The 72,089-nt window shown below is 40.8% G+C and overlaps 1 protein-coding gene across 4 annotated transcripts; it reads right to left on the reverse strand.

Annotated features, from left to right (window-relative positions):
- Positions 1-1,706: 1,706 nt before the first annotated feature.
- SRD5A2 (steroid 5 alpha-reductase 2) lies at positions 1,707-50,109 on the reverse strand. Of its 4 annotated transcripts, none has more exons than XM_059891302.1 (6): positions 49,426-50,109; positions 19,505-19,668; positions 10,880-10,981; positions 9,338-9,376; positions 3,275-3,429; positions 1,707-2,487 (listed from the first exon to the last, which is right to left on the reverse strand). In XM_059891302.1, the coding sequence occupies exons 1-5, from the start codon at positions 49,704-49,706 to the stop codon at positions 3,293-3,295; spliced, it is 723 nt and encodes a 240-aa protein (XP_059747285.1). In that variant the 5' UTR covers positions 49,707-50,109; the 3' UTR covers positions 1,707-2,487; positions 3,275-3,292. The 4 variants fall into 4 exon arrangements, with proteins under 4 accessions (XP_059747285.1, XP_059747284.1, XP_024854555.1 ...); XM_059891301.1 differs by having other exon boundaries at positions 9,226-9,376; XM_024998787.2 differs by having other exon boundaries at positions 1,707-3,429.
- Between the last annotated feature and the right edge of the window lie 21,980 nt (positions 50,110-72,089).

Consider the following 72,089-nt stretch of genomic DNA (forward strand, 5'->3'; position numbering starts at 1 on the left):
TGGAACTAGCTGATGTCCTAAATGTGCTTTATCTCCTTAACTCAGAAAGCAAACAAAACATTACAACACCTCCTACAGGTCAGTAGGAAAACATTGCCTCCATGAACATTTCAGCAAGAGCAAGAGAGTAGCTGGTTAACTAAGCCAGTCATATTTTAGCCCTGATTTGAAAAGAAAAAACACTCCACCTAAAATAACCATATTTTTGTTGCACTTCAGTGTTAGAAGAAAAGGGAAATATGTTTAGGGATGAGCATACCTTCAGACTTTTATTGTATTCCTTCTGCATGCATATCCTAGACCTAAACAGAGAAACTGAGTTGAAAACAATAGCCCTAGAGCACTGAGAATACCTCGGTTATCAAGAGAATATTTAAAATTACATCAAGTTGGGACTTCCCTGGGGGTCCAGTGATTAAGACTTCACCTCCCAATGCGGGGGGTGCTAGTTCAAGTCCTGGTCAGGGAGCTAAGAGCCAACATGCCTTGCAGCCAAAAAATCAAAGCATGAGAAACTGTGACAACTGCAACAACAAAACCAAAGCATAAACTGCTGCTGCTGCTGCTAAGTTGCTTCAGTCGTGTCCGACTCTGTGCGACCCCAGAGACGGCAGCCCACCAAGGCTCCCCCGTCCCTGGGATTCTCCAGGCAAGAACACTGGAGTGGGTTGCCATTTCCTTCTCCAATGCATGAAAGTGAAAAGTGAAAGTGCAGTCGCTCAGTCGTGTCCGACTCTTAGTGACCCCATGGACTGCAGCCCACCAGGCTCCTCTGTCCATGGGACTCTCCAGGCAAGAGTACTGGAGTGGGGTGCCATTAATATTGTAATAAATTCAATAAAGACTTTAAAAATGGTCCACATCAAAAGAAAATCTAAAAACAAAATTATATGAAGTTTATTCTACCCTATATTTAAATTAAGAAATCATGATAAATTGTAATTATAAGAGTTCCTTAAATTTCAAACATGTGAGTTAGACCTAAGTATAATAAATCAGAGTTGTCCTAAATAAAATTCTAAAGAACACCCTCTAGTGGCAAGAACATGAAACTGCAGTTTTGTCCTGAGATTGCACACACTGAGCAAATAATAGTTATCATTTATTGAGCATTTATTACAAATCAAGGGCTGGTCTGGGTATTATATATAGTAATAAGATAAAGGATCTCATAAAGGCAGTTTTAAGTGTCACAGAGAGAACCGGAAGTCATTTCACAGAGGCCAACCTACACCTTAAGGTTGATTTCACCGAGTGTGGTTTCCCTACTCCTCTGTGTATTCCTGAACACTTGGAGGGGCATCCAGCCTTAGTACATTCTCCTGCACCTTTATTGCACCTGCTTGGAGTTCTAAGCTGTGGTTGACAAGCTCTATAAGTCATATTTCTCTTTTATTTTCAGCTCAGGACCCTGAATTTCAAATTGGCAAAATAGAGAAGGAAAAAAAGGAAGCAACACTCAGGGGGAAAAAAAACCCCACAGAATAAAAGGGAACAAACACAGCTCAACACTTAATGAAAATATTTATAAGTTTGGGGGTCTTTTAATTTTAAAAATTACTTATCCATAATTCAAGAGTCATTTAAACAGCAAAACATGTATATACATGATTATAACATGTATTTTTCAGTCATATACATCTTCAGATCTTTTGAGTGTATTTTGTCTAGTGAATTTCTGCACTTAACACTACATCTGATGAAACTGGTGCTGACTTCTCAAAGAGATTTGCTAAAGATTACCAATTCTGGACACAAACCTAGACCTACAGAGACAAATATCATCATGCATTCTGATTAGGAGGGTTCAGTCCCTTCCTTAGAGAGCCCAAAGTTTCAGCATCCACTTGAAGGTGACCCCTTCCACTGAGGTTGCAAATTCTTATGTCTACCAGCTGACCAGTCCCAGTCCTTGGCAGGCTCCATAGGCCCAGATTCTCCAATGTTCTAAAAGAAACTGGAAAATGAAGAAACCTCCTAATTTTTAAATTTTCAAGACTTTTAATGTAAAAAGAAAAAGAAAACCAAACTATGTGTAAAACACTGTTGGGGCCAAACAAAGCAGGTTGTCTGCCTAGAGGTGTCCCTCTGGTTGTGAATTCCAGCCTCGTCTCCCAGGACTTCTAAGGACTGAAGTTCAAGGCACCTCTTGGGGATTCCTTCTTGAATAGATCCTGGGGACTGTGGTGCAGAAACTCCAGAAGGGAAGAGATGCTGGGTGCTTCTGAGATGCTTCACCATCACTGTACACGTCTGGTCAGGGGAAACAGCGTGCACTCTAATTCGGTACTTTCCATTGTCTGACACTCATTATTTGGCTATTTCCACCAGTTTCCAGGGCTTCTCTGGTGGCTCAGATAAAGAATCTGCCTGCAATGCAGGAGACCTGGGTTCAGTTCCTGGGTTGAGAAGATCCTCTGGAGAAGGGTATGGCAACCCACTCCAGTATTCTTGCCTGAAGAATCTCCATGGACAGAGTCTGGAGGGCTGTAGTTCATGGGGTCACAAAGAGACACGACTGAGCAACTAAGCACATACACACACCAGTTTCCAAAAACATGAGAGCTTGCAGTCTATATGTAAAATACTTTCTCTCTCCCTCTGTGGTCAACCAGAGTCATCTCTTCTTCTTTGCGGTCATTAAAACCTGACCTTTGATAAAATCCACACCAGTTATCTGTTAGCCTATGTATGATATTTCTAATGGGAACTGTGAAATCTTCAGGAAGACAGAGGCACTAAGACAACACACAAATTTGAAATGGGGTCAATGTATTATTGCATTTTCAGCAGAATGAAGAGAGGGCTCCTCTGCTCAAAGTCTACTTAATCATTTCACATCTTTCATAGTTAACTAAGGAAATGGGAGAGGTGAGTAGGTTTTCATTTGGGAGGAGAATTGCTCTGGGTCTGTGCAGCTTCAGAATTTAAATTGCTGCTAACTTGTATAGGAGTCAAATGTGTACCTTTAATAAATTCTATAAGCAATGCCCTCAACTCTAAGCTTTCTCGACTGCAGAAAGTCTTAACACTGATATAGAGTAGGTATAAAGCCACATGTACTTGGGTCAGTCAAAGAAAAAAACACATAGGAAAGTTTGTACTTTCTAGGAGGAAGAGCTAAGAAGCAGATATCTCTGCATTGAAAGGTGGGGCCTTATTCTTCAACAGGAGAGCAGCACAGAGACCCCCAGGGGGTTGGGAGGAGACAGTAGGGGGCCCATGCAGACTCCTCAGGCCAGCTGCCAGGACACCATGCTACTATTACACATACACAGTAGGACTTTAAAAGTTACAGGTTCAGCAGCTTGATGATTTTCAACAGGATCGTGGGAGCTTTGTTCCCTTGTTCTTTGGTTTCTTTAAAAGATGAATGGAATGAGGGCTCTTCGAGACTTGGGGTAGTCATCAAACATCTTGAGGTAGAATCTAAAAGACAAGAGAGGAATGATTATAAATACAATCAAGCAGCGGTCACTGGTTGAGGTTTGATCTGTTTGAAGTCCCTGTTACAAATCAGCCTGCAATTATTCGGGGCCTGACTCTTCCAGGTGGCCATCTGTCTATTTTCTTCCTCCCTCCAGCATCCTATCTCTTGCAAATGTTGAAGCTTCTCATGTTGGGAAATAAAAAACAATAGCCAGAGACCAGCAGTAGTGGCTGTACCACATGATGAGCGTACCTGATGCCACTGAGTTATATATTTAATATGGTTAAAATGGGAAATTTTGTTATGTATATTTTACCCAGTAAAGAATATATAATAGCCAGAAAGAAGTACTCGATGGATTCAACTGAGGCATACAGGAACCAGAGGTCACAAAGAGCATGGTCAAGGTTAACTGTAGAGAACTGGTCAGGTTTCCAGGTAAAATATCCCTTCACAAGGCCTGGGGGAATGCCAAAAGAAAAAAGAAATGTTACTTTGTATTGTCTATTGAATTGTGTGTCCCCTAAAACATAGGCTGAAGTTCTAACTTCCAGTACCTGAGAAGGTGACCTTATTTTGAAAATAGGGTCATTGCAGATACAATTTGTTAAGATAAGGTCGTACTGGAGCAGGGTGGGCCCTTAATCCAATATGACTGGTGTTCTCACGAGAAGGGGAGAAGACACACAGAGACAGACACACGGTGTGGGGTGGGGGGAAGCCTTGTGAAGACAGAGGCAGGGATGATGGGGATGCAGCTACAAGCCACGAACACCAAGGAATGCCGGCCACTGCCAGAAGCTAGGAAGAGACAAGGAAGGATTCTTCCCTTGAGCCTTCAGAGAGAGTGTAGTCCTCCCACACCTTGATTTCCGACTTCTGCCTCCAGAACTGCGAGAGAATACATTCTGTTCTTTAAGCCACTCAGTTAGTTCCTCTTTGGGCAGTCAAGGGAGACTAATACATCTTGTAAAAACGGCTTTCTCTTTAAGTGACCAGGCTGCTCTCTTAACTAGTTGAAGCTGGTAGCTCTTAAGCTATAATTAAACTGATACACTCTGTTCAAGTATCATAGTTTGAAATGGCAGACAGTGTTGATATGTCACAGGAGGTGGCTGGTTTTCCATGCAGTGATGTGGGGTCTGCTGAGCTGCCTTTCACAAACCCCAATTAGCCTTATAAAAATGACGCCCTCCAGCCTTCCCTCTGAAGCAGTCAACACAGCAGGACAGGGCTTCAGTTTGGATTTTGTTGTTGTACTAGCTAGAACCCTCTGGCAGAACTGTGGCCTCCCCTGACCAGGCCCAGCACAGTCCATACTCATCAGTCTTCTACTGACTGCTGCCCTGTCCTTACAGGATGGGCAACAGACCTACCTGAATGGGGCAGAATTATTTCACTGACCCCCTTCCAGGCTGGGGACCCCACCGGTGCCCTTCTCTACCAAGCCCAGGAGGGGGTAGAAATAAGTCATGAGGAGAGTTGCTGTTTCATTCATTTCTAGACGGTCTCTGCATAAATCCCATTCCAAGGAAAAGAACCCATTCTTAGTTAAGCCTTCAAGACTATGAAATTGATCATTAGCTGGACTAAAATGCCTATACAGGAGCCTAAGTGTTTCCTTCAGGATCCTGATTCCAAGCCTGTTCTCCCTTTGGGCATCCTCCCCACTCCCCACCCCACTATGTGTCCAGGAACAACAGGCTTTCTCTTTCCTCTAGCCCCATTTCATAAAAGGGATCTGAAACTTGTCTTAAAGCCTGATAGCAATTTAGTGTGTATTCCTTTCACTTTCAGTGATACTTAACTTTTTTTCCCCACTCTATTGCAGGTGCATGGATTCGGAGGGAGGTGGAAGCTGGTAAAGCTTTAGGCTAGACCAGTAGGTGAATGCTAAGTCTCTTCAGTCATGTCCAATTCTTTGTGACCCTATGAACTATAGCCTGCCAGGCTCCTCTGTCCACTGTCTCCTGCAGTTCCCAGAATTCCCCAGCAGAGTGTAGTCCTCCAGCAGATGACACAGTCCTGAAAGTGTCCCACACAGGTATCACACTGAATGGATGACCCTATCTTCCCAGGAGAAAAAAACACAGAAAGAATGAAGAGACAGAGCTAAAGCAAAAACACCACCCAGTTGTGGATGTGACTGGTGATGGAAGTAAAGTCCGATGCTGTAAAGAACAACATTGCATAGGAACCTGGAATGTTAGGTCCATGAATCAAGGTAAATTGGAAGTGGTCAAACAGGAGATGGCAAGAGTGAACATTGACAGTTTAGGAATCAGTGAACTAAAATGGACTGGAATGGGTGAATTTAATTCAGATGACCATTATATCTACTACTGTGAGCAAGTATCCCTTAGAAGAAATGGAGTAGCCATCATAGACAACAAAAGAGCCCAAAATGCAGTTCTTGGGTACAGTCTCAAAAATGACAGAATGATCTCTGTTAATTTCCAAGGCAAACCATTCAATATCACAGTAATCCAAGTCTATGCTCCAACAAGCAATGCTGAAGAAGTTGAAGTTGAACGGTTCTATGAAGACCTAAAAGACCTTCTAGAACTAACACCCCCAAAAAGATGTCCTTTTCATTATAGGGGACTGGAATGCAAAAGTAGGAAGTCAAGAAATACCTGGAGTAATAGGCAAATTTGGCCTTGGATTACGGAATGAAGCAGGGCAAAGGCTAACAGAGTTTTGCAACTGAACGCACTGGTCATAGCAAACCCTCTGTTCCAACAGCACAAGAGAAAACTCTACATGTGACCATCACCAGATGGTCAACACCGAAATCAGATTGATTATATTCTTTTCAGCCAAAGATGGAGAAGCTCTATACAGTCAGCAAAAACAAGACCCGGAGCTCACTGTGGCTCAGATCATGAACTCCTTACTGAAAAATTCAGACTTAAATTGAAGAAAGTAGGGAAAACCACTAGACCATTCAGGAATGACCTCAGTCAAATTCCTTATGATTATACAGTAGACGTGACAAATAGATTCAAGGGATTAGATCTGATAGAGTGCCTGAAGAACTACGGGTGGAGGTTTGTGACATTGTACAAAAGGCAGGGATCAAGACCATCCCCAAGAAAAAGAAATGCAAAAAGGCAAAATGGTTGTCTGAGGAGGGCTTACAAATAGCTGAGAAAAGAAAAGAAACTAAAGGCAAAGGAGAAAAGGAAAGATATACCCATCTGAATGCAGAGTTCCAAAGAATAGCAAGGAGAGATTAAAAAAAGCCTTCCTCAGTGATCAGAGGAAAACAGGGGAATGACCAAAGATCTCTTCAAGAAAATTAGAGATACCAAGGGGACATTTCTTGCAAAGATGGGCACAATAAAGGACGGAAATTGTATGGACCTAACAGAAGCAGAAGATATTAAGAAGAGGTGGCAAGAATACACAGAAGAACTATACAAAAAAGATCTTCATGACCCAGATAACCATGATGGTGTGATCACTCACCTAGAGCCAGACATCCTGGAATGTGAAGTCAAGTGGGCCTTAGGAAGCATCACTACGAACAAAGCTAGTGGAGGTGATGGAATTCCAATTGAGCTCTTTCAAATCCTGAAAGATGATACTGTGAAAGTGTTGTACTCAACATGCCAGCAAATTTGGAAAACTCAGCAATGGCCACAGGACTGGAAAAGGTCAGTTTTCATTCCAATCCCAAAGAAAGGCAATGTCAAAGAATGCTCAAACTACCACACAATTGCACTCATGTCACACAATAGCAAAATAATGCCCCAAATTCTTCAAGATAGGCTTCAACAGTACATTAACTGTGAGCTTCCAGATGTTCAAGCTGGATTCCGAAATGGCAGAGGAACCAGAAATCAAATTGCCAACATCCGTTGGATCATCAAAAAAGCAAGAGAGTTCCAGAAAAACATCTACTTCTGCTTTATTGACTATGCCAAAGCCTTTGACTGTGTGGATCACAACAAACTGTGGAAAATTCTCCAAGAGATGGGAACACCAGACCACCTTACCTGCCTCCTGAGAAATCTGTATGCAGGTCAAGAGGCAACAGTTAGAACTGGACATGGAACAACAGACTGGTTCCAAATCAGGAAAGAAGTACATATATTGTCACCCTGCTTATTTAACTTATATGCAGACTACACCATGTGAAATGTCAGGCTGGACAAGGCACAAGCTGGAATCAAGATTGCCAGGAGAAATATCAATAACCTCAGGTACTCAGATGACACCACACTTAGATAGAAAGAGAACTAAAGAGGCTCTTGATGAAAGTGAAAGAGGAGAATTAAAAAGTTGGCTTAAAACTCAGCATTCAGAAAACTAAGATCATGGCTTATGGTCCCATCACTTCCTGGCAAATAGATGGGGAAACAATGGAAAACAGTGACAGACTTTATTTTTGGGGGCTCCAAAATCACTGCAGATGATGACTGTAGCCATAAAATTAAAAGACGCTTGCTCCTTGGAAGAAAAGGTATGACCAACCTAGACAGCATATTAAAAAACAGAGACATTATTTTGCCAACAAAGGTTCTTCTAGTCAAAGCTATGGTTTTTCCAGTAGTCATGTATGGATGTGAAAGTTGGACTATAAAGAAAACTGAGCACCAAAGAATTGATGGTTTTGAACTGTGGTGTTGGAGAAGACTCTTGAGAGTCCCTTGGACTACAAGGAGATCCAACCAGTCAATCCTAAAATTCTGAATATTCATTGGAAGGACTGATGCTGAAGATGAACTCCAATACTTTGGCCTGATAGGAAGAACTGACTCATTGGAAAAGACCTGATGCTGGGAAAGATTGAAGGCAGGAGGAGAAGGGGAGAACAGAGGATGAGATGGTTAGATGGCATCACTGACTCGATGGACGTGAGTTTGAGCAAGCTCCGGGAGCTGGTGATAGACAGGGAAGCTGGTGTGTGGCAGTTCATTGGGTCTCAGAGTGGGACACGACTGAGCAACTGAACTGAACTGAACTGATGATCTTCCCAGGAAGCCAGCAATGACCTGGGTTATGATCTATAGAAGGTGGGGGCACGGGAAGGAGGAATAAACCCTGGTATTATGTAGACTCCAAGAAAAGAATTCTGGAGTTTCCAGGGCTCTGTGATTACCTGAACTGTTAGCACCAAACCTAGAAAACTAATACAATTATGTAAAGTTTAAAAATAAAATAAAATTTAAAAAAATAAAATAAAATAAAAAGCGCCCAGCTGGAAAAAAAAAAAAAATAGCAGCCACACTAGGTTCAGAGCTAGTGCTTTTCCCCACTGACTCTCCATCCAAACTGTGCCTCAGAACTGCCTGGGAAGCTCTGGAAAGTGCGACCTGGGGTCCCAGCCATGGAACACACTTAGAGAGTGTGGCCGAGGTGAACTGAAGCACCCCTTGTACCTCCTGACTCTTACCTGTAGCCCACAGCCAAACAGCAGCCATTGCCAGATAAGCCTGATAGGCGGGCACAGGGCCCAGTCAACTACCTCACATGGAAACCAAGTGCTCCTCTCTGGAAAGCCTTCTTCAACAGGCACGTGGCTTCGCGAGTCCCCTCAGTGCCCCTGTCTATGTGGAATTGTGTTTGCTCCTAGGAAGGTAAAAAGTGTCGCTGATGCTGCCACCCAGCTAAATTCCAACTTCAGTGAAAATCTGAGACGTCAGAATTGGCCCATCTGGGTTACTGTGTCAACCTTACCTTGTTAAAAATAAATCTTTTAGGTTTCTAAATCTGAGTCCGTGTTTTAAGAAAAGCCTGTTTGGAGAAGAAAGCCATGTGGATGCTGCCACCTTAATTGAAAAGTTTACCTATGATGATGAAAAGCTCGCAGCCCAAGGAAACAAAGTGAGAAAAATGCAAATGCAAGTGCTGGGAGGGACCAAGAGGCCAGGGCATAGCCGATCCATTCAATGATCTCACCGAGGAAATTGGCTCCAGAAACATACGTGAACAAGCCACCTGCGTGCAGAAGAATCAACAAGTCAGTCCCCTGCGCTCCATTATTGCCATGTGAGAACCCCTCTGCTTTGTTCCAAAACACATAAGGGCACCTAGGTCAAATGCGGGGCTGGAGACCGCCTTCAGAGTCGGGGGAGTTTGGTGCAATCCTCTTGGGGAGCAGGGAAAACAGTGTCGGCCTCCTGTGGCCCTCAGAACATCCTGCTTATATGTCAACCTCACACCCTGGTTACTTGGGAATAGTTAGAACTTCAAATATTCTGCACCTTTATCTCTGAAAATGCACTTGTACTGGTAAGGCTTCCCATCCTAAGTTTTGATGAAGTAAATATGGTTCTCTACATCTTTAAGAACACACAAGTGGCAGGAAATAAACAAATGCTACCCCCTGACTACTCACTAGTTAAGTCTAGTGAGACTTCTTGAAGAGGACACATGTGTTGGTTATGCATGATATGGCTTTATTCGCTAACCTAGGAAGGATCAGCACTCTACATACAAATGATTGTTAATTTCTTGTGTGTCATCTTGACTGGGCCATGTGGTGCCCAGATTCTTGATTGATCATTATTTCCGGGTATGTCCGTGACAGTGTCTGGATCAAATAAACAGTTGAGTCAACAGACTGAGTAAAGCAGATTGTCTCCCCACCCCACGCCCAGCCCCCAGATTGAGAAGAGTCAATCCTCTGGAGGCTTGAACAAAACAAAAATTGGCCGAGGGAGAATTCGTTCTCTGGTTTTGAGTTGAACATTGGTTTCCTGCACTCAGACTGGAACTTACACAGAAGCTCTCCTAGTTCTCAGGCCTTGAGAACTAGAAATTACACCACCTATTCTCTGGGGACTCCACCTTGTAGATGGCAGATTCTGGGATTTCTTAACCTCCACAGTCCTGTGAGCCAATTCCTCATAATAAATCTCTTTATTGATCAGTTGTGTGTGTGTGTGTATTTTCAGTCGTGTCCGACTCTTTTGCAACCCCATGACTATAGCCCACCATGGTCCTCTGTCCGTGAGATTTTTCCAGGCAAGAATACTGGAGTAGGTTGCCATTGCCTCGTCAAGGAGGTTGCCATTTCCTCCTTCCAGGCCCAGGGATCAAACCCCTGTCCTCCTGTGTCTCCTGCACTGGCAGGTGGGTTCTTTATCAGTGAACCACCTGGGAAGCCTAATTCAATCGGTTCTGCTTCTCTGGAGAGCCTCATACAGCACATGATAAACTGCAACAAGTGACAGCCTACTTCCTCCTGACCCCAACCCCTCACTCCCCACACTGAGGGTGTCGCGATTGCGAACCTGCCTGGGGGCTCTTCTCTCGCTCTTTCAGGTTCAGACCAGGAACACAAATGTATCGTGGGGCAGGATGGGACATGGAGGAGAAGCCAGGGACCTGCTGGGATAGACTGCATCATCTGTGCCCTCTCTTTTGTTACTCATAGTGAAACTCCTGGGACAGGCTCTCAAGGCAGAGTGAGAATCTGGAGGGCAGGGGAGACGTTACCTTGTGGAATCCTATAGATGATTTCTCCAGGCTTCCTGAGCTGGCGCAATATATAGTCACTGTGAATGTTGATTCCCATTCCCAAAATGAATAAGAAGATACCTTGGCAAAGAAGAGAGGGAGAAGTTAACAATGTGTGCTGTTTTTGGTGTTTTCTCACAATCAAAGTGTTTTGTGGTTTGTTTTTTTGTTTGTTTGTTTAGTTTGGTTGTTTTCTAAAAAATGAAGGGAAGGGCATTTGACCTCAAATTCTAAGAATGCTACTAAAGCAAGAAAGGAGGGAGGGAGCAACGTACCCTGGTCCCAAATTTGAATGAAAGAGCTATGCTGTTTCACAGGCCAAAAGACTGAAAATGCACAGTGTCAGGTGATAGAGATGAGTGAGAGAGGAGAGGGAGCCCTCACCATCATCTGACATTTAAATAAATAAGTACATAAGCAAGTAAATGAATGAATAAATAGCAAGCCTTCAGCTCATTCAAAAACAATCAAACCATGGTCAGCAAACTTAACCACCAATTAAAATCCCTCCTCCTTGACCACCCCCACTCTAGAGGCTAGAAGGCTGAGAAGAGGTCTTGTGACCTAGTTCTGCTGAGACGGTGTAAAGGAAAGCTTTCTGGAGGTTTCCTTGGAACTCTTTTGGTTTTCTGATAAAGGGGGCAGGTGGGACCAGTGCCTCTAGTGCCTCCCTCTTCCTTCGTTGCAGGTGTGATGCCTGGAGCTACAGGAAATGTCTTGCAACCATGTGGTGACTGTCATGAGGACATAAGATAAATATGTTCAGAACAGTGGAGCAGAAAGTGCCTGAGATCTTAGTGACACCAGGAAGCAGCTGAAGGAATGCAGAAACCACCTACCTTTGGACAATCTTGTTATGTGAGAAATATAAATTCTTAATTATTTAAATTACTAAGAGTTGGTTTAAAGCTCAACATTCAGAAAACTAAGATCATGGCATCCGGTCCCATCATTTCATGGAAAATAGATGGGAAAACAGAGGAAACAGTGGCTGACTTTATTTTGGGGGGCTCCAAAATCACTGCAGATGGTGATTGCAGCCATGAAGTTAAAAGATGCTTAATCCTTGGAAGGAAAGTTATGGACAACCTAGACAGCATATTAAAAAGCAGAGACATTACTTTGCTGACAAAGGTCATCTAGTCAAGACTATGGTTTTTCCAGTAGTCATGTATGGATGTGAGAGTTAGACTATAAAGAAAGCTGAACACCAAAGAATTGATGCTTTTGAACTGTGGTGTTGGAGAAGACTCTTGAGAGTCCCTTGGACTGCATGGAGATCCAACCAGTCCATCCTAAAGGAGATCAGTCCTGGGTGTTCATTGGAAGGACTGATGTTGAAGCTGAAACTCCAATCCTTTGGCCACCTGATGTGAAGAACTGACTCATTTGAAAAGACCTTGATGCTGGGAAAGATTGAGGGCAGGAGGAGAAGAGGACGACAGAGGATGAGATGGTTGGATGGCATCACCGACTCAATGGACATGAGTCTGGGTAAACTCCAGGAGTTGGTGATGGACAGGGAAGCCTAGCATGCTGCAGTTCATGATGTAAGAAAGAGTCTGACATGACTGAGCGACTGAACTGAACTGAATTGAAAAGTTTTCTGTGACTTATTGCTCAGAGCAGGAATGACTGATATATCTACTCTTGTGGAAGTAGTTAGAGAGCTTGGCACCTAGCAAACCAATTTTCACACTGCACACTCCTCTTCCACATTCACAGGCACAGAAAAGTCTGAGATGAGGAGAGCCAGGACTCTGTATGCTAGGTCTTATGCCATAGATGCCCAAGCCCGGCTCTCAGCCAAGTGCATGTGTGCTGATCAAATTACAACAGGCAAAAAGCAAGAACAGTTGAATTAAAAGCAGTCACGTCTACTCTCACCTCATTTGCTATGATATGAAGCAATCATTTTTAATCTTGTCTAGTCAAAAGATTATTATCCTGGAGGGAAGGGACACCAGTGGAGGGAGCACCAGGGAATGGGAGAGGGGCGGAATAGCACACACAGCAATGAGAATGCAGGCACCTTCCATGTGATGTCTGTGTGTCCCTGGACAAGTCACTTAACTTCTCTGAGCCTCAGTTTTCTTATCTGTAAAACGTAGAATCTAACAGCACCTATCTTACAAGGATAATATGAGATTCATTCACGTGTTTACTCTTTCATTCATTTATTCAAATAACATTTGCTGAGGTCTTACTATGTACCAAGCACTGTCTTAAACACCAGGGACGTAGTAGTGAGAAAAGCAGTCAAGGTGTCTGTTCTCATAGAGATTACATTTCAGTGGAGAAACACAGAAATGAATTAAAATAATGAAAAAATTTAAATCACATATCACTACAAAGCAGAAAATCAAAGTAGGATGATGAAACAGAGAGTGAATTGGGGTGAAGAGGAGGTGTCTCTACTTTAGATGAGTTCAGTAGGGAAAGCTTTTCTGAAGATTTGGCATCTGCCCTATGATTTGAATAATGAGAATACAAAGATCGGTATTTGCGGGGAGAGCTTTCTGGTAGAGGAACTAACAGATGCAAAGGTCCTAAGGATAGTATAGGTTTAGTATGTCTAAGAAACAGAAGGAAGGTGCTGCAGTTAATGCTTTAAGATAGATGGCAGGAGGTGGGGGATAAGGAGATGAGAATAGGCTGATAATTTCAAAATTTCATTGGGCTCTATGGGCCATGGTGAGAAGTTCGGATTTTTAAGAGCAACAGGAAGCCACTGGCAGGTTTTAAGCAGGGGAGAATAGGATCTGATGTCAGTTTATTACAAAAGAAGTACATATGTCTGTGGAAGATGAAATGCTTATTAGCAAAAATAAGAAAAACAAGACACTTTGTTCCTACCGCCAATAAACACTCTTAGTGCATATCCTTGAGATCTTCATGTTATGTAATACCTCGGCATATTCAGTTTCCTCAATATTCCCAGAACTCTGCTTCTAGCTGGTTTGTGTAAACCAAAGTCCCAAACAGGCACACATCTAACATCTGGTCATTACATCCTTTAAGGACATTTATATCTAGCCCAGATTCCTACCTTTTATTTTTTTTTCAGGACACTGACTTCTTGAAAAGACTGAACAGTTCATATCATTTCAGTCACTTAGTCCTGCCGATTCTTTGCAACCCCATAGACTGCAGCACGCCAGGCTCGCCTGTCCATCACAAGGTCCCAGAGCTTGCCCAAACTCAGGTCCATTGAATCGGTGATGCCATCCAACCATCTCATCCTCTGTCATCCCCTTCTCCTCCTGCCTTCAATCTTTCCCAGCATCAGGGTATTCTCCAAGGAGTCAGCTCTTCGCATCAGGTGGCCAAAGTATTGGAGTTTCAGCTTCACCATCAGTCCTTCCAATGAATTTTCAGGACTGATTTCCTTTAGGAAGGACTGGTTGGATCTCCTTATAGTCCAAGGGACACTCAAGAGTCTTCTCCAACACCACAGTTCAAAACCATCAATTCTTTAGTGCTTAACTTTATAATCCAACTCTCACATCCATACATGACTACAGGAAAAACCCTAGATTTGACTAGATGAACATTTGTCAGCAAAGTAATGTCTCTGCTTTTTAATATGCTGTCTAGGTTGGTCATACCTTTTCTTCCAAGGAAAAAGCATCTTTTAATTTTATGGCTACAGTCACCATCTGCAGTGATTTTGGAGCCCAAGAAAGTAAAATCTCTCACTGTTTTCCATTGTTTCCCCATCTATATGCCATGAAGTGATGGGACCATATGCCATGATCTTAGTTTTCTGAATGCTGAGTTTTAAGCCAACTTTTTCACTCTCCTCTTTTACTTTCATCAAGAGGCTATTTAGTTCTTCTTCTCTTTCTGACATAAGGGTGGTGTCATCTATCTGAGGTTATTGATATTTCTCCTGGCAATCTTGATTCCAGCTTGTGCCTTGTCCAGCCTGACATTTCACATGATGTACTCTGCATAAGTTAAATAAGCAGGGTGACAATATACATACTTCTTTGCTGATTTGGAACCAGTCTGCTGTTCCATGTCCAGTTCTAACTGTTGCTTCTTGACCTGCATACAGATTTCTCAGGAGGCAGGTAAGGTGGTCTGGTGTTCCCATCTTTTGAAGAATTTTCCACAGTTTGTTGTAATCCACACAGTCAAAGGCTTTGGCATAATCAATAAAGCAGATGTTCTTCTGGAACTCTCTTGCTTTTTCAATGATCCAACGGATGTTGGCAATTTGATCTCTGGTTCCTCTGCCATTTCTAAATCCAGCTTGAACACCTGGAAGTTCACGGTTCACCTACTGTTGAAGCCTGGCTTGGAGAATTTTGAACATTACTTTGCTAGCGTGTGACATGAGTGCAATTGTGTGGTAGTTTGAACACTCTTTGGCATTGCCTTTCTTTGGGATTGGAATGAAAACTGACCTTTTCCAGTCCTGTGGCCACTGCTGAGTTTTCCAAATTTGCTGACATATTCAGTGAAGCACTTTCACAGCATCATCTTTTAGGATTTAAAATAGCTCAACTGGAATTCCATCACCTCCACTAGCTTTGTTCATAGTGATGCTTCCTAAGGCCCACTTGACTTCGCATTCCAGAATATCTGGCTCTAGGTGAGTGATCCCACCATCGTGGTTATCTGGGTCATGAAGATCTTTTTTGTATAGTTCTTCTGTGTATTCTTGCCACCTCTTCTTAATATCTTCTGCTTCTGTTAGGTCCATACCATTTCTGTCCTTTATTGTGCCCATCTTTTCATGAAATATCCCCTTAGTATATTTAATTTTCTTGAACAGATCTCTGGTCTTTCCCATTCTATTGTTTTCCTCTATTTCTTTGCAGTGATCACTGAGGAAGGCTTTCTTATCTCTCCTTGCTATTCTTTGGAATTCTACATTCAGATGGGTATATCTTTCCTTTTCTCCTTTGCCTTTAGCTTCTTTTCTTTTCTCAGCTATTTGTAAGGCCTCCTCAGACAACCATTTTGCCTTCTTGCATTTCTTTTTCTTGGGAATGGTCTTGATCCCTGCCTCTTGTACAATGTCACAAACCTCCATCCATAGTTCTTCAGGCAGTCTATCAGACCTAATCCCTTGAATCTATCTGTCACATCCACTGTATAATAAGGTTATGCCTGAATGATCTAGTGGTTTTCCCTACTTTCTTCAATTTAAGTCTGAATTTTTCAGTAAGGAGTTCATGATCTGAGCCACAGTCAGCTCCAGGTCTTGTTTTGCTGACTGTATAGAGCTTCTCCATCTTTGGCTGCAAAGAATATAATCAATCTGATGTTGGCATTGACCATCTGGTGATGTTCACATGTAGAGTTTGCTCTTATGCTGTTGGAAGAGGATGTTTGCTATGACCAGTGCGTTCAGTTGCAAAACTCTGTTAGCCTTTGCCCTGCTTCATTTTGTAGTCCAAGGCCAAATTTGCCTATTACTCCAGGTATTTTTTGACTTCCTACTTTTGCATTCCAGTCCCCTATGATGAAAAGGATACTTTTTGGGTGTTAGTTCTAGAAGATCTTGTAGGTCTTCATAGAACCATTCAACTTCAACTTCTTCAGCATTGCTTGTTGGGGCATAGACTTGGATTACTGTGATATTGAATGGTTTGCCTTGGAAACAGAGACATTCTGTTATTTTGAGATTGTATCCAAGAACTGCATTTTGGGCTCTTTTGTCGACTATGATGGCTAGTCCATTTCTTCTAAGGGATTCTTCACAATAGTAGATATAATGGTCAACTGAGTTAAATTCACCCATTCCAGTCCATTTTAGTTCACTGATTCCTAAAATGTCGACGTTCACTCTTGCCATCTCCTGTTTAACCACTTCCAATATACCTTGATTCATAGACGTAACATTCCAGGTTCCTATGCAATATTGTTCTTTACAGCATCGGACTTTATTTCCCAACACCAGTCACATCCATAACTGGGCTTTTTTTTTTTTTTTTCACTTTGGCTCCATCTCTTCATTCTTTCTGAAGTTATTTCTCCACTCTTCTCCAGTAGCATATTGGGCACCTACCAACTTCGGGAGTTCATCTTTCAGTGTCCTATCTTTTTACCTTTTTCATACTGTTCATGGAGTTCTCAAGGCAAGAATACTGAAGTGGTTTCACATTCCCTTCTCCAGTGGGCCACATTTTGTCAGAACTCTCCACCATGACCCATCCATCTTGGGTGACCTTGTAGGGCATGGCTCATAGTTTCATTGAGTTAGACAGGGCTGTTGTCCATCTGATCAGTTTGACTAGTTTTCTGTGATATTGGTCTTCATTCTGACTGCCCTCTAATCGATAAGGATAAGAGACTTATGGAAGCTTCCTGATGGGAGAGACTGACTGTGGGGGAAACTGGGTCTCATTCTGATGGGCAGGGCCATGCTCAGTAAATGTTTAATCCAATTTTCCGTTGATGGGTGGGACTCTGTTCCCTACCTGTTGTTTGACCTGAGACCAAACCATGGTGGAGGTAATGGAGATAATGGTGATCTCCTTCAAAAGGTCCCATGCAAGCACTGCCACACTCAGTGCCCCTGATGCTGCAGCAGGCCACCGCTGACCCACATCTCTGCTGGAGATTCCTGGACACTCATGGGCAAGTCTGGGTCAGTCTCTTGTGGGGTCACTGCTCCTTTCTCCTGGGTCCTGGTGCACACAACGTTTTGTTTGTGCCCTACAAGAGTCTGTTTCCCCAGTCCTGTGGAAGTTCTGGAGGCTCTATGGTGGGGTTAATGGCGACCTCCTCCAAGAGGGCTTATGCCACACCCAAGTCTGCTGGCACCCAGAGCACCTGCCCCTGCAGCAGGCCACTGCTGACCCATACCTGCCTTTCAAAACCCTGAAAGGCAAGTCTGGCTCGGTCTCTGTGTGGTGTCCTGGTGCACACAAGGTTTTGTTTGAGCCCTCCAAGCATCTCTGGTGGCATGGGGTTTGATTCTAAACGTGATTTCACCCCTCCTACCATCTTACTGGGGCTTCTCCTTTGCCCTTGGACGTGGGGTATCTTTTTTTGGTGGGATCCGACATTCTCCTGTCCATGGTTGTTCAGCCACGAGTTTTAATTTTAGAGTTCTCATAGGAGAAGATGAGTGCATGTCCTTCTACTCTGCCATCTTGAATAAACTCCTCAAAGACTGGACAGTGGTCCCTCAAATGTCCCCCTTTCTAGATAAGACTAGCTTATTTCCTCATGGTGGCATTTAACTTATTTCTTTATTCTCTATATTTCCTATAAATTGGCATAAATCTTTTTCCTGTGTGGTTATGGTACCAGTTTAATATACAGTTAGGTACATTTATTTATTTGTTCTCAATGTTGAGGAACTTTATGTGGATTTTTAATTAAGTTATGAAGTTTCATGATTTAAAGGACAAAGCTATCTTAAAAGAAGATTTCTGCCCACCATCCCATTTTCTTTACTCTAAACCCTAGAGATACTCTTTTTAAAAAATAGTTTCTTTTTTTTTTTATCAATCCAATATTTCCTCTTCCACTTTTAAATACGCACAGTGTCCTATTTCTACACAAAAAGCAGCATGGTGTATACACTATGCACACTTTATTTTTACTTAACCATGTGTTCTAGAGATGTCTTCACATGAAAAAGAGACATTCTTTGCTTTTGTTTTGCTTTGGTTGTTTTTATGAGGCTTCAGAATATTCCACTGTGTGTATGTACCAGTATTCATGCAACTAATACTCTGGCTATTTGAGTGTTCAAATGTTCGTCCTGACTGCTGTGTGAAGAAGGGGCTACTGAAGGCCAGGACTTGAAGTAGGAAGGTTAACTTAAAGGTCACTGTGGCAGTCCAGGCAAGAGGTCATCCTGGTTCAGACCAGAATGAAGTTAGTGTGGTTATGGAGAACTGAGCTCAGTTGGCACATGTTTTAGAACTAGAGGGAGCTATTCTAAGCTGATGGAGAGAAGATGTGTAATGTAAAGAGAGGGACTAAGGATAATCTCTGCCTTTTTTCCTTTGAGCAAGAATAATGCACAGTTGAACCTTTACTTTATTTAAAAAAAAATTTAATTCCTTTTGCAGATAATGAAAAATATTCAAAGATCATTGTTTTCTACTATTTTAGATAGGTGGTCAAGAAGTCTCAATGAGGAGATGTGAACTGACAGAGACCTAAATAAAAGGAAAGACCAGCTCCCCGAGTATATAGGGGTTGAGCATTCCAGACAGAGGGTGTAGTCTATACAGCAGCGCTGAGACAGGACAAACCTGACCATTTCAGGTCCAGCAGGAAGGCCACTGAGGCTGCAGGACAGTAAACAAGACGGATGGAGACAGGAAGCGAAGTCAGGACAGGACCAAGAACATTTGGGTTTCGCAGGCAGTGGTAAGGAATTTGTATTTTATCTTGAGAGTAACAGAAATGCGTTGGAGGATTTTGAGATGGGGCATACCATAGTGTTTTTAAAAGATCTCTCTGGCTGCTATACAGAGAAAAGACCAGTGTGGAGATGGTCATGGTAGGGGAATGGGAATGGAATCCTTGAGTTTTTATTATAATAGGGTGGGGAGAGGTGATGGCGATATAGCCTGTAGAAAGAGGCGTTAACTAGGGTGTGGGTTAGAAGCAGTCAGGTTTACTTACCCAGGCTAAACCGTATGTCTGTGTACCACTCAGCAGGGTATTCAGCACAGTAAACCAGATAGTAGCCTTGGAGGAGTCCATTTCCCATGCAGAAGACAAAGCCTCTGAAAAGGAATACAACTGGAAACGGCCTCCCTCTAGTGAGCAGTGAATAAACAAATGTCCTGGGGTATATGGGGGAGAAAGGTCAGGATCCATTGTTAAAAAAATATCAAGTAATGAGATGAAACAACAGGCAATCGCATTAAACCCATTTTTAAAAGCCATTTCCCTTAAATGTATGCAATGAGAGACATTATTATTAATATCTAGTTCTGTGTGTGTTAGTAGCTCAGACGTGTCCAACTTTTTGTGATCGCATAGACTGTAGCTCACGAGGCTCCTCAGTCCATGGATTTCTCCAGGCAAGAATACTGGACTGGTTGCCATTCTCTTTTCCAAGGGATCTTCCCAACTAGGGATGGAACCCAGGTCTTGCACACTGCAGGCAGATTCTTTACCATGTAAGCCACCAGGACTTGTAATAGCTGGTTCTAGAGCAATCATCTATGCTATGATTTGTCTTGTTTCATTAAAATTCATAGTAGCCATCATTACAACAGCTTTGAAAGGCAAATTTCATCCTTATAAATTAATAAATTCAATCCTGTAAACCCAGGACTGGAAATCATCTTTGTATAGATCTGGAAGTGAAATCCAGATTGTATTGGAGGAGGATAGAGCCAGGCTTATCCCATGCAGCAGTGCAATGGAATTTTTATAGCAGCCATACAATCATATGTCTTTCCATATGTCTTTCTAGTATGATTTAACTCCTGGTATTATAGCATTCCCCAGAAAGTGATTATATTCTTTGCAGCCAAAGATGGAGAAGCTCTATACAGTCAACAAAAACAAGACCAGGAGCTGACTGTGGCTCAGATCATGAACTCCTTATTACCAAATTCAGACTTAAATTGAAGTACGGAAAACCACTAGACCATTCAGGTATGACCTAAATCAAATCCCTTATGATTATACAGTGGATGTGAGAAATAGATTTAAAGGCCTAGATCTGATAGATAGAGTGCCTGATGAACTACGGAATGAGGTTCATGACATTGTACAGGAGACAGGGATCAAGACCATCCCCATGGAAAAGAAATGCGAAAAAAGCAAAACGGCTGTCTGGAGAGGCCTTACAAATAGCTGTGAAAAGAAGAGAAGCGAAAAGCAAAGGAGAAAAGGAAAGATATAAGCATCTGAATGCAGAGTTCCAAAGAATAGCAAGAAGAGACAAGAAAGCCTTCCTCAGTGATCAATGCAAAGAAATAGAGGAAAACAACAGAATGGGAAAGACTAGAGATCTCTTCAAGAAAATTAGAGATACCAAGGGGACATTTCTTGCAAAGATGAGCTCGATAAAGGACAGAAATGGTATGGACCTAACAGAGCAGAAGATATTAAGAAGAGGTGGCAAGAATACACAGAAGAACTGTACAAAAAAGATCTTCATGACCCAGATAATCACGATGGTGTGATCACTCACCTAGAGCCAGACATCCTGGAATGTGAAGTCAAGTGGGCCTTAGAAAGCATCACTACAAACAAAGCTAGTGGAGGTGATGGAATTCCAGTGGAGCTATTTCAACTCCTGAAAGATGATGCTGTGAAAGTGGTTCACTCAATATGCCAGCAAATTTGGAAAACTCAGCAGTGGCCACAGGACTGGAAAAGGTCAGTTTTCATTCCAATCCCAAAGAAAGGCAATGCCAAAGAATGCTCAAACTACCACACAATTGCACTCATCTCAAGTGCTAGTAAAGTAATGCTCAAAATTCTCCAAGCCAGGCTTCAGCAATACGTGAACTGTGAACTTCCTGATGTTCAAGCTGGTTTTAGAAAAGGCAGAGGAACCAGAGATCAAATTGCCAACATCCGCTGGATCATGGAAAAAGCAAGAGAGTTCCAGAAAAACACCTATTTCTGCTTTATTGACTATGCCAAAGCCTTTGACTGTGTGGATCACAATAAACTGTGGAAAATTCTCAAAGAGATGGGAATACCAGATCACCTGACCTGCCTCTTGAGAAATTTGTATGCAGGTCAAGAAGCAAAAGTTAGAACTGGACATGGAACAACAGACTGGTTCCAAATAGGAAAAGGAGTACGTCAAGGCTGTATATTGTCACCCTGCTTATTTAACTTATATGCAGAGTACATCATGAGAAACGCTGGACTGGAAGAAACACAAGCTGGAATCAAGATTGCCGGGAGAAATATCAATAACCTCAGATATGCAGATGACACCACCCTTATGGCAGAAAGTGAAGAGGAACTCAAAAGCCTCTTGATGAAAGTGAAAGAGGAGAGTGAAAAAGTTGGCTTAAAGCTCAACATTCAGAAAACAAAGATCATGGCATCTGGTCCCATCACTTCATGGGAAATAGATGGGGAAACAGTAGAAACAATGTCAGACTTTATTTTTGGGAGTTCCAAAATCACTGCAGATGGTGATTGCAGCCATGAAATGAAAAGATGCTTACTCCTTGGAAGAAAAGTTATGACCAACCTAGATAGCATATTACACAGCAGAGACATTACTTTGCCAACAAAGGTGCGTCTAGTCAAGGCTATGGTTTTTCCGGTAGTCATGTATGGATGTGAGAGTTGGACTGTGAAGAAGGCTGAGAGCCGAAGAATTGATGCTTTTGAACTGTGGTGTTGGAGAAGACTCTTGAGAGTCCCTTGGACTGCAAGGAGATCCAACCAGTCCATTCTGAAGCAGATCAGCCCTGGGATTTCTTTAGAGGGAATGATGCTGAAGCTGAAACTCCAGAACTTTGGCCACCTCATGCGAAGAGTTGATTCATTGGAAAAGACTCTGATGCTGGGAGGGATTGAGGGCAGGAGGAGAAGGGGACAACAGAGGATGAGATGGCTGGATGGTATCACTGACTCGATGGACGTGAGTCTGAGTGAACTCTGGGAGTTGGTGATGGACAGGGAGGCCTGGAGTGCTACGATTCATGGGGTCGTGAAGAGTCGGACACGACTGAGCATCTGACCTGAACTGAACTGAACTGAGTATGATTTAACTCCTGGTATTATAGCATTCCCCAGAAAGTGGGCTGCAGATCCCCTTGAAAAAAATAAATAAGAGTTCCTCTAAATGCTAGGAACTGTGAATATAAGGGAATCCAGGAGGACATTAAAAAATAAAAATAACTTCAAAATAAGAATTTGCCCAAGATATAATGCTAAATGGCAAACATCAAACTACATCATGCTTTTTATTTTTCTCCCTTGATGGTGCAATATAACCATCATACAAGAAAGTCTGTAAACCTATATTAATAGATCAATGAATTACTATCAAATATATACCCATAAAGTCATTAACCAAGACTTGACTTAACCAAGTCAAGAAATGGAACATGGCCATCCCCCAGAAGCCTCCTATAGGTCCTTCCTGTTAGCAGTACCACCATCACACAAGAGGTAACCACCACCCTGATTCCTGTAATAATCATGTCCTTTTGCTTCTTTACAATTTTGCCTCATTTGCATGCACCCCTAAAAATATAGTTTGCTCACATTTAATTCCATATGAAAGGAAACATATCATTACATTTCTAAGACTCAAGCATGTCATTATGTGTAGCTATAGTTCATTAATTTTCATTGTTGTATATTATTGTCACATGTGAATATATCACATGTGCTTATCTATTTTACTTTGATGCATATGTGGGTTGCTTGCATAGTGTTTTATGTATTCAAAGATTATTTTCCCATTATTTTAATGATTTTTCATTTTATGTTTAAACCTTTGGAATTTATTTTGTTGCAAGAAGTTAAATAAGAATCAAATGTAATTCTTTTCCTCTAATGCTAGTGAATATACTAAATATCTCTTTCTCACTGACACACGTTGCCATTGGTTGTGACACACATTGCCATTGGTTGTTATTGTTGTTCAGTCGCTAAATTGTGTCTGACTCTTTGTGACCCAATAGACTGCAGCACAACAGGCTTGCCTGTCCTTCACTATCTCCAAGATTTTGCAAAACTCATGTCCATTCTGTCGATGATACCATCCAACCATCTCATCCTCTGTCACCCCCATCTCCTCACGCTCTCCATCTTTCCTAGCATCAAGGTCTTTTCCAGTGAGTCAATTCTTTGCATCAGGTGACCAAAGTACTGCAGTTTCAGCTTCAGCATTAGTCCTTCCAATGAATATTCAGGGTTGATTTCCTTTAGGATTGACTGGTTTGATATCCTTCTTGTCCAAGGGACTTTCAGGAGTCTTCTCCAGCACAACAGTTCAAAAGCATCAATTCTTTAGTGCTCAGCTTTCTTTATGACCCAGCACGCACATCCGAACATGACTACTGGAAAAACCGTAGCTTTGACTATTATGGACTTTTATCAGCAAGGTGATATCTCTTCTTTTTATTATGCTGTCAAGGTTTGTCATAACTTTTCTTCCAAGGAACAAGCATCTTTTAATTTCATGGCTGCAGTCACTGTTTGCTGTGATTTTGGAGCTTAAGAAAATATATTCTGCCTCTGTTCCCATTTTCCCCATCTATCTGCCATGAAGTGATGTCCCATCACTGGGGAAACAGTGTCAGACTTTATTTTTCTGGGCTCCAAAATCACTGTAGATGGTGACTGCTGCCATGAAATTAAAAGACGCTTACTCCTTGGAAGGAAAGTTATGACCAACCTAGACAGCATATTAAAAAGCAGACATTACTTTGCCAACAAAAGTCGCTTTAGTCAAAGCTATCGTTTTTCCAGTAGTCGTGTATGAATGTGAGAGTTGGATTATAAAGAAAGCTGAACACCAAAGAATTGATGATTTTGAATTGTGGTGTTGGAGAAGACTCTTGAGAGTCCTTTGGACTACAAGGAGATCCAACCAGTCCATCCTAAAGGAAATCAGTCCTGAGTGTTCACTGGAAGGACTGATGCTGAAGCTGAAACGCCAACATTTTGGCCACCTGATGCGAAGAGCTGACTCACTGGAAAAGACCCTGATGCTGGGAAAGATTGAGGGCAGGAGGAGAAGGAGATTACAGAGGATGAGATGGTTGGATGGCATCACCGACTCAATGGACATGAGTTTGAGTGAACTCTGGGAGTTGGTGATGGACAGGGTGGCCTGGCGTGCTGCAGTGCATGGGGTCACAAAGAGTCAGACACTACTGAGCGACTGAACTGAATTGAACTGAACTGATGGGACTGGATGCCATGATCTTAGTTTTCTGAATGCTGAGTTTTAATTCAGCTTTTTCACTCCCCTCTTCTATCCTCAAGAGGCTCTTTAGTTCCTCTTTGCTTCCTGCCATTAGGGTAATATCATCTGCATATCTGAGGTTACTGATATTTCTCCTGGTAATCTTGATTCCAACTTGTGATTCATCTAGCCTGGTATTTCACATGCTGTACTCTACATAGAAGTTTAATAAACAGGGTGACAATATACAGACTTGATGTACTCCTTTCCCAATTTGGAATCAGTCCATTGTTCCATGTCCAGTTCTAACTGTTGCTTCTTGACCTGCATACAGATTTCTCAGGAGGCAGGTAAGGTGGTCTGGTGTTCCCATCTCTTGAAGAATTTTCCACAGTTTGTTGTGATCCACACAGTAAAAGGCTTTAGTGTAGTCAATAAAGCAGAAATAGATGTTTTATGAAATTCTCTTGATTTCTCTATGACCCCACAGATGTTGGCAATTTGATCTCTGGTTCCTCTGACTTTTCTAAATCCAGCTTAAACATCTGGAAGTTCTCAATTCACATACTGTTGAAGCCTGGCTTGAAGAATTTTGAGCATTACTTTGCTAGCATGTGAAATGAGTACAATTGTGTGGTAGTTTGAACATTCTTTGGCATTGTCTTTCTTTGAGATTGGAATGAAAACCAACCTCTTCCAGTCCTGTGGCCACTGCTGAGTTTTCCAAATTTTTTGGCATATTGAGTGCAGCACTTTAAGAGAATCATCTTTTAGGCTTTGAAATAGCTCAACTGGAATTCCATCACCTCCACTAGCTTTGTTCGTAGTGATGCTTTCTAAGGCCCACTTGACTTCACATTCCAGGATGTCTGGCTCTAAGTGAGTGACCACGACGTCATGGTTACTTGGGTCATTAAGACCTTTTTCATACTATTCTTCTGTGTATTCTTACCACCTTTTCTTAATATCTTCTGCTTCTGTTAGGTCCATACCATTTCTGTCCTGTATTGAGCCCATCTTTGCATGAAATATTCCCTTGGTCTCTAGTTTTCTTGAAGGGATCGCTGGTCTTTCCCATTCTATTGTTTTGCTCTATTTATTTGCTTTGTTCACTTAAGAAGGCTTTCTTTTCTCTCCTTGCTCTTTTCTGGAACACTGCATCCAGTTGGGTATATCTTTCCCTTTCTCCTTTGCCTTTCACTTCTCTTCTTTTCTCAGGTATTTGTAAGGCTTCATCAGACTACAATTTTGCCTTCTTGCATTTCTTTTCCTTTGAGATGATTTTGGTCACCACCTCCTGTACAATGTTAACTTTTTTCCTAATGCTAGTAAATATACTAAATATCTCTTTCTCATGGACACATACTGCCATTGGTACTATACACGAATTTATCATACACATTGGTCCCTCTTCTAGACTCATGTTTCTGTTCCATTGATTTATCTATAGCCAGTACTACACTCGGAGAAGGCAATGGCACCCCACTCCAGTACTCTTGCCTGGAAAATCCCATGGACAGAGGAGCCTGGTGGGCTGCAGTCCATGGGGTTGCTGGGGGTCGGACACCACTGAGTGACTTCACTTTCACTTTTCACTTTCATGCATTGGAGAAGGAGATGGCAACCCACTCCAGTGTTCTTGCCTGGAGAATCCCAGGGACGGGGGAGCCTGGTGGGCTGCTGTCTATGGGATCGCACAGAGTCGGAAACGACTGAAGCGACTCAGCAGCAGCAGCAGCAGCAGCAGCAGTACTACACTTTTAATAATTGTACTTTTAAAATTTGTCTTGGACTTCCCTTGTGGTTTTGTGGTTAAGAATCCACCTGCCAATGCAGGGGAAAGTGAAAGTCAAAGTGTTAGTTCCTCCGTCAAGTCCAACTCTTTGTGATCCCACGGACAATATGGACAGTAGCCCACCAGGCTCCTCTGTCCATGGAATTCTCCAGGCAAGAACACTGGAGTGGGTAGCCATTCCCTTCTCCAGCAGATCTTCCCAACTCAAGGATGGAACCTGGGTCTTCTGCATTGCAGGCAGATTCTTTACCATCTGAGGCACCAGGAAAGCCCATCAATTCAGGGGACACAGGTTCAATCCTTGGTCTGAGAAGATCCCACACATGCCAAAGAGCAACTAAGCCTGTGTGCCACAATTACTGAAGCCCATGCACCTAGAGCCCATGCTCCATGACAAGACAAGCCACCACAATGAGAAGGGCACACACCACAACGAAGAGTAGCCCCTGCTGGCTGCAAGTAGAGAAAGCCTGTATGCAGCAGCAAAGACCCAGTGTGGCCACAAATACATAAATAAATAAATCTTTTTTAAAACAAAATATGTTTTAATACTAGCTGGGGCTACACACTCCCAAATGTTAGAAATACTGTTGACCTTTGAACAATGGGGGTGGGAACTGCCTGGGTCAACTCACCTACAAATTTTTTTCACTAGAAATACTACAGTACCACACTATGTAAAGTTGGTTGAATTCATGGATGCAGTACCTCAGATAAGGAGGAAGGGCATGTACTGGGGAACTGTGGACATGGAGGACTGCCTATGAGTTATGCATGGATTTTCAATTGCTTGGAGGATCAGTGCCCCTAACAGCCACACTGTTCAAGAGCTCTGGGTACCAACCAAGGCTTGCAGCAACACAGGGAGCATTTGAGTAAGAAAAAGATTGAATCTCAGGAAGGATAACAAGCTTTGTGGTATTTTTAACTGACCTTAATCCCATCTTCCCCTTTCCAGCTCTGCACAGCCTTGAAAAGTAACAGCATCCATTCCTGGGTTTGGAGGCAGCAAAACAGGGCTTGAGGTCTTTCAGAGCCTCACTTCCAAAGAGAAGTCATTATCTTACTTGTTTGGTGGTTCCCTTGTGATGATTCCACTCAAGAGACTTATTTTTAGTCCCCCTCACTCAGACTTACCCAGTGCTAAAAGTTTCTGGGTTTGGGGAGTGTTTTTTAAAATATTTTAGCACCACAGTGGCCTGCAGCAGTGGATAACAGATGGGACAATATTAGACTAATCAAAAAGCGTAAAAAGAAAGACTGAGAAATGAGATGCCCATAGGAGCTTTCATAATATCATACATTATCATGCATATGCTTAAAAGAAGACTTGGGGTTTCCCTGATGGTTCAGTGGTTGAGAATCCAACTGCCAATGCAGAGGAAACTGGTTCGATCCCTGATTAGGGAAGATTCTACATGCCACGTGGCAATGAAGCCTACAACTACTGAGCCCATGCTCTGCAACAAGAGAAGCCACTGCAAGTAACCCTTGCTCCCTGCAACTCGAGAGGGCCCACGTGCAGCAGTGAAGACCCCGCATAGCCGTGGATAAATAAATAAATATTTTTTAAAAGACCTGAAAATTTCCTAAGCTCTCACTTCTGATTGACTTTGAGGCCTCAGCAAGTAGTAAGTGAAGCCAAAGCAGAATTGTAAACTACATGGGTGGTTGTTAAAGGACTTCTCTAAGATGCACACAGAGGATCTTGGCAAAGACTGGGAGACTTTGGTTTCAGGTATTTTAGAAAATCATTAACTAGTCACTGATCATTAACTAGTCACTAAGAAAACCAAGTAGTGACTTCAGCCACATCAAGGAGGACAAAGGCTTCAAAGAATAAGTTCAGAAAAGCTACTAGGCAAACAGTAACAACAAAAAACCTTAGGAGGCAGAGAGAATTTGATTACCAGAGTAGTTACATAGTATTATAGTTTTCAACAATAAACTACAGAACATTCAAAGAAACAAGAAACTATGAGCCATTCATTGGGGAAAATGCAACCAACTAACATTGTCTCTGAGAAGACCAGACACTGGATTTACTAGGCAAAATTTTTAAATTAATTATTTTAAATATGTTCAAAGAGCTAAAAGAAACCATGTCTAAAGACTTAAATGAATTTATAAGAATGAGAGACTATTAAATAGAGAATACCAATAGAGTTAGAAATTATAAAATGGAACCAAATAAAAATCTGAAGTTGAAAAGTATAACAACGGAAATGAAAAATTCACTAGAGGGACTTAGCAGTAGACTTGAGCAGGCAGAAGAAAGAATCAATGAAGTTGAAGACAGTTTAATTGAATTATTCCAGTTTGAGGAATAGAGAAAAATAAACAAAGGTTCAGAAATCTGTAGGACACAGAGAGAACAATGACAAAGGGGCAGAAAGAATATTTGAAGAAGTAATGTCCAAAAACTTTTAAATTTGATGACAAACACTAATCAACACATCCAAGTTCAGTGAATGCCACATGGATAGACTTACAGATACCAAAGTTTATGTATATCATGGTTAAACTGATGAAAGCCAAAGAGAGAATCTTGAAAACAGCAATAGAGAAGAAACTCATCGCGTTCAATAGGATAATCATGAAGGCAAGCAGGCAATGGAAAGAAATATTCAGTAGTCTGACAAAAAAAAACAACTGTCAAACAATTTTTTACCAGGGAAAATGATCCTTCAAAAGCCAAGAAGGAAAAAAATAGATGTATTGGACTTCATCAAAACTATAATGATACATGTGTATGTATAGTGGTTCTAAAGGCTATTAAAAGAAAAAGTTGTTGGCCTCCCAATGTGGCACTGTAAGTGCCATCAATACCCCCAAAACAGGCCCAAAGGCAAAGTCCTTGCCTTTTGAAAACCCAGGACATAGTGCACACAGCCATTTTCCAAGTTAAACCATGCATCCACTCTTTAAACCACGTATGACCCCGTCTGAACTTTCTAAGAATCTAAACAAAAAGTCAATACTCAATCACATTTCATCCAAAGGAGCACATATTACTCAGGACAGGCTCACTACTATAAGAAACAACTCCCAAGAGGTTCCACATATTAAAAGCTCATTCCTTGCTTGTGTCATAGCACAGTGCTCTTCACAATACTCTGCTCCATAATCATTGAGGACCCAGGCTCTTTCAAGGCATCTTCTTCCTCTGGCCAGCAGACAGAAACAGCATGGAGAATTGTGTAAAGGTTTTCTTAAGGGCCAGGCTGCAGACTAGAAGTAGCATATATTAATCCCACTTTCATTCCTTTGGCACCACCCAACTGCAACAGTGACTGGTAAATGCAGCCTAGCCGCACGGGCAAAAAGCTCTGGAAAGCCAGGAGTCCTGGAGAACAAATCAAATCATTCTGATTGGAAAAACTTTGCTCTTGGAAAGCTGGGAGCAGTCTAAAATGAGAGTTTCAGTGCAGAATGTGCTAAGAACAACGAAGAGAGGAGGAGAGAACACCCAGGAGGCTGAGCATTAGTGCTGTGGAGGTTTGCAGGGGAGTTTTACCTTCAGATCCTGGCATGACCTGAGACTCAGTTTCCCTGGGGTTTGGAACCTCTTCACTTTAATTCCCTCCTACACTTTTTATTGTAAATGTTCATTCCTCTGTGTTTGTTCTGAATCAAAGTCTGATAAGCACTATGTAAATATAAAGTTTTCTATCACTGCTAAGCAAATATTCATTTGGGGGGATGCTTATTGGAAAGGGTTAACTGCAACTGCACATTCAAATTAAACTAAAGAAAAAACTTTAAAATTATACATCTTGCATAGACCATCTCATATTTAACTAAGTCTTCTTCAAACATAAGTGCTATTGCTGAGATTATCAAGCCTATTGAAGACTTTTCACTTATGAAATTTTAGATTTCATTGTCAATCAAAATGAATTCAAATTCTATATATAAAATACAAGGCTTCCATGTATATATGTACTGTTATGTACAGCAATAACTCCATCCTCAACTCCATCTCCCCCTTTATCCACTACCCCATTTTCCTGCTTTCTTTTACAGCAAAACTCCTCAAAAGAGTTGTCTATACTTGCCATCTCTATGTCTGTTCCTCCTTTTGTCCTTCCTCTCCCCAACAGAAACTGATCTTGGTGAGACCTCCAGAGACCTCCATATTTTCAGTTCCAAGAGCCAATTTTCAGCTGTCTTATTTGACAAGTTGATCACTCCATCCTTCTGGAAACACTGTCTTCATTCAGCTTCCAGCACACCACTTTCTCTTGATTCTTCTCCTATCTCACTGACTTCTCTTCATTTTCTTTTGCTGGTTTCTCTTCAGTCCCTTGTCTTTTAATTAGTGGAGTGGCCCAGGGCTAAAGACTCTTTCTGTCTTTATTTATAGCCCTGTAGATATGATCACCGGAGAAGGCAATCGCACCCCACTCCAGTACTCTTGCCTGGAAAATCCCATGGATGGAGGAGCCTGGAAGGCTGCAGTCCATGGAGTCGCTGAGGGTCGTACACAACTGAGCAACTTCACTTTCACTTTTCACTTTCATGCATTGGAGAAGGAAATGGCAACCCACTCCAGTGTTCTTGCCTGGAGAATCCCAGGGACGAGGGAGCCTGGTGGGCTGCTGTCTATGGGGTCACACAGAGTCGGACACGACTGAAGTGACTTAGCAGTAGCAGTAGCAGTAGTAGCAGATATGATCACATCTAGACTCATACCTTTGATTAATATTATCATCTATAACATGACAATTCCCAAATGTATGCCTCCAGGCTGGATGTCTGCAGTCCTTAAACTCAGATTCATATAGCCAACTCCCTATTAGACATTTAGTTGAAAAGATTTCATAAATTTAATACACCCAAACCCCTGATTCCCCACTCATCCCAAAACCTGCACACCCCTGAACCTGCCCCATCTCAGTTCATTCTTCCACTTGCTTGGACTGAAGACACTGAATCATCATTGACTTCTTCCCCTTCTCTCTCTCTTTTTCTCTCTCATAATCTACATAGAATCTTTTAGCAAATCCTATTAACTCTACCTCAAAATATTTCCAGAATCTGGCCACATCTCACCAGTGCTCACAGAAAATTTTGTAGTACTAAATACATACAATGGAAAATAGGAAAGGTCTCAAAACCCCTACTTTAAAATCCTAGAAAAAAAGAGCATGATAAATCCCAAGGAAGGTAATAATAAAGATAAGAGCAAAAAATCAATAAAATTCAAAATATTAAAATAGCAATAAAATGAATTCTTTGAAAATATGAATAAAATTTACCTTTAATGAGACTAATAAAGAGAAAAGAAACATAATCAGGAAAGAAACAGAACCTGCAAACATTAAAAGGATATTAATGAAATACTATGAATAACTATGTGAAAGTGAAAGCTCCTCAGTCTTGTCTGACTCTTTGCAACCCCATAGACTATTCAGTCCATGCAATTCTCCAGGCCAGAATACTGGAGCAGGCAGCCTTTCCCTTCTCCAGGGGATCTTCCCAACCCAGGGATTGAAGCCAGGTCTTCCACATTACAGGCTGATTCTTCACCAGCTGAGCACAGGGGAAGCCCAAGAATACTGGAGTGGGTAGCCTATTCCTTCTCCAGCGGATCTTCCTGATCCAGGAATCAAACCAAGGTCTCCTGCATTGCAGGCAGATTATTTACCAACTGAGCTATCAGGAAAGCCATGATACATGCATAAATTCGACAGTTTAGATGAAATGGATTAAATCCTTGACAGACACAAGCTATCATAACTTGCCCTAATGAAATAGACCATTTGACTAGCCTTATAGCTATTAAGGAAATTTAATTCATAACTTTAAAACTCCTCAAAAAAAAAAAAAAATCCAGGTCCAGATGGTTTCACTAGAGAATTCTACCAAACATTTAAAAATAATTTAATGCTAATTCTGCTCAATCTTCTCACTTTATAAGGCTAATGTTACTCTAACACAAAAACCAGACAAACACAGTACAAAGAAAAAAGTATTACAAGCTACTAAAACCCATGATTACAGACACGAAAATTTTTAACAAACTATTAAGAAATAGAATTCAACAATATATAAAAATAATTATACAACATGATCAAGCAAGTAAGATTTATTCCAGGGATGCAAGACTGGTTCAATATTCAAAATCAATCAATGCAATTCAACTTTTTAACAGAAAAATAAAAGGAATATTATGATCATATCAATCATTGTAAAAAAAAGTTGATGAAATTCAACCCTTATTAATGATAAAAACACTGAGAAATAGGAATAAAGGGAAACTTTCTGAACTTGATAAAGTTCATCTACAGCTAACATTATACTTAATGATCAATGACTAAATGTTTTCCCTCTGCGATCATAAAGAAGACAGGATGTCTTATCTCTCTACTCCCATTTAACAAAGCGCTGGAAATTCTAATCAGAGCAATAAGGCAAGAAAAAAAAAAAACATACAGATCAGAAGGGAAGAAATAAAATTGTTCTTGTTTGAAAATGACATGATTGTCTCTATCAGTTCAGTTCAGTTCAGTTGCTCATTTGTGTCTGACTCTTTGCAGGCCCATGAATCGCAGCACGCCAGGCCTCCCTGTCCATCACCAACTCCCAGAGTTCACTCAAACTCATGTCCATCGATTGTCTCTATAGAACATCCCAAAGAATTATCCATAAAAGTAAAAATTCATAAACTGGACTGCACCAAAAAGTTTTGAAGTTTTGGTTTTCATAAGACCCTGTTAAGAGAATGAAAAGACAAATTACACAACTGGGGGAAATATCTGCAAACCACATATCCTACAAAGAACTAGAATTTAGAATACATAAAGAACTCTTGCATAACCATCTCTTTGGTACCAACTGTTCAAGGAAGTCACATCAAAAAAATTTAGAGATATATTTTTTTAACTACCACAATGATCTTGGCAACTTAACTCCTCTGAACCTCAGTTTCCCATTTATAAAAGGAGGCTAATAACAACCAGCCTCAGAAGGTTGTTGAAAGAAACAGTACGATTAATGTAACTGGCACATATTAGAACTTAATGGCTAAGTGTTTCTTTCCAAACCAAGGAAATATATCATTAGAGTGTCTCTGTATAAAGCCAAGGGCCAGCCTAAGACCAATGTAAAAATGATCTTTGAGCCCTAGTCTTTGTCTGCTCATAGCATATCCCCTGTGGGTCCCTCTCCTGCTGCTTCCCCTTTTCTCCTCCATTCTCAGGATTCCAGACACGCATGACACAGACATACATGGCCATATCCCAAAAGATTTATTTTTCCTGCAAATTCCCCAGTCTCAAATCTTTTCTTTCCAGTTCTTTTCTTGACACCTCCCATTCTTTTGTCCCACTCTCTCAGGGTGCTCTACTTCCTATTTTCTTCTAAATGACACCTAAAACCTATGGGCAATAATCTCTCAGAAGTGGGAGTTAGCACCTGTTATGAGTACATTTGGAGAAGGCAATGGCACCCCACTCCAGTACTCTTGCCTGGAAAATCCCATGGATGGAGGAGCCTGGTAGGCTGTAGTCCATGGGGTCGCTAAGAGTCGGACACGACTGAGCGACTTCCTTTTCACTTTTCACTTTCATGCATTGGAGAAGGAAATGGCAACCCACTCCAGTGTTCTTGCCTGGAGAATCCCAGGGGCGGGGCGCCTGGTGGGCTTCCGTCTATGGGTCGCACAGAGTCAGACATGACTGAAGCGACTTAGCAGGATGAGTACATTTGCAACTGATTCTAGGTGACTAGGAAAAAGACCCAAGTATCCTTCTCAAAAACTCTTATACCAAAATAGAAGATGAAATATCAATATTATCCCCGAAAGAAAGTTGAGCCTGTCCCTCATTCATGCTTTGCATAAACACTTTAACAAACAGTAATCAGATGCCACTCACCCTACCTCACATCAGCTCCAGTGTGAAAATGAGAATTGTAATTATGGAGAAGAGAGGTCATTTCACAACCTGAGACACTTGGGGGAAGGAGAATTCTAGATAGAGCTTTTCAATGTGGAGGCTCCCTATGGCATTGGGTATCCCTAGAGAACATGAAGGCCCTGCCTGAGTGAAAGGAGAAACAGTGAGACAAGAATCCTAAAATAGATGTGGAAGGACAGAGAAAGCATATTTCTCAAGGTCTTAATGATTGCCTTGCAAGTGGTAACAAAAATCATCTCACAGGTGGCTTTCTCTGGCTCATCTGCTCTAATATGGCAGATAAAGAGCAGTCAGTGACACAAGATTTCCTGTTACCTTTCCTTGGAACTTTTCAAAATTGCTTGGAATTCTTTACCTAGCTCTCTGGAGATACGCTGCTTTAAACCAAAGAAAATACTTGAATGGTAGGATTTCAGACATATTTCAAGGCCACAGAAAGAATTACTGGGGCAGATGTTTTTTTGATACTAATCAGATTGTGTTCAGGTAGGCTTATTCTGTTAATGCACCCTGATGTCCTGAGAAGAAGGCATTTATTCTGAGTGTGCATGTGTGTGTGTGTGTGTGTGTGTGTTACTACTGCTAGGCCAGTGAAGAATACGAAGTTCACAGAGGTGTGGTAGTTTCCCTAAGGCCACACAGTTACAAAGGAACAGCAGAGATGAGATTTAAAAGAGGGTCTTCTGCTTCAAAACAACTCACTCATTTCTAACTGGAAAGGAAAATTAAGATCAAAATATCCAATTGGAAAAAAATTCCACATGCCCTTCAAAAGAATCCTTGTTTGGTTTTTCAGTCATTTTAGTCCAAGGATCTTGTTGCATCTCTGGTAGTCATTTGTTGCATCTGCCACCCAACATTCATTCTTCCTCCTTAGGTAACTACCCTGGTTCTCCACCAGGGACCCACTTCCTTCCCATCTTACTCTGTGAAAAGGTCCATTCTCAGCCAATCAGAACAAGGATAACCCTATTACACTGGCTATTTCAGAGATGGGCATATAAACTCCAAAAAGGTTTTGCTTATGATTTTTCTAAAACTCTTCTTTTCCATATGCCCTGGATCCGAGTTGCTCAGTCATGGCCAACTCTTTGCGACCCCATGGAGGATATACACTCTTAGGTGCTACAGTTGTCTTGCTACCACCAAATGACAGCCTTTCTGAAAACAGAGCCAGTAAAAGAAGTAGAGCCAACAGCTACAGAGAGAAACCAGATCTTGATGGTATCTTTGGAACCACTAAATCAATCTGGACCTGAAGTTAGAATTTTCCAGTCATGAAAGGTAACTAATTCAGATTTTACTTAAACCTACTTGAATTTCCTGTCACTTGAAACTGAAGGAGCCTGATTAATGCAACACCACACTGTTCTCTTGTAAAACGAGCATCAAACTTTTCCAGATTTAAAACCAGAATTGGTGAAGGTTTTGAGTTGCATTTGATCATAAAACAGAGTTTCCCCAAAATTATTTTCTTGGAGCAGAACTCACCAAGAGGCCTTTCCTTGTAGGAGCCTTTCTGAATGCCAAAGAGCATAGGCCAACCAGTCCTCTGAGCCCTTGGCCTACTTCCCCAAGTGCTTCCCAAGAAATGATGAACAGTCACTTGTCTATAGACTCAGATGACACCTGTCAATGTGAGTAATGGTTTTGGACATCTTAGAGAGTGGGAAGTACAGGTCAAGTGCAAAAGTGACTAAATACAGAATGAGCCCATGGTGCATTCCATCCAAGCTTATGTTTAATTATGGACCTTGTGCTGTGGTTTGAAGGCTGGCCCCCAAAATATGTTTATGCCCTAATCCCCAGAACTTGTGACTATTACTTCATTATAGCAAAAGAGTGAATAATCTTATATGGCAAACGATGAGATTAAATTAAGGATCTTGAGAAGATGAAGCTATCCTGGATAATCTGAATAGATGCTAAATGCCATCATACATATCCTTACACAAGGAGCAGAAAAAGAGAAGAAAGATACCCAGAGAAAAAGGCACTGTGAAGACAGAACATAGATAACTCAAGAAATGTAGGCAGCTGCTGAAGCTGAACAAGGCAAGGAAGGATGTCCCTTTAGAGATTCCACAGGGAACCCAGCTGATGCCTTCTGGCCTCCAAAAGGACAGGAGAAAAAAATTTCAGACTTCTGGCCTCCAGAGTGATGACAGAAAAAATTTCTGTTGTTTTAAGGCAGCCAGTTTGTGGTAATTTATTATAGCAACTACAGGGAACTAGTGACCTTGTTAGAGTAATATTAGGTCACTGAAGTTAATTTCAGTTCAGACTTCCTGTAAGGGAACTGCCAGCAAAGAACCACATACAACTAATATTTATACAGTGCTTACTATGCTCCAGGTACTGTTCTAAGTACTTTGCACATATTAACTCATTTAATCTTTACAGCAACCCTAGGAGATAGGTAGTGTTGTAATTATCCTCATTGTGCAGATGAGGAAACTAAGGCACGGTGAGATTAAACTAGCCCCAGTTGGTACAGCTATGATATATCACAGTTGAGATCCAAGTCCAGATGGAACTATTTCCAGAGTTTATGTTCTCGAGCACTTTGCTCTATTGCATTCACTGTATGAAAAAAAATGCCAGTTTCACGGGAATTTGTCTACATTGGAGGCTGTCACCTCTGGTTGCATATTCAAATCACCCAATGCTAAAGGTAAAGAGGCACACTGAAGATAAATAACAGAATCAAGGGCATAGGATTGGGAGCCTTGGCAGCACTTAAGAGTCGCCCCCAGATGACTCCAATGTGTAGCCAGGGTTAAAAACCACTGACTTCATAACCTCCAATAGCAAATTTAACAAACTTTTCAAATTGGCAGTGACCAGATGTTTTGGTTTCTCCAAATGTACACACAGAGAAATTAGACTGCAAAATCTAGTATTTTTTAAGGGGCTCAATTCAATAAAACTACTTTTTTCCCCCTGCGGTAGAATGGTTGATCATTTTTCATAAGGGTTGTACCATGGGAAAAATTCCAGAACAGATAGGCCCCATTGTCAACCCCTTGCAAATGTCATCTGGTGTGAATTATCTGATGGTCATGATCCAATAGATATATTAAAATTATGAAAAATGTTGAGATGACCAGCTCATGAAGAAACAGTATACCATTTTTAAGTTTCCTGTTTATATTGTCTCTTAATATTTTTGTCCTGGTAGTATTGAGAGAACTTGGAATTGCTCATTCATTCAATTTTCCTCTTTCTTTCTGCCTCTACATCAAAATAGAAGTTCAGTCTGAATAGCCAATTAATTACCAAAGTTTTAAGAAACTGAGGGTTCTTCTGAGTGATAGAAAGAGTAATCATCATTGAGGTTCAACCTCCTAAAAGACACAGGCTACAGACCACTGACCCTATTCATTTATATGTTTGTTTGTTCCTAAGATCAAGATTTTAGTATACTAATAGACGCAAATGGATCTCTTGACCTGCTAATCAGTTAATTTGAATAACTAGTTTATCTCTTCTTTTTAAGTTGACAGGTTTGGTGTGTGTTTTGGCATTGTGTAAACACACCTGCTCAGCCACTCATGATAAATGAACATGACCAAAATAACAAATTGTAAATTGTGACATTGGGTGGTTTTCATCTCGAAGTACAAAGTTGAGCAAGCTTACTAAGTTAAGCTAAGGACAAGACATGTTCACTGTTGGACACAAATACATCATTTCTCTACGCTACAATTTTGTATCCTTTATTTCTCATTGTTTGCAAAAACAAAACTGTGGTTTTCTAATTCTAGCTGTTTGACTTTATACCGTAGCCCAGGTTTATAGGGATTCTGATGTCATTCACAATGGTCCAGGAATAGAGCCCATTACCACCAGCCAGAATGAAAAACTTGTAATACATGGGACTCTGGGTAGAGTACTCAAAAAGGCCTTGGATCAGAGGAGAGAATTAATTAGCCCTTGCACTAGCACTCTTCTAGAAGTACCTAGAAAATCAGATCAAGATCTGAAAGGGCCAAATTACTTCCAAGTAACTTAACTGCAACCCAGAACCAAGCTCAAGAATATTTATAGGAATACAAAAATATGCAATAGCCAGCAAGTTCCAATGTGCCGAGCTTACTTAGTTGCTCAGTCATGTTTGGATCTTTCTGACCCCAGGCACCAAGTTCCTCTGTCCAGATTACCAGAAATGCAAAGAAGCAGGAAAACACAGATGTTAGAATTACCCGACAATAACATTAAAGCAGCTATTATAATTGTATTTCATATGTATGTAAAATTAAGTAGAGACATAGAAAATAGCAAAAAGGGCCAAAATCGAATTTCTAGACATGGAAACTGTAATGTCTGAGATTGGAAACAGGATTAATAATACATAAGATATCACAGAATAAAAGACTGTAAACTTGAAGACACAGCAACAGAAACTATCCAAAAGAAACACACTGAAAAAAAATCTTAAAAAATGATAAAAGCATCAGTGATTTGTAAGACAGTTTCATAAAAGAGGAAAAAGATATGGAAAAAGACAGGTTTCTTTTTGGAAATGATGTAAGCAAGATAACAGTGGAGCGACATATTTAAAGTACTGAAAGTAAATAGCTGCAATCTAAAATGTTATATCTAGAATTACATACCTTCAGAAACAAAGGAGATATAAAGACATTTTCAGATATTCAAAATATGAAAAAAACTGTCCTAAAAAATTAAATTCTTCAGGCAAAATAAAAAATAAGATAGAAATATAGATCAACGTTCAAAAGTAAAGAACATCAGAAATGGCAAATACATGATTTTATCATTTAAATCCCTTTAAAAGATAATTGACTGTTTAAACAAAAATAACAGCAATATGTTGAAGCTTCTTATGGCATGTATAGGAGTAAAACAAACACAATAGCATAAAGGTCAACAGGGGAGAAATGGAAGTATATTATTTCATATTCCTATACATGAAGTGGTATAATATCACTTGAAAGTAAATGGTGATATAAAATGGAATAAAATAACACTCATTTCAAAAGACGGAAGATAGAGGGAAAATATGAACAAATAACAGCGAGACAAATAGCAATATGATAGATTTCAACCAAATGTCAAAAATCTCTGCTTTTAATTGGAAGGACTGATGCTGAAGTTGAAGCTTCAATACTTTGGCCACCTGATGTGAAGAGCTGACTCATTAGAAAAGACCTGATGCTGGGAAAGACTGAAGGCAGGAGGAGAAGGGGACAACAGAGGATGAGATGGTTGGATGGCATCACCAACTCATTGGATATAAGTTTCAGCAAGCTCCAGGAGATGGTAAAGGACAGGGAAGCCTGGTGTGCTGCGGTCCATGGGGTCACAAAGAGTCAGACACAATTGAGCGACTGAGCAATAGAACAACAACTTTAAACACAACTGCATTTTAAGGAATCTTCAATACCCTAACTCAAAGGGTCAAAATGAAAGATGACAATTTCAGAAGTTAGTGATGTCCTAGTGGCTTAGTGGGGGAGATCATGTAGTGGTGACCTTCCCCTCAAAGCAATGCTTATTTGTAGAAAGAGCTTTCCTTTTAATTTATCATTTTATTGAAGTATAGTTGATTTATAGTGTTGTGTTAATTTCTGCTGTACCACAAAGTGACTCAGTTATACACATATATATTCTTTTTTATATTTTTTCCATTATGGTTTATCACACCATATTGCTTATATCAATAGTTCCTTGTGCTATACAGTAGGACCTTGTGTTTATCCATTCTTGTAGAAATGTCTTGATCTCCACTGGCATTTAATTATATAGCTAGCAAGGTAACTTAAAATCTCATAATGTCAGTATTATTCCTTCTATTAGGTATAGTGAGAGTTATACAATTAAACACTTTGAAAATATTACATGCAAATCTATAAACCAAAATTATCAGCTATTCACATCACTTTAATTAATATATTAATTCATAAGTGTTGACAGGTATTTCTCAGAGCATATTCATTTTGCGCTATTTCTTCACTAAATGATCTTATACATTATACTTATTTTCATCACAGACACAGATCCAAGAAGCTAATATTTTTGAAGTATACATAATATTCAATCATATTAGTTACAATCAGCCCTTGATAGTAGAGAATTTAAGTAACTTTCAGTATTCTACAGCTGTGAACCATAACACCATAATTTTATGTAAATTGTTTCTTTCTTTTGGACTATTTCCCTTGAGTATCCTCCCCAAGTGAAATTCCTGGGGGAAGAAAGTGAACAGCTATTCAGCTACTGTTAAACATCGCCTCACAGAAAGTCTAAACAATTGTCAGTGACACAAGGCCACACATACACACAGTTTTTCCTTAGGTCTACCTATAGGTTTTTTAATCTTCATTGAAATATAATTAACAATCAACTGCACATATTTAAAGCATGCAGTTTGATAAATTTTAAAACTGTCATGACATCAAAACAATGAACATATCCATCTCCACCAAAATTTTGTTCATACTCCTCATAATCTCATCCTTCTGTCTCTCCCTTTGTCCCCAGGAAATCACTGATGTACTTCATGTTCCATAGATGAGTTTGGATTTCACAGAGTTGTATACTAATGGAGTCATAAAGCATGCACTCTTCTTTTTGCTTGGCTTCTTTACCCAGAACAATTATTCTGAGCTTCATCCTTGTAGCTCACATCAATAGTTCATTCATTTTTATGGTGGAGTAGTATTAGATTATTTGGCTATACCAGTTTATTTACTCATTTACTTTTTGATGGACATTTGGGTGGTTTCCAGTTTTGGGCTACTACAAATAAAGCTGCTAGAAACATGTGTATACAAGTCTTTGTGTCAACATATGCTTTTATGTTGCTTGGAAAAAGAGCTAGCAATGGAATGGGCAGGTCACATGGTATGTTTATGTTTAACTGTTTAAGAGACTTCAAAATGTTTTCCAAAGAGACTGCCATTTTACATTCCTATCAACAATGTATAAGTGTTCTAGTCTTCTGCATTCCTCAGTAGCACTTGGTACATTCAGTCTTTTTAATGTAGCCATTCTAATGGAAACATACTGGTATCCCATTGTAGTTTGATTCGCATTTCCCTAATGACTAATGACTCATTGGAAAAGACTGACGCTGGGAGGGATAGGGGGCAGGAGGAAAAGGGGACAACAGAGGATGAGATGGCTGGATGGCATCACCAACTCGATGGACGTGAGTGTGAGTGAACTCCAGGAGATGGTGATGGACAGGGAGGCCTGGCGTGCTACGATTCATGGGGTTGCAAAGAGTCAGACACGACTGAGCGACTGAACTGAACTGAACTGAATGACTAATGTGATATGAGATCACATTACGTGATGTGAGATGTGAGATTGTATGTGTATGTATGTGTGTATGGATGTGAGAGTTGGACTATAAAGAAAGCTGAGCACTGAAGAATTGATGCTTTTGAACTGTGGTGTCAGAGAAGACTCTGGAGAGTCCCTTGGACTGCAAGGAGATCCAACCAGTCCATCCTAAAGGAAATCAGTCCTGAACATTCATTGGAAGGACTGATGCTAGAGCTGAAACTCCAATATTTTGGCCACCTGATGCAAAGAACTGAATCACTGGAAAAGACTCTGATGCTGGGAAAAATTGAAGGCAGGAGGAAAAGGGGACCACAGAGGACAAGATGGGTGGATGGCATTACCAACTCAAAGGACATGAGTTTGAGTAAACTCCGGGAGCTAGCAATGGACAGGGAGGCCTGGTGTGCCGCAGTCCATGGGGTTGCAAACAATCGGACACGACTAAGTGACTGAACTGAACTGAACTGAATGACTAATGATGTTGAGCATCTTTCCCTGTTTTTATTTGCCATTCATATGTTTTCTTTAGTAAAGTATCTGTTCATATTATGAGGTGCAGGAGCAATTTCATTAGAGAAAGAAAAGTATTTTTAACAACTGGTACTGGAACAATGGGCTATCCATATGTAAAAGAAAGAATTTTGATCCATATTTCTAACCCTATCTAAAAATTAACTCAAAATAGGTCATAGACAAAAATGTAGAACCTGAAGCAATAAATATTTTATAAGAAAATAAGAGAAAATCTATGTGACCTTAGACTAGATAAAGGTTTCTTAGATCTAATTGCATGAAAAGAAATAGAAAAACTGGACTTCATCAAAATTAAAAACCTCTGTTTTTCAAAAGATACAGTTAAGAGAATGAAAAAAGATAACTCATGCAGACCAGGAGAAACTAATTGCAAAGCACATATTTGGTAAAGAACTTGTATCTAGGATATATAAGAATTTTCAAAATTCAATAACAAGAAAACAAAGGACCTAACACACTAGTATTTAGATTTGTTTATCAGATAGGGAACTTTTAGTAAGTAAAGAACACTCACTGGGAGACTGAAGTGAGACCAGCGCTGCTGTTGAAAGAGGACAGATAGAGGCAGCAGCGAGAAACAAAGAATGCACGCAGAAAAGGATTTGGGATTTTTCATTGTCAAATAGGAAAACTGTCAAAAGCAAATGGCCTTACTTTCTTCACAGTAACTTTTAGGATCAGCCTTGACAACATGAAGTAAGTATAACGGGAGAATCTTGAAAATGGTCAAGAACTGATTTAAGGCTTGGATAGTAGGATCAGATATTATGGCATGATAAAAGAGAGATTTGATATTAAAAAGAGGAGAAGTATTCTAAGATGGAGCACACATGGCGCATAGGGCAATTTTAAGTCCTAGGCTACCAAACAGCCCCCTTTCCCTGACTGAACACCTCATTCCCACTCACAAAGCTGGGAATAGACCATCATTTGAGGACCAGCTAAGTGCTTGCTCATCACTCCCCTTCACTCCCACCAATCACCACAATCAGGCAGAGCGCAGTTATTTGTGAAACCACATTAATAACAGCAATTGTTTCAAGGACAAAATGAGATAACTGATATAAAACACACAACATAATTCCAGGAACACCCGGAGCTCAATAAATGTTGGTTTCTCCCTCCTTTATCCCCCTTCCATAACCAAAGGGAAGGCAAATTGCACTGCTGGCCCCAGTTCAGAGGGTTTTAAACTTTAGAGCTCCTATGCTAAGTTGAGTCTCCTCAAAGGCTGTTGGGTTGAGTGCAGCAACTTTTTCAACATCTTGAATCCAGCCTTTGATATCCCCATTGCCATATGTGGCAAGGAGTCAAAAAGCAAAATGGGAAGTGCTCCAGATTCCAGGACCAAGTTGCCAGGCTCTGGCAAAAATCAATAGGTAGACAATTTTCATGGTCTATCTGGTAACAGAAAACATTCTTGTTCCCCTCGTGCTTACTGAGAGCCCTTCAGTTGAGTATCCCTCCTGGCCTTTCCACTCCCCCTCACGTATTTCCCCTCAGGAAAGGAGGAATAAATGATAAATTTGAAAGCAGGACCTCTCAAGGAATGTTTGCAGCTCAGGCCTTCTCTCAATCTGCTGTCTTTCCAGAACAGGCAGTACTGCGTAAGGCCTGTGGTATTCAGCCATCGTTGTTGCTGAGTGTTTCTGAGGGGCAGTGTTAGGATCCAAAATGAAAACTATGTTGCCCCAAACCAGCTTTACCACTAATAAGGGTGGTAATTTGTCTCTAGTTGCCTCATTCCTGGGTCTCTTAGTTGATTATGAACTTGGGTGGGGAAGAGGGGTGTCATTATTTATTGGGCTTCCTCAAAACCCACTCACCCATCTGCACACTCAGACAGGCACCAGAGACCTCAGCACATTCAGTAGCGTGACCATGGTCCACATGTCGCTTAATTTGCGTTTTCCCACCTGTCCTGGACCTCTCACACTGACATTGCTACCACCAAGCTTTCACACCAGATGGAGCGTCAGACACACCATGATGCGTTTTCCGGCCTTCCTCCTGGAGGGCAAGGACCAGCTATTGTACTTCTTTTGTGTGTTCTCCCTAGGGCCTAGCACAGTTCTGAGCACGTGGAACTCTGATAAAGAATTGGGAGACCCAAGTTCAAGCCCCACTCTGCCCCTTCCTCACCATGTAACTTCATACACATCACTTCACCAACAGGGATCACCATTTCCTTATCATGATTGTTCTTTTTAAGTGACATTAAGTTAGACTTTAAATGAGTAAGGAGTTGGTCCCTTCTTCAATATGGTAAAAGTGGTCAAGATCTCTAAAACTTGTTTACATCTCTGGCAAACATAGCTGTGTATGTTTCAGATGTGCTTATGAGGTCATCCCATTTAGAATGTAAACTCCAAGACTCTTACTATTTCCCACAAAGGTTCAAATAAAGGACTCAGAACCCAGGAATCCTCAGAAAATGAGATTTACTACCAAATTCCTATTAAAAGGTAGCAGAATTTTCCTAGACCATGTCCACTGCTTTTATACAGGATTTAACACAATTTTATGATAGAATTTAACAGAGAACTAAATGTAAAGCTATGCTACTCATGGTTTTCTTAAGGAAGGACTGGCAAAATATGACCCACAGCCCAAATACAGCCCACTACCTGTTTTTGTAAATAAAGTTTTACTAGAACATTACCACACTCACTTCTCTACATACTGTCTGTGTTTTCATGCTACAATCGCAGAGTTGAGTACCTACTGTAGCAGAGATTGTATGACTGCAAAGCCTAAAATAGCTACTATCTAGCTTTTATACAGAAAAAGCTTGCTTTTAAAGATCCCCCATTTTAAAGAATCTCTCAGTTAATCTTAATTGATCCAAATTATGCCTCATGAATGTCCTTAACACATGATTAAGTGACCACAAGAATTCAGTTTATTCCACGCGGGCCTTTCTGCTCAGTGTGTAAGAGGAGAGATTTGTTAAGATGATTTCCAATGTCCACATTAATCATTGTTCTGATTTCAGCCAATAACTAATTTCCTTCACAAGGTTTGATTACTTCTGAATATTTGAGACCTGTGCAGGTCATGAGATTGGAGAAGCACTGACAGGGCACAGGAGACTCAAGTTCCAGTCCCTTCTTTGCCCCTAATTGACTAAACTCTGTGGTGGTCTGCTTCTATAAAATGAGGAGCCTGGACAGATGTGACATTTCTTTAAAACAGAGAATTATGATCAAGTGTGTGAAGTGCCTCATGGAAGGCCACCCTGGCTGCTATGAAAGCCCAAGGAATGGTACCACATCTTGATTTACAAAAGGAGAAAGGACTCAGAGAAGGCTTCTTGGAGGAACTGATGATCTGAGTCTTGAAGGATGGAGGATTCATGCTCTGGAGGATGAACTGAGCAATCAAGCAAAAAGACCTCTTACTGAAGCCATCGTTGTACTTGGCTGAATAGAAAACATCATTAGTTTCAGCATCTAAACTACAGAAAAGTTCTCTCCAAATTCAAATAGATTCTAATGTGTGCATTACCCTCTGCTTCTGGATGTGCCTCATGGAAGGTCAAACTGCCATCAGCTTTTTACAAAATGGTCACCTTCTTTTGAAAAGAGATTTTTCTTTTTCGTCTAAGCACCAAGGTCACACCCAAGTCTTGAAAAAACTTCAGCTTCCCCCAGGCTTAGGTGGTGTGATGACTATTGCCTGAAACACCATGGCAAGTTGACAAAATGATCAATCAGGGAGTAGGGGTAAAGTATCGTTCCAGGCTATAATCAAGGTCAACAAGAGGTGAGAAAATTCTGACTTTAAACAACTTTAGACGTGGGATTAGGCAACATGCTTACACAGCAGTCATTTCCACGTAGCTAAACCATCCAAATATCTACAACAATAGATTGTGAAGGGAAGAGAATGATCTGAGTTGACCTAGCCATGCAATCTCAGCAATGATTCCTAAGTAATTGCTTGCTCTCCCACATTTCTGACTGCCTTTACTGATGTCAGAAGAAGAGTTCATTCACACATTCAACAAATTTTAGTGAGTACCAGCTATGTACTGGCACTTTCTACACCAAGACACAACCTAAACAAATGAGACAAACACCTATGCCCTTGTGAAATTCACATTCTAGTATGTCATCCTTGTATGGAGAAATGTACAAAGAGTTTCACCTTCTATCCTATGGGACATATTTGCTTTCTGAATAGTCCCCAAAGGACATTTTGCAGAAGAGTCTAAGCCACAGATAAACCAGCCTTCTTGTGAACACTTCTCCCTCCATCATATTCTCTGTGTCATAGCTATGTACAGGACAGGATAAAACCAAGGCAGTCTGGAGCTTTTTTTTTTTAATGTGCCCTCACTATCAACCCAAATGACTTCTAAAACTTAAAGCCAAAATGCTCGTATCTTTGAACCACTTCTGGGAATCCTGACTAAGAGAATGGTCCTGACTTCTGAAAAAATATTAGATGCAAAAATGTACATCATAGCCTTATTTAGCCTAGGCTAGGCAAAAAGACAAATTGTCCCATTTAATAAAAAAATTATTTAAATTATTTCAAAAACTATAAATTAATGGATAGGTAAATTATTGTTTTTAGGATAAGTGAAATAACAAGCAACCACTAAGATGATATTTACAAAGATTCTATGATAATGTGGGAAATTTTTATTATGAACAGTACTCAGGTAGAACTAAAATCTATATATATTCCATATAGCAAGCATGTGTAAAAATCTACCAATAAAAATTAAAGCCTTGATGGAAATGTCCCAAAACATTAACAATTAATGTACTCAGGTGCTGAAATTATCGCAATTTTTCTACTTTTGTACTTTCCATAATTTCTATAGTAAACATTCATTATTTTTATAACTTAAAAAATAACTTTAAACCTAAACATAGTTTTTTAAAGGGCAAGAACAAGACAGCAAGAACAAATGTAAAACAGTTTATCGTGGTAGCTAAGAGCCTGAGATCTGGATTCAAACTCCATGGATCTAAATCCTAGGTCCCTGGTTACTGTGTGACCTTGGGCAAGTTATTTAATCATTTTTTTGGCCCCAGTTTCCCACCTGGAAAATGGAGGTGATAATAGAACTTCCTTAATGGGCTGGTATGAGGATTATAGATAACTCAAATAGTGTTTGGAGTAACCCCTTGTAAGCACTCAAAATGATAACAGATTCAACAGTCCAGCAGACTCAAACAAAGAGTTCACACAAGGGGAATGATGTACAAAACAGCACATCTTCATTCCTTAGGGACAACTCATTCACCCAAAGTTGTGTTTTCAGTGGGAATTTTCCTGCAGGCAGACTTAGTCCCCAGATCCTTTACTTACATTTTAAATTTCCCCTGAATAAGATGAACAGTATGTCGATATTCATTTTATGTGTAATTACTTCCTTGGTTCTTTTAATGTACTTGTCATAATTTATTAAGGAAAAGTACTTTTTGGCTTTAAAAACAAGTCTAAAATTCTTTGTTAAAAGGATTGTCAGAAAACACTAATCTTTACTGCAAGATGAAATGAACTCATAAAAATATTGTTTATGGTGCTAAAAGTAACTTTCTGATAAAAATCACATTTTTTCTGTTAAATATGCTTTCAGAAAACAAGCGAAATCAAAAGCTGGTCTCTAGCCTTCTGCATCTAATGTCTTTCTTTCTGTGTAAATTAAACAACTCAAATCTGGGTAAAATAAAATCCAGAAAGGACAACCATTTATAAAATGGTTGCTTGGCAATAATTATTAGAAGAGTGAGAATTCAGTTAAAATTGCATAAATATCAAATCTTAACCAATAAAAAAGATCCAGAGGATAAGAAGAGGTTATAAGAAAAGACAGTTTAAAACTTGTTATTCGACACTTCCTTTTCCCAAAATGAGGCATCACTTTCCCCTCATGATACATTATGAGAGAGGATGATGCCTTTCAGCTTTGAGACAAATTGTTTACCCTAATGCCTAGATTTCCTTGATTTCCTTGATTTTTTGATCCCATAAATTCTCTATTCAAAAAAGGCTGTGCTTCTGTTCCAGTGCTTGGTTTGGTTTGGCAACTTTTCTCTGTCTATGAATTCTGTTTTCTCCTTGCAGAGTATCTACCCGTTTAACATGGTGGGAAGGTCTTGAGCCACGGAGTTTCGCAGGCTTAGATTTTAATTTGGCTGGGCACTAGCTGTATCATCTTCATTCAGCCACTTAACCTTAAACAGCCTCAGTTCCTTTGTCTATAAAATGGGCACAGTAAATGCATATCTCACAAGGTTACGACTGGGCTAAATGGGACTGCAGGTGGCAAATGACTAGGCATGGTGGGCAACTGAATCAAGCGCTTGTTCCTTCCCCTATGAGTCTCTTTTGAGCAGTCTTTCTCCAAATTCTGAAATCCCTCGGTTTCTTTACTTCTTTCCGTCTCAGACCAGAAGGCAAATTTCTCCTGAACTTGGGATTTTTTTCATTCAGAAGAGCATTTGGGCTCTAAGTTAACTTCAATTCATTAACACTTATGTACCAGGGGAACATGAAACGAGTTGGTGGTGAGCGCGGTCCCTTTTCCGTGGGCCAGGAGAAGTGGGACTCTTCCTCAGGCCCGGGGGTTCCCATTGCATTCTCTTTCCCATCATTTAAGTTTGGCTCTGCCCATCTCCCTGCCGAGATAAGTTGATCCAGAGCCTCTGAGCTACATGCCAATACTTGGGCTCCCTCAAGACCTCAAAACCAGCCGCCCCGCACCCTGTAAAGAAAAGGTGAAGAAGGAATGAGAAGGGGAGATGGGCAAGACGCCACAGGTGACACGGGATCGCGCGGAATCGGAGAGGTTACCGCTGGGCCAACAGCTTTCCAGTCGCCTCCCGCCCCGCTCTTCCCCCAGCGAAGTCAAAGGATTCGAAGCAGACCTGAGAAGCGCTCGGAGCCGTGGAGAGCGCAGGCGGCGTCTGCCCGCGATCGCTTCTCCACTAGTCTGCGTCCCGCCCGCAGCCCCGGCGCTGTCAGATGCTCCCCTGGCCCCGCACTCCACGCTCCTTACAGCCGCCCGCACCTCCCCTCTGCGATCCTCCAGGCGCCCCGCGCGCTGCGCTCCTGGACGCCGGGAGCCTGGAGGTGCGCTCCACTCCGCGCCCTCAAAGGAAAACGCTACCTGTGAAAGTAATGTGCGCAGAAGAGGCCCAGAAGCACAGTCGCAGGCGGACCCAGGAGAGAGCTGGGCTGCCCGGCGAGTATCCCCGCGGGCACCGCGAAGGAGGGCAGTTCCTGCAGGAACCAGGCGGCGCGGGCGGGCAGACGGATAGCCACCGGCATCAAGTTCTCCGAGTACTTCCCGTAGCCGGAGGGCTCCGCGAGGTACAGGACCAGTGCCCCCAGGGCGGCCAAAGTGGCACTGCCTGCAAGCACCGGACTCTGCTGGCAGCGAACAGACATTGCGCCGTGTTCCCTGCCAGTGGCCGCTAGCAGCGCAGAAGAGAGCGAGGCCCCCACGGTCCCTTTATGGAGAGCTAGACGCCACCCCGCGTCCGCCCCTTCGGGCTTGACTCCCGCCCCTGCATCCTACCTCCCATCCCGGTGCGGTCAGCCCTGGCTAGGCTTGCAGCGATGCCCCTTTCGCAAGGCTGGCACTTTGGAAGCAGCCAGACGGAGAATGGACGAAGGCTTTCGTGGAGCCAACGTCGTGTCCCGGGCCCTTCCATTAGCCCATATTAGCGCCTTCGCCCGCGCGCGCTCCCTCTCCATCGCCTGCCACCCTTCTCAGCGCCCTTCGAAGATTTGTTCTTCACCCATCGACCTCTGAAGTTGCAACTTCTGAGACTAGGAAATAAGAGAAAAGCACAGGTACGATTTAGCCAGGGTGATTCTGCGGCCGAAACACACTGTGTGGTCGCCACGCAACCCCCACCCACTGACCATCAGCACCAGGGTCTCCCCAGCCCGTCCTGTTCCGTGTGCTCCTTCGCTCTTCTCCTGCTTCCACTCAGCCCTGCATCCTTCCTTCGACTCTGGGCCCAGCATCCGGGCACTTCCTGCATCCCCCAGGCTTTCTGAATCCCGGAGCCGCGTTCCTTGGTTAGTGACCCTTCCGCACCGTGTTGCCCCCAGCGAGTTACCAGCCTCTCCCCATCCCTACTGCCTCCGCGGTCTTTCTGCATGAAAGAGGCTAGTCTCTCATCTAACATGGATGAATCGAGTTCCACATAATGTTCCCATTCGAAGGGCAACTGCGCTCTGAACTCCTAAGACGCATTTCTTTCCCTATCTCCCTTCTGTTTGCCGCGCTTCTCTCATCCTTCACCCTTTCCTTCATTATCTGTTTCTTCTTCCCTTCTCTGAGAATTTCCTGGTGGTCCAGTGGTTAGGACTGTGCAGTTGCATTGCAGGGGGCAAGACTTTGATCCCTGGTTGGGAAACTAAATCCAGCATGCCACTGGGCATGGTCAAAAAATAAAAATATATCTTTTTCCCATCTCTGATTCCATACCCAGGCTTCCTTGACTGTATTCTTCATCTGCTTTGTGCCCCTTTTTTCCTCTTCTTTCTTTAACCCAGTTTCCTCCACCCAGGGTGGCCTCCTCTTCCCACCTACTGTTTATCTTCTTGTCTTCTTGTCCCACCTGCCTTGATTGCTTCATCCCTATTAATTTTCTCCTCTTGTCCCTACTTCAGGCTCCACCCCAATCTTTCCTTTTCCCTCTATCCACTTTCTTGGGTGCTTTCTTAATCCTTCTCCCTTTGCGCCCACTAACTGCCTTTCAGGAGCCCCATTCATATTTCTCCATCCACTCCTGCCATTTCCTACCAGGTATTCCAGTGAAAGGTACACAGTGTTTCAACTGCTCAGTTTGAGGCTGTTTCCTGATTCCTGGTGTATGGTAATGCTTTAATGTGACAAGGAGCCCTCTACTTGCTGAAGAGGTGTTTATCACTTTCCTGTTAGGTTAAAAATTAAATTGTAAATATGCTGCAGTTTCAGTTGATCACCATGTAGGACCCACCCATTATACCTGAAGCACTCTCCATGGAGTGACCAGACGTCAGCTCTCACAGCTACCTAGAGTTGTGTCTGCATTGGCTTTCCAGATCCAGTTCCAGATTCCTCATTTACTACCTTCTAGTTTAGAAGACTCAAACCTAGATCTCCAGCAAAGACTGGAGCTTCTCATCTGCATTTCCTCCTTGCTGGACAACTCCATTTGGACTTCCTTCAGAGACCTCAAATTCCACCCTACCCGAAAATAAACTCATTTATCTTCCCCTCCACTCTCCTCCATCCACACCCAGATCCTCCCTGTGTGTTCTCAGTTTCCTCTTGTCTGTTCAGTATAGCCGGAGCCTCCCTGGAGGCTGGCTTGCAGACTGGGAAACTAGATTTCTTGGTACCATACCATATCAGGATAATAGGTAATGTGACATTTCAAACCCAGTTGGATGGAATACTTTTTTTTTTAATGAAATTTCTCCTGTCTCAATTCTCCCTCTTACAGCTTTGCCCAATTTTGGTCCTCATCATCTTTTTCCACTACTGTATCAGTCAGCTTCTGCTGCATAACAAACTGTTGTAAGAAGTCAATTATCTTCAGATCATGCATGTGGGAGTCCGATGGAGGTCAGGTGTTCTAGGCTAAGCTAGGCTGATCTTAACTATGCTCACTCATTCATCTGTGTTGCAACTGAGAGAGGCCTGCTCCAGGCTGGGTTTGGATGGAGAACCTTAGCTGAGACAGCTCTGTTCCACATGGCTCTCGTCCTAGCATGAGTGAGCTAGCCCCATCACATCTATACAATCTCAATAACAGAAACATAAAACGACAAGAAACACACAAGACCTCTTGAGGCTCAGGCCAAAAGCTAGTACACTCTTACTTTCTACTTGTTCTATTGTCCAGATCAAGTCACATGATGGATTCCAAGGTCAGAGCAGGAGAGTATTGCAGTTACACTGCAAAGGACAGGGATATGGGGAGAGGCAGAGTGGAACCAATGATGTAACTGCTCCATATTACATGCATAAAGTGCCCAAATTAGAAATAGACAACTTGATTGATTTGCACAACCTGAATACATTCTTGCAACCAGCACCTAAATCAGGAAATTGATTACTAGCATAGCAGAAGCTCCCCTCAGGCCTCCTCACGTCCCCCCTCAGAATAACCACCACCCTGACTTGTAACACCATAATTATTTATGCCAGCTTTTGAAACTTACATAGTCATACAGCATTTACTTTTTGTGTGTTTTAGTGGTACTGAAGATTTCTTTTAACCCAGCAGACACGGAAATGACCATCATGAAGGAAGTTTATACTCACAGATCCCTAGAATTGGGAGACACAGCAAGCCACACAACACCACACAGGGGAGAATCAGGATCAGTCAGGAGGCAGAGGGAGTGAGAGGAAAATGTGGACAAGATCTTTTATTGTGGTTTCTGCAGGAAGGAAAGGACAGGGTTAGGTAAGCAGGTTTAGGATTGGCTAGTTTGAATATTTTCCATTTGCTCTTGATTGGAGGGGCTAATTCTAGTTGTCTGGTACCTGGCACTGGGGTGATTAGGACAGGGGAATAATGGTCCAGAGTATGAGAGCTTGGTGTAAGAGGCAATTGGGGTATGGCTGGTGTGTGTGTCAGAGAAAGAAAGAGAAATCACCTGGAAAATTCAGCAGTGATCCCAGAAGGTCATGCTTTAGTGATAGAATTAATTTATTTTTAAAGTGAAGACCACATTCCTAACAAAATGTTAAATCACTTCCCCAAAAAGATCAAGATGAGTCACAAGTAATTTAACAAGGTCCAACAGACGCTTACTCCTTGGAAGAAAAGTTATGACCAACCTAGATAGCATATTGAAAAGCAGAGACATTACTTTGCCAACAAAGGTCCATCTAGTCAAGGCTATGGTTTTTCCAGTGGTCATGTATGGATGAGAGAGTTGGACTGTGAAGAAAGCTGAGTGTCGAAGAATTGATGCTTTTGACCTGTGGTGTTGGAGAAGACTCTTGAGAGTCCCTTGGACTGCAAGGAGATCCAGCCAGTCCATTCTGAAGGAGATCAGCCCTGGGTGTTCTTTGGAAGGAATGATGCTAAAGCTGAAACTCCAGTACTTTGTCCACCTCATGTGAACAGTTGACTCATTGGAAAAGACTCTGATGCTGGGAGGGATTGGGGGCAGGAGGAAAAGGGGACGACAGAGGATGAGATGGCTGGATGGCATCACCGACTCAATGGACATGAGTTTGAGTGAACTCCAGGAGATGGTGATGGACAGGGAGGCCTGGCATGCAGCAATTCATGGGGTCGCAAAGAGTCGGACACGACTGAGCAACTGAACTGAACTGAACCCTCTTTAAAGGAAGATAGTTAAAACAGACAGGTAACAGTGTAGACTTCACAATGTTCAGCATCCCCCAAGTTGCTAGACATGTTGTGTTGACTTCCAACTCCAGCTACTCAAGTTGAGCCAAACTTCATAGGTTTAGGACACAGTCCTCCACAAGACTGCCCTCACTTCAGACACAAGTAAGTTCAGGGGTCTTCAGACCACAATACTTCTGAACAACTCACCACAAATATGAGGGTTCCCACTAATCCTTCAGGTTTAATAATTCACTAGAGCAACTCACAGAACTCAGGAAAGCACTATATTGATGATTACAGCTTTACTATAGCCAGAAGACATGAATCAGAACCAGTCAAAAGAAGAGATTATGTCAGGGGGAGGGGGTCTCAACATGAAGTTTTCTTGTCCTCTCCCCATGGAGTCAGGATCTACTGCCTTCTCAGTACAGCAGTGTGTAACAATATGCAGTGTCTTGCCTACCAAGAAAGCTCATCCAAGCTTTGGTGTCCATATTTTTTATTAAGGTTTCATTCACAATCAGTTGAATCATTGGCCACGTGACTGGACTCAATTTGCAGCCTCCTTCGCTCCTCAGGGGTCAGGCTGATATGTGGCTCAAAATGCTAACCCTCTAATCACACTGTTGGTCATTCTGGCATAGCCAGCCCTCATTCTGAGTCATCTACTTAGTATAAACTATTAAGGCCTCCATTAATAGCAAAGATACTCCTATTACTCAGGAAACTCCAAGGATTTAGAGGCCACTTTCCAAAACGGGGAAAGACCAACCAAATTCTTCATCCCAAGGGTTTAGAGGTTATCCACAAGTGGCTAGCATAAAGACTCGATCACGCTTTGGATAAATTTAATTCTTCACCACACATATGTCAAGAAGCAAAAAGAGTGTGTCACATAACCAAGAAGAAAACCAGTCAATAGAAACAGACCTGCCAATGAGAGATATTGGATTAACAGACAAATACTCTAAAATACCTATTTTAAGTGTACTCAGTATGCTTAAGGATTTCTTAAATGAGCATAATGAGATTAATGGAAAATATAAGAATGGAATTTATATTAATAACAATGAAAAAAGTTTGAAGTGAAAAATTCCCTGGGTGTGATTGATCATAGGTTAGATGTTTCACAACAAAAGATTAATGAATTTGAAGACTTTGTAATAAAAACTATCTAAAAGAAAGCACACAGAGAAAACTATATTGGGGTTGTAGGGAGAGGAGGAAATAAATGGAGATTCGGTGGCCTGTGGGACGATATCAAAAAGTCTAACATATATGTAATAGAATCCCATAAAAAGAAGAGAGACAGAAAAAAATTGAAGAAATAATATTTGAAGACTTTCCAGATTTGATTAGAACTCCATCTTACAGATTTAAGAACCTTGATAAACCTCAACCAAGATGAACACATGCACTCAAATCACACAAGGTAGATCATAACCAAATGTCTGAGAACCAGTCATATAGGGGAAACTCTTAAAAGCAGCCAGAAGAAAGGACATATAGGAACAAAGGCAATAAGTACAACAGATTTCTCAGAAAACACGCAGGCCAGAAGACATTTAAAGTGCGGAAAGAAAATTTTTTAAATCAAGAATTTCATATCCAACGAAGATATCCTTCAAAAATGAAGATAACGAGATTTGCTGCCAGACATCATGATGGGCTAATATTCACACACACACACAGCAGAAAGCAATGATAAAAATCTAAGAGGAAAAACTACCTGAAGTTGCTGGAGAACAAACAGCAGCAGACAGATACTGATGGGGCGTTTGTGTTCACACGGAAGGGGGATGTGGACAGCTATAGGCGTAATTTCCTCCTCTGTGAGACTCTTAGCCTGGACTAAGTGCAATTTGACGAGTCTACACAGCAGCAACGAGGACATGTGGGAAAAAAACATACCATATTCCTGGGAAGCAAAGAGCCAGAGCGGGAATTCACAAATTCTGTCTACTGCATCTGCACACATGAAGAACAGACTCAAAGCAATTCAGCTGAAGACAAAAGTTCTGAATGGAGACAGAAGAAATGAAGTTTGAAGTTCAAGCCCAACCAAGGAAATCACTATCTAAAACAAAGGGAATGATATTCATAAGAGAAAAATAATAGAACCCATAATCTCTACAATGTAACAGACAAGGACAAGAGAGACAGATGGGGACATTAAAAATAGGCAAAGAAATCATGGCTGATATATTTCCAAATTTGATAAAACAGAAATAATGCTGTAAAAATCATAGGAATGCAGATAACTTTTTGATATCCAGTGTCACACTTTTAGTATATATACCTCAAAGTAAGAGTGCTAGATCTTATGACAGTTCTGTTTTTAATTTTTGAGGAACCTCCATACAGTTTTCCATAGTAGCTGAATTTAATTTACACTCCCAGTAACAGTGTACAAGGGTTCCCTTTTCTCCTCATCTTTGCCAACACTTATGACCTCTTTTCTTCTTGATGATAACCATTCTAGCAGGTGTGAGGTCATATCTCATCATAGTTTTGATTTTCTTTTCCTTGATGGTTAGTGATGTTGAGCATGTTCTCATTTGTCTATTAGCCATTTGTATTTCTTTTTGCAAAAATTTCTATTTGATTGCTCTGTCCATTCTTTAATTGAGTTGTCTGTTGCTGTTGTCATCATCATTAAGATGTGTGAGTTCTTTATATATTTTGGATATTAACCTCTTGCCCAATATATGAGCTGCATATATTTTCTCCATTCCATATGTTGCCTTCATTTTGTTGATTGGTCCCTTTACTGTGCAGAAGACTTTTTGTTTGATGTAGTCCCATCTGTTAAATTTTTTCTCTGTTGCTTGTGCTTTGGATGTCATATCAAAAAAAAATAATTGCCAGGATTCATGTCAAGAAGCTTTTCCCTGTTTTCTTTTAGGAATTATGGCATCAGGTCTTATGTTATAGTCCTTAACCCACTGCAAGTTAATTTTTGAGTAGTATAATAAAGGTGTCCAATTTAATTTTTCTGCATTTCCAGCTTTCCCAGTACCACTTATTAAAGAGACTGTCCCTTACCAATTGAGTGCTCTCTCCCTTGTTAAATATCAGTTGATTGTATATACAGAGGATTATTTCTGGGCCTGCTGTTGCATTCCATTGGTCTGTCTATTTTAACACCCATACATACTGTTTGAAATATTGTATATTTGTATTATAGTTTGATTTTCAACAAAAGTTACCAAAGCTATTCAATAGAGAAAATGGTGCTGGAAAGTTGGATCTTTCTATGGAAAAAATAAACCTCAACTCTTCCCTTATATTATATAGAAAATCAACTTTTAAAATAGATTATAGATCTAAATGTTTGAGTTAAAACTAATAAAATTCTAGAAGAGAACACAGCATAAAATCTTTGTGACATTGAGTTAGATAAAGATTTCTTAAACGAGACACTCTAAAAAGTGAAGTATAAAAGAAAAATTATAAATATCAACTTCATCAAGTTTAAAAACTTTTTACTTTTTCCAAAGATCCAGTTAAGAAGACTAAATGGCAAGCCAAACACTTGGAAAACATTTTTACCACACATATATTCAACAAAGGAATTGTATCCAGAGTATGTAAATAACTTTTACAATTCAATCATTAGATGACATAAAGCACAATTAAAATGGGCAAAATATTTTAATAGACATTTCACAAAGAAGATCTACAAATACCCAATAAACACATGAAAATATGCTCAACATTATTAGTCATCAGAAAGATGTAAGCTAAAACACAATGTGATACTACCACATTCCCACAAGAGTGGTTACAATTTAAAAGAGTGAAAGTTCTAAGTGTTGACAAGGATGTGCAACAACTTGAAATCTCACACATTGAGGTGTGAAATAGCACAACCACTTTGGAAAACAGTATATAGTACCTTATAAAGTTAAACACACATTTATCATGTGATCCAGTAATTCCTCTCATTTAAGTATTTACCCAAGAAGAAAGGAAACACATGTCCACACAAAACATGTAATTGAATGCTTAAAGCAACATTGTTCATTATAGGCCAAAACTGGAAGCAACTCAAATGCTCACCAACAGGTGAATGAATTAAAAAAAAAATTGTGGTATAGCTATACTTTGGACCACTATTCATCAATGCAAAGGAAACATATATACAATAATGTGGGTGAATCTCAAAAACATTAGCCAAAAAGTCACACAAAATGTTAGGTATCAGGTATCTAGTAGGGAGGAGAGTGAGATTTGGGGGAGGATAAATGCATATGCAGTCTGGGGTCCTGTCTCTTGTCTTCATAGCAGCCCCCACTGTAATACTAGCAATCTTCTCTCTTCTGAATGTTGCTTATAAAAACAAGCTCTGGCACTGTAATTGAAAGAGGGAAGACTTGAAGTATTTTTGCTCCCCCACCTTATTCTGGGTAAGCCAGTTCAATCCAAGAGAAAAGTATTAGTTAGTCTAATAGGGTTACAGGTCAAGGTTGTGTTCTCCAAGGAAACTTTACCAATGAAACTAATATTTTGATTTTTTGTTGTTATTATAGAGCTTTATGAGAAATGGAGTTTTAAAAGGCAGATTATAAAGATGGTAACGATAACCCTGTATACAAGACAGCAAAAGAGACACTGATGTATAGAACAGTCTTATGGACTCTGTGGGAGAGGGAGAGGGTGGGAAGATTTGGGAGAATGGCATTGAAACATGTAAAATATCATGTATGAAACGAGATGCCAGTCCAGGTTCAATGCACGATACTGGATGCTTGGGGCTGGTGCACTGGGACGACCCAGAGGGATGGTATGGGGAGGGAGGAGGGAGGAGGGTTCAGGATGGGGAACACATGTATACCTGTGGTGGATTCATTTTGATATTTGGCAAAACTAATACAATTATGTAAAGTTTAAAAATAAAATAAAATTAATTAATAATTGAAAAAAAAAAAAGGCAGATTATACAAATAAGTGAATGGCTGCTGCTGCTGCTGCTAAGTTGCTTCAGTCGTGTCCGACTCTGTGAAACCCCATAGATGGCAGCCCACCAGGCTCCCCATCCCTGGGATTTTCCAGGCAAGAACACTGGTGTGGGTTGCCATTTCCTTCTCCAATGCATGAAAGTGAAAAGTGAAAGTGAAGTTGCTCAGCCGTGTCCGACTCTTAGCGAACCCGTGGACTGCAGCCTACCAGGCTCCTCCATCCACGGGATTTTCCAGGCAAGAGTACTGGAGTGGGTTGCCATTGCCTTCTCCAAAGTGAATGGCATAAATATCTAAATATTTATTTATTTATTTATTTTAGAGGTTGTGCATTTTATTTTTTCCCCCTGCACTAACTTTTATTTTTTTAATATAAATTTATTTATTTTAATTGGAGGCTAATTACTTTACAATATTGTAATGGTTTTGCCATACATTGACATGAATCTGCCACGGGTGTACATGTGTTCCCCATCCTGAACCCCCCTCCCATCTCCCTCCCCATACCATCCCTCTGGGTCGTCCCAGTGCACCAGCCCCAAGCATCCTGTATCATTCATTGAACGTGGACTGGCAATTCGTTTCACATATGATATTATACATGTTTCAATGTCATTCTCCCAAATCATACCACCCTCTCCCTCTCCAACAGAGTCCAAAAGACTGTTCTATACATCTGTGTCTCTTTTGCTGTCTCGCATAAAGGGTTATCATTACCATCTTTCTAAATTCCATATATATGCGTTAGTATACTGTATTGGTGTTTTTCTTTCTGGCTTACTTCACTCTGTATAATAGGCTCCAGTTTCATCCCCCTCATTAGAATTGATTCAAATGTATTCTTTTTAATGGCTGAGTAATACTCCATTGTGTATATGTACCACAGCTTTCTTATCCATTCGTCTGCTAATGGACATCTAGGTTGCTTCCATGTCCTGGCTATTATAAACAGTGCTGTGATTAACATTGGGGTACACATGTCTCTTTCAATTCTGGTTTACTCAGTGTGTATGCCCAGCAGTGGGATTTCTGGGTCATAACAGAAGAGCTAAAACAAACAGAGGGAACCACCTTGGAAGTATCTAAATTTTTAGATTCAGGAATTCTTATTTATGTAACACCAAAATTCATCTTATCTGCTTGGAAAATTCCTAAGCATTCTTCCAAACCTAGCTCACACTGACCTTGCCTATCTTTCCCAGAAAGAATTAATTACTCTCTTCCATGTGTTCATGGTACTTTCTGCATCTGTATTAAATCACTTACCACAGTTCTCACAAGTTTCTGTTCACATGGCCATTTCTTCTGTTATAATGTGAATTCCTTAAAAGCAGTATAGCATAACTGTTAAGATAATAGATTTGCAACTAAACATGAGTTTTTTCCCCTACCATAATATTGAGTTGTATTACTTTGAGCATCTGATAACCTTTCTGAGACTGATTTTCTACATTAGTAAAATAGGTATAATAATACTATAATCAGCAGTAGTTTTTAAGATATAAGTGATAGAAACCAATCTCAAACTAGCTTAAGCAAGAAAAATATATATTATATATTTATATTCGTATTGGGAAGTCCAAAAGGTAGCTTCAAGCAAAGGTAGCTTCAGCCCTGGATCCAAGGTTCCAAACATCATCACTAGACTCTCCCACTCATCATCTAATAGCTCTGCTTTCTTCTGCTTCATTCTCAGGCAGGGTATTTCAGCAGCTCTACATTTAGCCATGCCTTAGTTCTTGCAATGGCAACCCACTCCAGTACTCTTGCCTGGAAAATCCCATGGATGGAGGAGCCTGGTAGGCTGCAGTCCATGGGGTCGCAGAGTCCGACACGACTGAGCGACTTCACTTTCACTTTTCACTTTCATGCATTGGAGAAGGAAATGGCAACCCACTCCAGTGTTCTTGCCTGGAGAATCCCAGAGACGGGGGAGCCTGGTGGGCTGCCATCTATGGGGTCGCACAGAGTTGGACACGACTGAAGCGACTTAGCAGCAGCAGCAGCAGCAGTTCTTGCAATATAAGAAGTAGATTCCTCTATGAAGGGATCATTCTCCTAAAAGAATTCAACCACTGATTAAGTCATGTTCCTAGAAGAAAAACTCTCCAAAGGTACATCATGTACCCTTCACGGAGTACATCATGTGACCGTGCTGTGGCCAGGAAGCTTTCATTGATAATCCCACAAGAACTAAAATTTACACGGGGTGTGTGTATGTGCACGCACATGCTGGGATGGAAGTTAGTCACAGTTTAGTGCAGAAAATAGAAACTACTTGAATTATTTCTAGCAGAAAGATTTGTCATGCAGGGAATTTAAAAATTGTTGGAAGGGGCTGGAGTAAATTCAAGACACTGCTACTGGGCTTCAAAATCACCTCATTATTGACTTCATAGTCACACCACTGCAACTGCTATGCAGAGGACTAGAAACCACCATCAGCATTTTAACATGTCCCATGAAGCTGGTGAACACACAGTGGAAAGTAGGTTCTGGCAGCTACTAAGGCTTGCTTTTGCAGAGCCCTCACATGGCCACCACCAGGACAAGTAGCCTGACCATTTCCCTTTCATATTCTAAGCCTCAGGGGAGTGTCTCTCACTGGAAGAACCTAAATCATGTCCAGAACCCTAACTGCAAGGGAATGTTCTTCAGGGCAGTCCTGGAAAGGAGATCAGAGAAGGGAGGGATTTGGATGTTGACCACCAACAAACAATACTGAACACTGGCAACAAAAACTAATCGATCAGATAACTGGTTTTAAATTTCTATTTAATACATACTTTGCGATTTTACACTTGACCAACTAATATATATAAATTATAACACAATTTTTTCTGTGTATAACTAACTTCTTTTTTTCAGTTTTTTTTTTACTCATGTCTGTTGATTTTTTTTAATTGGAGGATAATTGTTTTACAATTATTGTAAAACAATACAATAATACAATTGTTTTACAATATAATGCAATACAATAAACAATTGTAATACAATTGTTTTACAATGTTGTGTTGGTTTCTGCTATACAACAATGCGAATCAGTTGTGGTTATACAACTTAATGTATTTGCAGGTTGGGGGAAGAGTTCACTTCTTAGCTCTAACAATTATTGTTATATAGTAGCTAAATCATTATAAACAAAAATACCAGGACATCTATCTATCACCTGTGCTTAGTTGCTCAGTCGTGTCTGATTCTTTGTGACCCCATGGACTCTAGCCCTCCAGACTTCTTTGTCCATGGGGATTCTTCAGGCAAAAATACTGGAATGGGTTGCCATGCCCTCCTCAAGGGGATCTTCCTGACCCAGAGACCAAATCCAGGTCTCCCACATTGCAGGAGGATTTTTTACTGTCTGAGCCACCAAGGAAGCCCATGAATACTGGAGTGGGTAACCTATCCCTTCTCCAGGGGATCTTCCCAACTCAGGAATCAAACCAGAGTCTCCTGGATTGCAGTGGATTCTATCATCTAACAACTTTAACTCATTCCTCAAAAGCCTACTAACTGAAAAGATGTTAAATGGGTAAACATTTCATTAATTTCAATGAGAAAAATCAAGATACATTTCAAGCCAAAATACACAAATAATTTCACCAAAAAAGTGTCAATTCATATTGAAGTAACATTATATACATAATATACAGCATTTAAAAAAAATTTTTTGGCCATGCCATGGAACTTGCAGGATCTTAGTTCCCCAATCAGGAATTGAACCCATGCTTCCTGCAGAGGAAGCAAGGAGTCCTATCCACTGGACCACCAGGGAGTTCCCAATAGTTAATGATTTTTTTAAAAATAAACAAAATGTGTACTTGCAATGTAATTTAAAGAAGGTTTATTGTACTCACTAAAGGAAAAGAAAAACTGATAATAAGTGGTAGTTGGTGTAGCTTGGAAGGCAGAGTTTTCTTTCTGCATCATTATGTTCATAAATATTTTAACATTTGATGGAATGTGGATATCTTACATTCAAAATGTACTCAACAATGAAAAGAAAAACATAATTGGAACAAAATAAAATAAAAACTAAATATAAGAACATTTTGAAATGTATGGAATCATACACATATACAGGAGACTAGAGAATCATGCTGCTTCTTCATCCTTCTTGCTTAGCATATGAGCATGCATGCATGCTCGGTTGCTTCATTCATGTCTGACTCTTTGTGATCCCATGGACTGTAGCCTGCCAAGCTCCTCTGTTCATGGTTTCCTGCAAGAATACTGGAGTGGGTTGCCATGCTCTTAGGGGATCTTCCTAACCCAGGGATCAAACCCATGTCTCCTGCATCTCCTGTATTGCAGATGGATTCTTTTACCACTGAGACACTGGGGTAACCCTTAGCATAGGTACACAAGGCAAAATGTTTGGGGCTCTTCCAAATAAGTTGTGCAAATCTGTTCCATGTGCAATTTTCTGATTACAAACTGTTCTGTCAAGTGAATTGATGAGTCTTTGCCTAAAATCATAATGAGGTATTACTTCTTTATGGCATTTACTTAATGTGTTTCATGGTGAAATGAATCACTGAGGGGAGGGCTCTATGTGGTAATGTAAGAAGATCCTGAACTCACCTCCTCCCATGGACCCAACCAATCTACAACTACATTTGGAATAAATCCCTTGGAAAGAGACCTGGAAACTAGATGAACAGAGCCTCCACAAGAAAGTGTAAAAGGACAGAATTGAGACACATTGAAGATGCAGAGGGATGGTCTTGCCAAGGGAAAGGCTTATCCCAACTGTGGTTATTCACAAGCAAAAATGATCACTCCTCAGAGATCTCTTCTCTGAGGACTGAGGGATTCAAACTCCATATCAGGCACCCCAACATCTAGATCATACACAGGAGAGATAAGGCTCCAAAATAATTGGCTTTGAAAACCAATGAGGAAACTCAGAAAAGTTAGAAAATTACAGGGATTAGAAAAACCCACTCTTAAATGCCTCATGTGCAAATTCACCAAACCCCTAAAATCAGTATCATTTCATTTCAGTTCAGTTCAGTTGCTCAGTCATGTCTGACTCTTTGCGACCCCATGAATTGCAGCACGCCAGGCCTCCCTGTCCATCACCAACTCCCGGAGTTCACTCAAACTCATGTCCATCGAGTTGGTTATGCCATCCAGCCATCTCATCCTCTGTCGTCCCCTTCTCCTCCTGCCCTCAATCCCTCCCAGCATCAGAGTCTTTTCCAATGAGTCAACTCTTTGCATGAGGTGGCCAAAGTATTGGAGTTTCAGCTCTAGCATCAGTCCTTCCAAAGAACACCCAGGACTGATCTCCTTTAGAATGGACTGGTTGGATCTCCTTGCAGTCCAAGGGACTCTCAAGAGTCTTCTCCAACACCACAATTCAAAACCATCAATTCTTTGGCGCTCAGCTTTCTTCACAGTCTAACTCTTACATCCATACATGACTACTGGAAAAACCATAGCCTTGACTAGATGGACCTTTGTTGGCAAAGTAATGTCTCTGCTTTTGAATATACTATCTAGGTTGGTCATAACTTTCCTTCCAAGGAGTAAGCAACTTTTAATTTCATGGCTTCAGTCACCATCTGCAGTGATTTTGGAGCCCAAAAAAATAAAGTCTGACACTGTTTCCACTGTTTCCCCATCTATTTCCCATGAAGTGATGGGACCAGATGCCATGATCTTAGTTTTCTGAATGTTGAGCATTAAGCCAACTTTTTCACTCTCCTCTTTCACTTTTATCAAGAGGCTCTTTAGTTCTTCACTTTCTGCCGTAAGGTTGGGTCATCTGCATATCTGAGGTTATTGATATTTCTTCCTGCAATCTTGATTCCAGCTTGTGCTTCTTCCAGCCCAGCATTTCTCATGATGTACTCTGCATAGAAGTTAAATAAGCAGGGTGACAATATACAGCCTTGACGTACTCCTTTTCCTATTTGGAACCAGTCTGTTGTTCCATGTCCAGTTCTAACCATTGCTTCCTGACCTACATACAGGTTTCTCAAGAGGCAGGTCAGGTGGTCTGGTATTTCCATCTCTTTCAGAATTTTCCACAGTTTATTGTGACCCACACACTCAAAGGCTTTGGCATAGTCAATAAAGCAGAAATAGATGTTTTTCTGGAACTCTCTTGCTTTTTCCATGATCCAGCGGATGTTGGCAATTTGATCTCTGGTTCCTCTGCCTTTTCTAAAACCAGCTTGAACATCTGGAAGTTCACGGTTCATGTATTGCTGAAGCCTTGCTTGGAGAATTTTGAGCATTACTTTACTAGCGTGTGAGATGAGTGCAATTGCGCAGTAGTTTGAGCATTCTTTGGCATTGCCTTTCTTTGGGACTGGAATGAAAATTGACCTTTTCCAGTCCTGTGGTCACTGCTGAGTTTTCCAAATGTGCATATTGAGTGCAGCACTTTCACAGCATTATCTTTCAGGATAGAAACACCAAATTGAAAAGCACATGGGCCATAGGTAAATGACACCCACTTAGTAATCTCAAAACATCAGCCAGAGAGGTAGAAACCAGTTGAAATGATTCCTGGAGACTGAGACACTGGCAGGACCATTTTTGCCATCCCAGGCTACCTTGCTGAAGATAGAACCATCATATATCATTTTGAAATTCTCCCTTTAATCTCTTAGTGTGAGTGGGTGTACCCCACTGAGAGTCCTGTCCATATCTGGGCCCTGGTTATATGTTGTTGCTTCTGCTGCTGCTAAGTTGCTTCAGTCGTGTCCGACTCTGTGCGACCCCATAGACAGCAGCCCATCAGGCTCCGCTGTCCCTGGGATCTTCCAGGCAAGAACACTGGAGTGGGTTGCCATTTCCTTCTCCAGGTTATATGTTACAGCAGCTCAATTGATAGGCCCACCAGCATACACAGCAGTCAAGTGCAGGCCCCACAGCCAATTCAGGGGCCAACCCCACTCACCAGCACAATGCAGCAGCCGTGATTGAGTCCTGCAACTGGTCCAGGGGGGAGCTCCACCCACCAGTACATCCCAAGAGCTGTGATTGGGCCCCCACAGCCATTCTGGGATCAACCCCATCACCAGTGCACCACAGCAGCAGCCACAGCCCCAAAACAGCACAAACGCACATGCAGCACATGTGGGGGACACTCCGTGAGCACCTGGCTCTGGTGGCCAGGCAAGATTGCACCTCTGACCCCCACAATACATCTCCTAAATAAGGCTACTGCTTTAAGACTGAGAGAAAAGCTGATATACCTAATACATAGAAATAGAGAATCTGGCAAAATGAGAATACAGAGATGTATGTTCAATTCAAAAGATTAAGACAAAACCTCAGAAAAAGGGCTAAATAAAATGGAGATAAGAAATCTACCTGCTAAAGAGTATGTCATAACCCACTCATTTTATTCTAAAGAATTGATGAACAGCAACAAAAAAAGAGTTAATGAACATAGTGATAATTTCAATAAAGAGAGAAAATACAAGAAAAGGCTAAACAGAAGTTGTAACTGAACTGAAAAATATTATAGAAGGGTTTAACAGCAGACCAGATGTGGTAGAAGAATAAATCAGTGATCTGGAAAACAAAACAAAGGAGCCCACCCAGACAGAGCAAAAACATGAAAAAAAAATTTAAGTGGAGATATTTTAAGGGACTTTGGGGACATCATCAAGTGGAATAATATTCACATTATGGGGATTCCAGCAGGAAATGATAAAGAAGGAGAACCAGAAAATTTTCTTGAAGAAATAGTGGCTGAAATCTCCCTAATCTAGGGAAGGAAACAAAAATCCACACCCAGGAAGCCCAGAGAGTTCAGAAAAAGATGAAGTCAAAAAGACATGCATCAAGACACACTGTATTGGGGTTCTAGAGGAGAATAGAGAGAGAAGAATGTCAAAATGTATTTGAAGAAATTATGGCTGAAAATGTCCCAAACCTAAAGAAGGAAACAGATATCCAGAAACAGGAAGCTCAGAGGTTCCCAAGCAAGATGACCCAAAACAGACCCATGTCAGGCCATATCGTAATTAAAATGGCAAAAGTTAAAGATAAAGAGAATTCTAAAGGTGGCAAGAGTAAGACAAAGAGTCACATTCAAAAGAACCTCCATAAGGCTGTCAGCTGATTACTTGCAGAAACTTTGCAGGCGAGAAAAAAGAGGCACGATACATTCAAAGTCCTGACAGGGAAAACCCTGCAAACTAGGACAATCCTGTTGTTTAGTCGCTAAGTCATGTCCAACCCTTTGTGACCCCATGGACTGCAGCACACCAGGCTTCCAAATGAGTTTGAGCAAACTATCTCCTGAAGCTTGCCCAAATTCATGTCTATTCAGTCAGTGATGCTACCTAACCAACTCATCCTCTGCCTCCCTCTCGTCTTTTTGCCTTCAGTCTTTCCCAGCATCAGAGTCTTTTCCAATGAGTCAGCTCTTTGCCAAAGAGATGGTAGCCCAAGTATTGGAGCTTCAGCATCAGTCCTTCCAATGAATATTCAGGGTTGATTTCCTTTAGGATTGACTGGTTTGATCTCCTTGCAGTCCAAGGGACTCTCAAAAGTCTTTTCCAGAACCATAATTTGAAAGCACCAATTCTTCAGTGCTCAGCCTTCTTTATGTTCCACCTCTCATATCCATACATGACTATTGGAAAAACCATAGTTTTGACTGTATGGACGTTTGTTGGCAAAGAGATGTCTGTCTACATTTGTCATGGTTTTCCTTCCAAATGCCATGTTTTGTCAGAACTCTTCTGTAAGACCTGTCCATCTTGGGTGGCCCTGCACAGCATAGCTCATAGCTTCATTGAGTTCTGCAAGCCCCTTCACCATGACAAAGCTGGATCCATGAAGGGGTAGAACACTCTACCCAGCAAAATTATCTGTCAGAATAGAAGGAGAAATAAAGTATTTTTCAGACAAGCAAAAACTTAAAGAATTCAGCAATACCAAACTAAAAGAAATATTGAAGGGTCTTCTCTAAATGAAAAATAAGCAATAATCTGCAAGAAAGGGAAAATTCCAATAGGAAAGGCAAATATATTTATTAATCTATGTGTAAAATCAACTATAACTACAATAAACAATAAAGGGATAAGCATGAAAATTTAAAATATAACATAAAAAACACAAAATGTGGAGGAAGATAGTAAAAAATGTAGATCTTATAAAATGTGTTTGAAGTTAACTGATTATCAGTTTAAAGTAGATATAATTATAGGTCAACATATATGAACCCCATGGTAACCACAAATCAAAAACATAAAATAGACAGGATGTCCTTTCTTGCCCCTTCTATTTGACATTGTGCTGAAAGTTCTAGCCACAACCATCAGACAAGAAAGAGGAATAAAATATATCCTAGTTGGAAGAGAAGAGGCAAAACTATCACTATACACAAATAACATGATATTCTATATAGATACCCTAAAGTCTCCACCCAAAAACTATTATATCTAATAAATAAATTCAGCAAAGTTGCAGAATACAAGATAATATATAGAAATCTGTTACATTTCTATACACTAATAATGAAATATCAAAGAAAGTTCAAAAAAATCCCATTCAAAATCATATCAAAAAGTAAAATACCTAGGGATAAATTTAACCAGAGGTAAAAGATCTATACTCTGAAAACTATAAAACATTGGTGAAGGAAACTGAAGATGTTTCAAAGAAATGGAATTTCTTGGATTCCTAGGTGGCTCAGTGGTAAAGAATCCACCTGCCAATGCAGGAGACATGAGTTCAATCCCTGGGCCTGGAAGATCCCCTGGAGGAGGAAGTGGCAACCCATTCTAGTATTTTAGCCTGGAAAATTCCATGGACAGAGGAGCCTGGTGGGCTACAGTCCATGGGGTCGCAAAGAGTCAGACGTGACTGAGCACAAACACATGGTCTTGGATTAGAAGAAAAACAAAGACTAGGACCAGACAGCTTCACTAGCAAATTCTGTAAGATCTTCAAAAATTTAACACTATCCTTATCAAACTCTTACAAAAAAAGAAGAGGAGGGAAACCTTCCAAACTCATTTACAAATCACCATTACCCTGATACCAAAACTAGACAAGGACACCACCAAAACAGAAAGTCACGAAAATGCTCAGTTAAATATTGGCAGGACAAATCCAACATCGTATTGAAAGGATTATACACCATGGTCAAATGGGATTTATCCCTGGGATGCGAAGATGGTTCAAAATCTGAAATATTATCAACATGACACATCACAGTAACAAAATGAAGGATAAAAATCATATTATTATCTTAATAAATGCAGAAAAACATTCAACATCTATTTATGAAAAAATTGTCAAGAAAGTGAATGTAGACAAATGTACCTCAGCATATTAAAGGCCGTATATGACAAACCCACAGCTGACAGCTTATTCTCAATGGTGAAAAGCTAAAAGCATTTCCTCTACAAAATCAGAAACAAGATAAGGAAGCCCACTCTTGTCACTTTCACTCAACATAATATTGGAAGGCCTAGCCACTGCAGTAAAGCAAGATTAAGAAATGAAAGGTACCAAATTGGGAGGGAAGAAATATGACTGTCTTCATAACATAATACTATATATAGAAAACACCAAAGACTCAAAAACCTATTATAACTAGTCAAGATATTCAGTAAAGTCACAGGATACAAAATCCATATATTGATTCTGTGCAATTTCTATACTATTATAAAGAACTATCAGAAAGAAAAATTAGGTAAATAATCCCATTACAATTGCATAAAAAAGTAAAATACCTAGGAATAAAATTAACCAAGGAGGTAAAAGACCTGTACATTGAAAACTATAGGACACTGATGAAAGAAATTTAATAAGACCCAAATTATTCATGGATTAGAGGAATTCACATATTATTAAAACATCCATACTACCCAAAGAAATCTATGAATTCAATGAAGTCCCTGTCAAATTTCCAACAAATAATTTGTTCCAGCAAATAACTCTAAAATTTATATAGAACCACAAAAGATTTTGAACAGTCAAAACAATTTTAAGAAAGAGGAACAAAGCTGGAGGTATCATGCTTCCTGATTTCAAACTTTACTACAAAGCTAAAGTAATTAAAGCAGTATGGTACTATGAAAGTGAAAGTCACTCAGTCGTGGCCAACTCTTTGTGACCCCATGGAGTGTAGCCTGCCAGGCTCCTCTGTCCATGGAATTCTCCAGGCAAGAATACTGGAGTGGGTAGCTGTTCTCTTCTCCAGTGGATCTTCCCAACCCAGGGACTGAACCCAGCTTTCCCACATTGCAGGTGGATTCTCTATCACCTGAGCCATCAGGGAAGTCCAAAAAAACTGGAGTGGGTAGCCTATCCCTTCTCTAGGGGATCTTCCCGATCCAGGGATTGAACCGGGTCTCCTGCATTGCAGGCATATTCTTTACCAGCTGAGCTACCAGAGAAGCCCAGGTTGGTACTGGAACATCAAAAAGAAAGAAAGCACAGATCAATGGAACAGAATTTTATAATCCAGAAATGAACCCAAACATACATGGACAATTAATTTACAACTAAAGAGCCTCTTTATGAAAGTGAAAGAGGAGACTGAAAAAGTTGGCTTAAAACTCAACATTCAAAACTGAAGATCGTGGCATCCAGTCTCATCACTTCATCACAAATAGATGGGGAAAAAATGGGAATAGTGGCCGAATATATTTTCTTGGGCTCCAAAATCACTGCAGATACTGACTGCAGCCATGAAATTAAAAGATGCTTATTTCTTGGAAGAAAAGGTATGACAAATCTTGACAGCATATTAAAAAGAAGAGACATTACTTTGCCGACAAAGGTCCATATACTCAAGGCCATGGTTTTTCCAGTAGTCATGTATGGATGTGAGAGTTGGACCATAAAGAAAGCTGAGCACCAAAGAATGGATGCTTTTGAACTGTGGTATTGGAGAAGACTCTTGAGAGTCCCTTGAACTGGCAGGAAACCAAACCAGTCAATCCTAAAGGAAATCAACTCTGAATATTCATTGAAAGGGCTGAGGCTGAAGCTGAAGCTCCAGTACTTTGGCTACCTAATGCGAAGAGCTGACTCACTGGAAAAGACCCGGATGTGCTGGGAAAGAGTGAAGGCAGGAGGCAAAGGGGGCAACAAAGGATGAGATGGTTAGATGGCATCATCTAATCAATGGACATGAGTTTGAGAAAACTCTGGGAGGTAGTGAAGGACAAGGAAATTTGGTGTGCTGCAGTTGATAGGGTCACAAAGAGTCAGACATGACCTAACAACTGAACAACAACAACAATTTGCAACAAATGAGCAAAAAAAAAAAAAAAAAAAAATACAATGGAGAAAGGATAGTTTCTCCAAAAAAAAAAAAAATGGAGTTTAGAAAACTAAATAGTCGCATGCAAAAGAATAAAACTAGACCAACACCTTACAGCAAACACAAAAACAAACTCAAAATGAATAAAAGGCTAGAATGGAAGACTTGATACCATAAAATTCTTTGAAGAAAACATCAGTGATAACTTCAATTACATCATTCTTAGCAATATCTTTTAGATCTGACTCATAGGCAAGAGAAACAAAAGCAACAATAAAAAAAATTAGAACCATATAAAGTAAAAGGTTTCTACCCAGAAAAGGAGACAATAATCAAAATGAAAAAGGAACCATGTCCATTGATGAATGAATGGATAAAGAAGATGTGGTACTTATATACAATGGAATATTACACAGCCATAAAAATGAATAAAATAATGCCATTTGCAGCAACATGGATGGACCTAGAGATTATCATACTAAATTAAGTCAGACAGAGAAAGACAAATATCATATGATATTGCTTATACTTGGAACCTTAAAAAATGAAACAGATTAACTTATTTACAAAATAGAAATAGTTATACATGTAGAAAACAAACATGTAGTCACCAGGGGAGAAAGAGGGGGAGGGATAAATTGAGTGATTGGGATTGACATATGCACATTACTATATATGGAGAAGGAAATGGCAACCCACTCCAATGTTCTTGCCTGGAGAATCCCAGGGACGGGGGAGCCTGGTGGGCTGCCATCAGTGGGGTTGCACAGAGTCGGACACGACTGAAGTGACTTAGCAGTAGCAGCAGTATATATGAAATAGATAACTGATAAGGCTTCACAGGCGGTGCTAGTGGTAAAGAACCCCCCTGCCAATGCAGGTGACATGAGACATGGGTTTGGAACTTCCTGGTGGTCCAGTGGCTAAAACTTCTCACTCTCATTACAGGGAACCTGGGTTTGATCCCTGGTCAGGGAACTAGGTCCCATATGCCCCAACTAAGAATTTGCATGCTGCAACTAAAGCCTAGTGGGCCAAATAAATATTAAAGAAAAAGAGAGAGAGAGAGATAGGGAGACATGGGTTCGATACTTGGATCAGGAAGATCCCCTGGAGAAAGAAATGACAAGCCATTCCAGTATTCTTGCCTGGAGAATCCACATGGACAGAGGAGCCTGGTGGGCTAGAGTCTGTAGGGTTGCAAAGAGTCAGACACAACTGAAATGACTTAGCATGCAGGCAAGGACCT

Source organism: Bos taurus, chromosome 11 (assembly GCF_002263795.3).
Source record: "Bos taurus isolate L1 Dominette 01449 registration number 42190680 breed Hereford chromosome 11, ARS-UCD2.0, whole genome shotgun sequence".
Lineage (NCBI taxonomy): Eukaryota > Metazoa > Chordata > Mammalia > Artiodactyla > Bovidae > Bos > Bos taurus.

Excerpts from the sequence above, each read along its gene's own strand:
- SRD5A2 (XM_059891301.1), bottom strand. The coding sequence starts at position 49,706 with ATGTCTGTTCGCTGCCAGCAGAGTCCGGTGCTTGCAGGCAGTGCCACT. Across the intron at positions 19,669-49,425 it reads TGCGCACATTACTTTCACAG|GACATTTGTTTATTCACTGC; the intron begins GTAGCGTTTTCC and ends CATATACCCCAG. Across the intron at positions 3,430-9,225 it reads CGAGCTTTTCATCATCATAG|ATTCTACCTCAAGATGTTTG; the intron begins GTAAACTTTTCA and ends CTTGTCTTTTAG.